Source organism: Achroia grisella, unplaced genomic scaffold, assembly GCF_030625045.1.
Source record: "Achroia grisella isolate CSIRO2021 unplaced genomic scaffold, CSIRO_AGI_Agris_v1 utg1573, whole genome shotgun sequence".
NCBI classification, from domain to species: Eukaryota; Metazoa; Arthropoda; class Insecta; order Lepidoptera; family Pyralidae; genus Achroia; species Achroia grisella.
In genome coordinates this window covers 154,749-226,837 of record NW_026712655.1, presented here as the reverse complement: position 1 = coordinate 226,837, position 72,089 = coordinate 154,749, and the positions used below count along the sequence as shown (strand labels likewise).

At 32.0% G+C, this 72,089-nt stretch overlaps 1 protein-coding gene across 3 annotated transcripts; it reads left to right on the top strand.

Moving 5' to 3' along the window:
• Window positions 1–12,708: 12,708 nt before the first annotated feature.
• Window positions 12,709–52,166, top strand: LOC131841097 (homeobox protein unc-4-like). Of its 3 annotated transcripts, none has more exons than XM_059189339.1 (4): window positions 12,709–13,228; window positions 41,749–41,921; window positions 49,858–49,997; window positions 50,283–52,166. In XM_059189339.1, the coding sequence occupies exons 1-4, from the start codon at window positions 13,015–13,017 to the stop codon at window positions 50,788–50,790; spliced, it is 1,035 nt and encodes a 344-aa protein (XP_059045322.1). In that variant the 5' UTR covers window positions 12,709–13,014; the 3' UTR covers window positions 50,791–52,166. The 3 variants fall into 3 exon arrangements, with proteins under 3 accessions (XP_059045322.1, XP_059045321.1, XP_059045320.1); XM_059189338.1 differs by having other exon boundaries at window positions 50,280–52,166; XM_059189337.1 differs by having other exon boundaries at window positions 50,271–52,166.
• Window positions 52,167–72,089: the final 19,923 nt, after the last annotated feature.

Below are 72,089 nucleotides of genomic sequence, written 5' to 3'. Positions count from 1 at the left end.
ATAATTGAAACATGTGTCACATTGTCGTTCTGACGGGCATTCGTTGTTTATGGGTCTTTTAGAGGTTGGCAAACTTGGTTATCTTTATTTGGCGTAATAAAAGCTGTTAACTCGACACCTGTCATTCATAATTCGGTTATGTTATCATATGTAATAGTTGGATAAAGTTATGAGCAAATAGCACTTCAACGGATAATGCAGAATAAAAGTTTTTCATTTTCAATACAATGAAAAAACGTATATAAAACGGAATAGAAATAATATTTTTATGTAATAACGCAGTTACTGGCAACTTGACCAGTTTTTATTGTTCTTTTACGAGATATATCTATTGTTTGATATCTATCTTCTCGGAGGTCTAGTGTACATCGCTTTCTATCTATAGTCGAGGGTTTGATTCCTCGGACGATACAAATGTTTGTATTCATAAGTATGATTGTTTATATTGCTTTGAGTGTTTCCTATGTATATTTAAAACAAAGTTGTGATCAGTCTCACCTATCTCAACCACCAAGCAGCTTACTTTATAAATGTTTTGGTTGAAGGTTGAAATGATAGTAAAATTGCAGGATAAGAGGCGTGGCCACTTAGTTCCTCGGAAAAGCACCACATTATCCGTATCACAGCTTTCACATTGTAAAGTTCATGTTCCTATATAGGCGATGGTTACCATTTACCATCAGATGGGTTGTTTGCATTTCTAATTTCAAATGTATAAAAAAATATAATAACCATGGCTATAAAATGTGTCTGTAGGTACGTATATTGTAATAATGTCTTTCAATACGTCAGCGATAGGATGTGAGTGGCGGCGGACGCGCCGAGGGTTACGATCAATGGAGCGATGACGATGATGCCCCGATAAAGCTTGATGGATGCCTCGTAAAATTATATTGGGTGATTGCGAGTTCATTTCCTAAATTAAGTTCTGCTTATACGCACAAAGTATATGCAGCGTAACGATCCGCGATATGTTTATTATGTATTCAAGCTTTACTTTATATTATCTAACATATATATTTTATTATGCTTTGGATTTATTGAGATATAAAAGGAAATTCGTATCATATATTACATATTCTATATGAATATTGTTACAGTGAAGTTTTATTAAGTATTTAGAAATATACTTATATCATCTAGATATACCTACAGAGCTATATGTATGTTTATTTATTCTCGGGAACTATGGCTTCTAATTGTTTTTTTTTATGGTATAGCTCATTAACGAAAGGTATATAGGCTAAATAACATCACGCTGCTACCAATAAGAGCGGAGCATCAATGAAAATGTTTCAACGGATAAAATGTAACAGAAACGAAGTTACTCTATCAGCTAGCAATGATAAGTATAATAAAAACCCGTCTTTGCATACGATTATTAAAATAATTCTGACATAATAGATATTTAAAAGATGTGTTCCCAATAGTGAAACTCAAGAATTTATTGGAAATATTTTTAAATATATTTCTGTACTTCAAAGAGGTACTTATTTTGGGAGGCATATTATGTTATTATCAAATCTTACAAAATTTTGAGCAAGCGGATTAACCTTAGCGGGACACTAGTGTACAACTACATGTATGACAAATACACTATAATATGTTTATATTTAAGTATGTCTGTCAGTAACTAGTACCCGCAGTTAACTCTCTACTGTTTTTCTTTACTCTACTCTTTTTCTCTACAATTTTTTTTATTATAAAATTATAGGGATATTTATTTATTATATATTATTAAACGTTCTACTTAAAAAAATGTCTATCTATCATCTATAGTAATAAATAAATCAATGATAAATGTAATCACCGAGTGGTACAGATATCAGTTGGAAAGTCTGAGGGTCGGCCGCTCGGTGCCCGCGCGTCCCAAAAGTGTCGTAACCTTAACTGGCGCATCTGTGATACAGCTTGCAACTAAACTCTGCACCTCAAGGGATAGATTCTAACCAACCAGACTTATTATAAAAAGAAAAAATATACAACTATACAGCTGTACCTATAGAGTACTCTATATCAAACTAAATGCCAGAATTAGAGTAGAAAGAAAAATAGTTTCTGTTTGCCTTTTGTTTTTTTTATAGCATTTAAGAGATTAAATGAAATGAAACGTCTATTTTAGAGAAATGTAGGTTATAAAAGGGTAAGTATAGTTCATGTAGTTGGTTATGGTACATATAGATCCACACATTCCGCCTTATGTGAAGAGAACCAAATTTTATGTTCATGATTATACTGCTGCAAATAGTTACATAATTCTAGATAACATATTACATTCTACAATTTAAAAAAATATTATATATTATAGTTTAGACATTATGTCTCAATATTATTCTTATTTTTATGTCATTATACTAACGTAATCCAATTCTTAACCATTTCACTTACGATGGTTAGTGTTTTTATGTAGGTACCTAATTGGAATGATGAACAAGCTACTACCTAATGGTAAGTGGTGACTGTCGCCTATATACATTAAAAGCATTACGAATATCACATTATCATGTGTCGCCGGTCATATACCACTCATGTCTTCTCATTTTGAATGACTAAGATGTCAACCGAAATGACAACATTTATCATGTGATTTCACTACCATTTCTGATTACTCTATTATATTATTCCCTTTAGTCGAAACACATTTTACTAAAAAGTATTTTTTTAGAACTAGTTACATGAGTCACAAATGTCGGTACCAAATGTTTATAATAATCGAAGACAATTGCTGTTTCTTTATTTTCTGCATACCTAATAAATTTCGTAGTACCTACTTACTCGTTTAGAACCTACATACGTACCAACATAAGCAAAATTACACTCAGCATGTTGGTACACCCATACAAAACTGTAAAAACATTTTCCTACCGCATGCCAGCCACTGAAACATTTCTCCGGGAGTTCGCCCCCACTTCTGCCTCCTAGCCTTGGCAGGGGGAAGCTATTAAGCCAAGCCAAAACTAATTTAAATTAAATCCTAGTGAATTACCCGACGAGGAAATTGTCGAGCGTACCCTCGATGCTCTGAGAGGTGTACTGGTGTGCATAGAACGGTTGGAGCCAGTAATAGTTTTTAATACACTTTATTGTGTGAATTAGTAGACAACTATCTCAAAATATCGTTGGTTAATTTCTGGCCGACATAATAAACAAATTGTGTTTTTAAAATATCCGACTAACTTTCTAGTTAAGACTTTGGTATAAAAAAGAACTATATATATTTTTACTATGGTACTGTATTCTTTTGTCCTACGACAATTTTACCGTATAAAGATATGATATTTCTGTTGCAATCACTTAATAATATATTCTATTTTCACCTACATATAAAATTTTTTAATAAAAAACAATTTATACATGTGGTACATTTTATCATTTTCCAAGTAAAATTTTGTATTAATATTTTTACTGTCCAGTTTAAATACAAAGATACTCCAATAAATACAAATAAAAATTAATACAAATGTAGTCGTTTATTTCATTAATTATTTCCTCTTTTGTCAAGGTAGGTGTGGATCGCCAGTCTTGGTTCTCATCGCAATTACATAAAAAATAAATGAACGTTTAAAAGAGGTTTAAAAAACATGTCGTAAATAAAGTATGTTAAATGTAAGTAAAACTCCAATTGAACGTTTTTTTTTTCAATTGTTTCTTAATTTAGACAGTTTCTTTAAACGCTTTACCGCTGACGTGTACCATCTATATTGCTAGCGGGCGGCGAGGCTCGGCTGCGGGGCGCGTCGTTACATGTACCATTTGAATATTATCTAACTCACCCCTCCCACCCCCGCCTGTCACTCCCACAAGAGTTTAGACACAACTGTGAGGCCTCGCCTTAATTAATGCAAATTTGAGTGCTAACAAGATTATGAATCCAGCCGCTTTTTGAGAGCACACTTAACCGCTGAGTAAAGCTTGATTTACATGGCCTAGTTCTATGTCCATTAGAAGATAATATTATCCTAAATATTATGGGGTGTCTTTTATGGATTACATAATTTATAAAAACCTATAATATCAACATTTACGCTGGAACGTTACCAGGGGAGAATGATAATATAGCATGAAGTTTGGTCAGATAGACTATCTTGGCGAATGGCAATTTACCAGGATGCTTTTCGGTCGCGTGAAGGTCATCCTGACATGGTACATTGCTAGCAATGGAGTTATTAATCTACATTACTACCGGATTGGTACATACATTACTCCCAAAATTATAGGGTACAGAGATATAACATATTATTTCTTCGAAGTAGCACTGCACGTGATGTTTCTCTGACATCATATGATGACGTGTGCTGGTTCTGTTCATGTATATATATGGCAAAGGTTACCACTTACCATCAAGTGAGCCGAAACTTATTCGCCATTGCTATTCCTCACGTATACAGGGTTAAAAAGTTTAGAACATCAAATCAAATCAAGATATCTTTAATCATATAAGTCTACTACACTATGATACAATTATCAGTCAAATCTAAGCTTTCAATCTAAGAGCGAAAAAATATGCGACGCTACAAGATCAATGTTATACACTTCTAAGAAGAGTCTGGCTGTATAATAGGTCCGACTCTTTAGCAACGTACTAAATATGAGGTTAAATAAATTAAAGTTCCACTGTTCAATTTTCAATTTGGAGATTAGATTACATACATTTATTATTACATAATGTTGATTTAATTTTATTTATTGATAGTTTTTGGGTTTTACTCGGTCTAAGTTTGTTTTGATTTTAATTATAATTCATTAATTTAGTTTGGTTAGATTCTAATTGTAATTTAAAATATATGTATAGGGCGATATACCATAAAATGTTAATAAAAGAAAATTGTAATTGGTTTTAATGGAGATAGATATAATTAACAAAGGCACGGACCGCTGTCTGTGGAAATAAATAAAAAAAAAGGAAATAAAAGGAGTCCAATATATGGTATACAGACATTAATAAAATAAATTCTTTAATTTCAACCACCAGTTGAACCACAGAGTACTATCAAGGTAAGAAAGAAACTTATGCTATTATTGTCTGAAATAATCAATAGTAAAATAATTCGCTATTTACTATAATAACACCTACTGTAAACGTCCGTCTTTCTAAGTCCATTAAAAAATAATATTTATGTAATCATTTGATTGCAGAATCGATTTAGTATGAAAGCATGAATAAATAGATCAATCTTTTTTTTCTATTAGTTATTATTTTTCTGTACCAGTTGCAGTAATTTACATAAATAAATAAATAAAATATTGTATAATAAGAAAGAAAGAAAGAAAATTGTTTATTTGGTACACTGAAAATAAGTTTTAAAATTTAATTTACATTTGATTTAATACGTTTGATATTTTTACGAAAATGTGTGTAGTTTTGTCTATGCGTTGTGTGGGTGTAAGCCGAGCCTAACTTTAAGTAGCTATGTTCTTTATAGAGGCAGTACGTTGAATAACTCGCTTGTAATGTATGTAATTTGATGTTGTTAAGCCTTGTTCGTCTGTCTCAAGGGATTCAGCGTTTAAGACGTTATTCTTATTGCTAATGATAATTGTGTAACGCTTTAGGCATACGATTTAATACACGTGTAATGTTTGCAAATGTCTGTATTATTTTCGTATAGCATTATTAACTTTAAATGAAACGTAATTAATGTATTATTTAGAACCACCGCACTTTACCTGAGTTGTTACTTTAATTTATATTTAAGGCATCTCGTCATGTGTTTATAGACTGATTAAAAAGAGTGCGACTGGAGTTATTTAATACTAGCAATGTTAATTACCTGGACAATTCGCACAGCGTCATCTGGTGCCAAGATAAGCAGAGTTAATATTTATAAATATTAGATAAAAGTACTTTAATATTTTGTTTGGAAAACATACATTCAAAATACAGACTGCTACAAATAATCATAAATGCTTACATATTTCATGGAATTGAACCTGCGTCCATCGGAAATAAAGCGGTGTACTAAACCGGTAGACCACTGAAGCCTTTGATTTGCTAGTTGCTCTCAGCTTTATATCAATCCAAATAAATATAGGTATGTATTTTAAAATTAACTGTCTATTTTTTCCTCTTTCTTATTATAGTCACCAAACTATTTCATATCCGGAATGACATAAGGCCAGAAATCTCCAAATAGAATAGACACCTAAGCGAATATGTTTGCCATTCAAACATAAAAAATCTGAGAATCGTACATAGGTTCGATACCATTGGGAAAGAACAAACCTTTAGAGAAGGTGAGAGGATGATGTTAGATAAATAATACACCTTAACTACGGCTGCTAAATAATATAATCGATACTAATATTAGGTTTATTTAAATGCGTAAGTCTAAGATGAATTTAAGACGAAAAGACTAGTAGGAAAACATCCAGAAAAAAATGATTAAACAAACAGTCGCAAGAAAACGTGTCTAGATGAATTTAAGGCAAAAAGACCGTAGGAAACCGGCAAGAAAAAAAATTATTTAGCAACAAAAATCGCTTAACCCTACCCCGTTCCCAGGAAGCTGGGGCGTGACGGGTCACCGTGCCATCAATCATCCCTTACACTTTCTATTTAATTTTAAATCAATTGGTGTCGCGCGTGCCCTTCATCCATCTTGTGTTATCAATATTTATAAAACATTAGCGCTAACGGGTTGGGATTTTTGACGGCAGGAAATGAGAAAGGAGCAACCATGGCGAAGGATTTGTTATTAAAATATGTTAAAAAAATTGAATACAAATACAGGGACCGAGATGAGAAGAAGTAATCATTAAAATCAGTTAAGCTTTACTTCATTACCTATTTATTATCTATAGGCACGTATTTTTAACAAAGATATAGCTAATTAACTAATTATTTAAATTTATTATTAATTATTAGTACTAATATTAACTATAAGAAAACTTTAATACTAACAAAATAGGCAAGAAAACCTGATAATAAATAAATGATATTAATTTCTAACTTAACACAAATATTGTTTTACTTGTGAATATTCGGACGTTCTTTGTATTGTATAAATATTCGTATTCATGAATATGATTCGTAGTTTTTATTGTTCTGGATGTATTCTATGTATATTATTTATGTATTTACAAAAATAATATATTTAAGTATTTGTATCAATTGTTTAATATGCATAACATATATATGTTGAGATGGATGTGTGGTGTGACGAGGATAGACAAGATAAAGAATGAATACATCAGAGGAAGTATGAAAGTGGCACCGATGTCAGAGAAGTTAAAGAGTAATCGTCTATCGTGGTATGGGCATGTAATGCGTAGGAATGAAGATCATATCCTAAGGACGGTGTTACATATGAATGTGGATGGTTATAAGGGTAGAGGAAGACCGAAAAAGAGATGGATGGACTGTGTGAAAGATGATATGGTGAGAAAGGGAGTAAATAACGAGATGACTGCGAACAGAGATGAATGGAAGAGAAAAACATATTACGCCGACCCCAAATAAATGGGATAAGGAAGAAGCAGATGATGTTTAATATGCATAACAAAGACTCTTAGACTGCTTAGCTTGAGACCAGATATCGCTGTCTGAATTGTTCAGAGTTATTATTATTGTTGAATAAATTAACTCTTTTGAATGGGGTCCACATTACTAAAAATCACCAGTATCAAACCTAGTACATCAGAATAACATATAGGCTAGAAATTGCTTGCGGGTGTATCCGGAGCCTATATAGGATATATATACCTACATATTATACTTGTCCAAAAAATTACGGTACCTGTAGGTACCTACTTTATTGTGGTTGTTTATAATAAAAACAAAACAATGTCACGGCGCTGCAGCCTCCGACCTTTGCATCATCAATCACACCTCCCTCACCCCTCCGCCGCATGCACCGCCCCCCTCGCAGGCCCACAGATAGCTTTCACCTCCATTCCTGAACACCATCACACAAGCACTGTTCAATTGTTTATATCTTGTACGAATGATATGTTACCTTAAGTTATTCATTTTAAAGTATTAATTACAAATAAAATATATATACTACCAGTGTGGTTCTCCTAAATAGGTGTAATCAGACGGTTGATGTATTGTCTTTTACCAACGTTATTTGTTTCTCATCTTTCAGATTTTCAGACAGAACGGCTAAGGCAATTTGTCCACTGCTGAGGTAATGGAGTTATTAATTTTATGGTACAATGGGACTGGCATGACCTGTTAGATTGTTTAAGATTCCCTAAATTATAAAAGAAATAAAAGAAAAAAGTCTTACAAATTAATTTTGACTTATCATTGTTGTTTCTATCATCTGAGAGTCCTTCCGAGATATTGATATCATCATCATCATCTGTTTCTTCCATATCTTATTTATTTGGGGTCGGCAAAATATGTTTTTCTCTTCCATTCATCTCTGTTCGCCATCATCTCGTTAGATATTTACTCCCTTTCTTACCATATCATCTTTCACACAGTCCATTCATCTCTTTTTCGGCCTTCATCTGCCTTTATAACTATCCATATTCATGTGTAGATTACCTACACCTACTTTCCTTAAAATATTGTCTTCATTCCTAATCAGAGGTATTGATGTAATAGTAAGTATACAGGTCGACAAAGTATAACATTGTATTACAAGGGATTAGAAGAGACTGAAATCATCATCGTGTAAAAAAACTTAAAATTTAATCTAATCTATAAAACTCACAAATGGCAGGGGCTAAAATTTCGTAATGCCACATTTCAATTACAGTTTTAGAAACACCATTTACCATCAGATGGGCCGTATTGTTGTTTGCCACCATAGTAATATAAAAAAACATCAAATTTTAAATATTTAATATCACGATAATTAACTACCCTTCTGAAATTGTTGTGGCGTAATTTATGAATGATGCCTTAGCAAATAACTTTCTTGAAAACAAAACATTGTTTGTAATACAAAAACAAACTATTGAAACCCCACTCGGGTTCACCATCAATAAAAAGAAGCATCCCATTCTCAATACTTGTAGTCCGTCCCTAATGAGGAATAACGGCACGAGCGTGTGTAGCCAGCCTAATGTGAAATGAAACAGACTTATTGAATATACACATGCTAGAACGAGACAAACGCTGATCTTTAAACTGAATTGGGTAGAAATGTAGTGTTCACCTATAACTGCGTATTCATTGTTTAGTTTGTTTGTTTTCTTTTTATATCTTACTGACTTTCAATGAAAACTGTGAATACCTAATAGAATAATGGAGGGAAGGGCATTGTTAGAAGTGACCCCATTGGTGGCAATGTACCATGTCAGGTTGACCTCCACGCGGTTCTCCCTGGAAACCTTAAACTCGTAGTGAATTTGCCACGGTGGGCTAACTGACCTGACCTCGCGTCCATCCTATCATCCTCTATAGCTGCCCCGCGAGCGTAAACCGTTATAGGAGGCTGTGCACCATACCATTGTCGTCCATAAAAAAATGTAGCGTGATGGATATTGTTAGTAATGTGGGATAATGTTCCCATTGCTAGCAATGTATCATGTTAGATTCCAAGCGATTCCCACTGAAAACTTGACAATCCTGGTAAATATGCCGCGATAGGCTAACTGACCTCACCTCATGCTCATCTTATCATCCCTCATTGTTGTTCCACACCCTTTCGCGTAAACCCTTGGCGTAGACGAAAGCACTACTCCATTACCACCATTTAGGGGGGAAGGGGATTGTTAGTAATGTGGACTCATGACTCAGGTTGACCTCCACGCGGTTCCCCCTGGAAACCATCGTGATAAATTCCTGGTAAATTTGTCACGATGGGTTAACTGACCTGACCTCATCTTATCATCCTCCACTGGTGCCCCGTCAGCGTAAACCGTTAGCGCAGGCGGAGACACCAATCCATTACCATCCTTTAAAGAAATACCACCCATTTAAATAGTAGAATGATATCTTAAATTTAATAGTGATAGACTCGCCTCAATATTCCAGTCAAAATTACCCGATTAGCGAAGTGTAGGTGTGTCAAGTGTAAAGTGTCAAATGGTAAATTTTGACAATTAACAATATTTCTATCTATCTTAGGTACTTAGGATAACATTCGTTATGATATACTTATGCATCTATTATTCTTTTTTATTATAGGTACCTAATAGTTAAGGTAAAAATAGGTATGAGGCACTCTTATTTGTCAGTGACACCTGCAGTGCATTTTGAGCAAAATCCAACCAATAACAAGAATAGTTTTCAATTTATAGGTTAGACATATACACTCTAACACAAAACTCTACATATACATAGAGCAAATGTATCTTTAAAATATTACCAATAATTTTGACTCATCTTGTAACTAATAATAAAAATAAACTCAGAAAATAGATATTAAAACCTACTTATAGGTACTAGTAGTCTATACTTAAAGTTTCTACCAAAGGTACCATCATAGAGCTATAACTTGGCTATTATCATCGGAATTGTATTCTGAAATGTCTCTACACTTTATTTCTACTTTAAGTAGAGATTAATTTGTTTTTTAGTAGTTACCTAATTAATAATGAAAACTTGTTCTTTTAAATTATATACTGTGTCAATATAGCCAGGTAGATAAATAATTATATTTACGTTAGTTAAGTTAGTTGAAGATGATGTGCCACTTACAATATAGCATAACGTCATGTAAAGTAATTGATCAAAATATTAGTTTTAGTAACTTAAACATTTTGTTTATGTTTAAGTTATTTTATTTTGTTTATGTATATTTAACAACTTCGTATTTCAGAATCTACATAAAACTAATATTTTGATCACTTACTTTACATGACGTTATGCGATATTGTAAGTGGCACATCATCTTATGTCATCTTCATGCTTATGTCTTAACCTTATTTAGCATTATATAAAAGCTAGTTAATTCAATGTAGATATAAAAATCTTATCAACAAATCCAATAAAGTTTACCTATATCTACCTTTATGTTGAAATAATAAAGTGAAAAACCTTGTTCGCCTCAAACGAATACTGGAAAACTCTCATTAAGCGTTCTCTAATTAAAAAGTAATTAAATTCGCGAGAGAAAAAGATAGCACGACATTTAACTGATACTAATAAGATCGTCAAACAATTACGAGCGGTTCATCCACAGCCCCAGAGAGAGAGGGTGGAAACAGCGATACTCTTCTCTCGCTCCCCCGTGCACGGCTCTCTATTTAACTTTTAATTTATACTCATTCCTTTATATCTTTTATTGCTTCGCCCATCGCGACTCCTAATGCGCCTGAGGTGCTGCTCACACTAATTAAATTCATGCAACACTAAGCTTTCTGAACACCCCCCTACGAGAGACTCCACCCAGCGGCCCCCTCCACCCGTCGCCGACCAATCAGGACGCCGAGCGGCTTTTTCACAAAGAGGAGGCGGGGAGTAATGTACAGTCAGTACGAGATTTCTGATAGAGCTGTCACGTCGCGTCCGAGAGATCGTTACGCGGTCCTGACACATTTTATTATTATTTATGTCAATTAGGTTATTACTTTTTTGTTTAATGGAATAAGGAATTGCTTGTGAAATTGATTGCCTTTCGGTTGCTTATGATTCATCACTGTCAAAAATATAATATGGAACGTGTTAATTTATATGATTGATAGTTCGTCCGTCATTAGAGTGATTGGACAGATACCGGGCATAATCTAGTTTTACGCAACACACTATTGTTTGGGCCTAATAGAGCCTGCGTCTTCCCTTGTTCTATTTAGACGTTGATTGCCTCGGCCGTGGCTATGACCTGTCAAATTAGATATCTAAGTGCACGGCACGCTAGATGAAAATCAAATTTGTCAGAAGCATTTCCTCTAATTATCTATGTTTGAAGCGAAGCCACTATTACTTTTGTATTATCTAGAAGTTTCTTCATAAATTCAAATTATACGTAACAATAATTTCACTTTAAATTATTTAATTATACTGACATTATCTTTGGGAGAGATAAGTAGCTGTAATTCAGATAGGTATAGGTCTATCAAATACACGTTGACTGAAGATATTTTATAATCTCTGCAATCGATCAAAATATAGCTACAATTTAATATATATCTACCTACTTCCTTAATTAATACCTAATAGCAGGTTATAGAAAATATCCAAAGAGATAGAGATAAATCCGTTTGATGTATTGATATGGTTCCCTAGATAAACCTTAGGAAACTAGTCATATGAAATAAAAGGGACCGAATTAATGAGATACCAATGCCTAAATAGGTAATTCATATAAAGCTATGAGATTGGTAGGTACTCAACGTACAATTTCACGAGAGAAAAATATTTGCGGTTAAGTTTCATAACGTAACTCTACAGTAACTGTAACTCTATATTTCTGTTTGCGGCGACTCGCCATGCGGCTAAAAAAGATTATGACAGGCTCACAGTCTCGTGTAAATGTACGACAGCCGCATAAATCGAATGTACAACCATTTGCCGAACGATAACAAACTTTAATACGAAAACCATGAAGTTTATTTCAACTTACCGACACCCGTCTCCTGCGTTTTCGTTAATTCAATGTATGCTCGTTCTTAATTTATTATCCGATGTTCAATATCGATCTTTATGATTACAGCATAAGGTTTAAAACTGTTTACCGTGCGGGCTCGACGTACGGTCGAGGAATAAATCTATAATATGAAAGAGGCGGGGAATTAATTTGCTCGTAGGTGGGGGTAGGGGGCCCGTCGCCCCGCCCAGCGTCGGGCGCGCCATCTCAGTGCCGGGCCTGGGCCACGCGAGCGCACCAGCGAACCACGGCTCAAACGCGACCACTATCGTAATGTTTGTCAAATAACAGCCGACGGACGGAGTGTCACTAATTACGTACTATTTGCGAAGTGATTTGTGCTTAAAAAAATAACAACTATTGAAGTGACTAAGTAAGGAGAACAAACGATTTGAACGTGATATATAATTAGAGGAAATAAATGAAAATGACAGTTGAGAATGTATCGCGCCGTCGGTGAACGGCGTAGTGTTGTGCGTCGTTGGTAGCCAAGATATCGAGCGGGGGCCGAGGCGGCGGCGTCGGCGGCATGGTGCTGGAGGGCGGGCTGCCGGCGCCGCTGCAGCTGTACGCGGCGGCCGCGGCGCAGCTGGCCCCGCGGCCGGCGTGGCCGCCGTTTCTACCGTTCTTTGGAGTCCCTCCGCCGTTCCTGGCGAGGCCCAGGCTGCCGCACCCGATGCCTGCGAGAGCGCCGCACGGACCTCCTAGCGAAGACTCGAACGAAGACGGCGGCAGCAGTAAAGGTAACTTTTTTTTAAACGAATATTAAGTGATCCTTATAGTAAAGGTAACTTTTAATTAAATTTCTTTAAATGAATAGTAAGTACCTAAGTAATAGGTTCATAACATTAATATGTAGTAAAAACATCCGGATATAAAAGTTTAGAAAGTGAACTTAATCCCTATCGTAGGTATTCAAATAACCTATCTACTTAATATAGGTACCTACCTAAATATAAACTGACCAAAACTGTTATAGATAGAATACCTAATATCTAGGTATTTTAAATTATCTGAGAATTTTCTAATAAATATTTGTACAAGAAAAGAGTACAATACCTAATTAAAAACATATAGGTAGGTGTCTAGATAACAATTTTTTTATTTAATTACGGATTACTAGATACTTAATTTATTATTTACAAATATATTATCCACTCAATTACATGCATAGATAATAACGATCCAAATGAAAAGCTAAATGCGGTAAATAAAGGCCAACAGACAATAATGTATAAATTTGCAAAATTTATTACAGAAACAAATAATGATAACTTATAACGGACTTCTACCATTAAGTAATCTACAAAAATGAATTCATAATTAAGATACCTAGATATTATATACCTATAGTCTAAGTATATAGATCTTCTTAAGTAGAGTAATTAAAGATAGAATAAAGTAACATCCAAATAAAATGCTTAGGTGTAATAAGCACCTGCCATTAATTATACCAAATTATATAAATTCCATCGATTTTTTTGTTTCTGTGTTAGTTTAATAAAAGAAATTGTTTTTAATTACCTATTAATTAAATAAATTCGACCTAAACGAGATTCGATGTGACTTAAACAACGGTAGTGTGGAAGAAATTCTCGCTAAAGTACCTACTTGGTTTTATTTATTTACCTCGTAAGAAATCTAGCTTAAAAAAAATAGACTAGGCTTATCTCTACAAAGTAATTTACTACTTATAATTATTATATTTTTTTTATACCACAACATATACATTCAATACATTATTTATAGTATAAGTATTATATACTATAAATTATATTACATATAATTTATAATAATTATTTTATTAGTTTTTTTTAATTATTATTACAATAAAAAAAAACTTATAAATAAATTATTAATAAGTCTGCTAGATGTCGGATACACTATAATTATACACATATACTAACATTTCTTTAATAATTAAGGGTAATTAATTATACTTGTATATTGATAAATGATAATAATCATTATTATATGTAGTTTCGAAAAATAATTTTATATCCGTCCACAATAGGTATTGATATTCTAATAAAATTATGATTGTAATAATTAGTGCGGAATTTTTTCTATATCTTACAATCTAAAAAAATGATTTTACTAAATCTTACTCAATAGGTGAAACGAGTTCTGATGCTAATTTTATTAAAATGTAAACCATTAAAAAGCCAATCAACCAGCAGATATCAAATCTTACAAGAACACAAAGCATCGTTAAATATTTCTATTCATATGAAAATATCGATAAATCAACGACATGTCACTGTCACAACACTACGGATCGTGTCCTTGAATGTATGATTATGTCATAAACTTTTGTCTTAGTAGGTAATTTTTTTTTAATAATATTTTAACTGGAATGAAAAAGAACCTGCCGGTCCACATTATGGTCTACCGTCAGTCATACTATATGAACAGCACAACGACCTCAAGATTTTACGCGATGCCCATTGTAACTGGCCATTCCCGTCAAACTAAACTTCAATATTACTACATTCGTACTACCTATATAATTTCATGAAATGACAAATGTACTAACGGCTTACGTTATGGAAAATGGCGTCCATTGCTCATACCACCGTACTGGGTTACATGAACAGCATGTTGATTTTATGCAGAACCCATTGTACCTAGCCATTGCAGTCTAATTAAGGTTCCATAGTACATTCGTATCTACTATATAATTTCCTACAGGACTTATCTAAGCGTCAAGCCAAAACACAGTTTTCAAAGCTTCATGGCAGTACCTACCTAGAAACCGATGTAGACTTTATAAAAAGTCGTTTGCATGGATTTGGTTATTGGTTGTTGCTTAGTTTCACCTATTTTAGCCACCAAGCATCTTGCTTTGTTGGAGGGTACGATAAGATAGTTTCGGTTGTCTAGCGGTTTAGCTTTACTTCCGGTAGTCGGGGGTTTGATTCCTCGCACAGTACAAACATTTGTATTTATGAGTATGTTTATTGTACTGGTTTGGATGTATTCTATGTATATTATGTATATATTTGTAAGAAAAAAAAACATATATTTATATCAGTTGTCTAGTACCTATCCATAATACAAGCTCTGTTTAACTTGGGATTAGACGGCACTCTGTAAATTGTCCAGGGATATATATATTATTTAAGGGAGAAAAATTACATCAAATGATAACGTGATGTCCGTATTGTTGTTCTTATGTATAGCCGACGGTTACCACTTACCATACTTATACCTATATATGTCAGACTTATATATATAACAGATATTTATGTCACATAATTATAATTTTAATTATTTAAATCATTAAATACATGTTATTATGTAACGATATGTGTTACATTTGTGAATAAAATAATATGATATGGTAAACCAAATTGTGAGAGCTAATAAAAAATAATCTAATATTGAATGCGTTGGTTACTGTGGTATAATTACAAGTGTCGGCGGTGTCGCTTTTAACAGCTCGTTAACACAACAAACAACTGACACATGTAACCGATAAACTAACGCTGCAAACGCATGTAAACTGAATTTACGACTTACCATAAATACTTATGACTTTGATTATTTATATATCTAATGCAAAAGCGAAGAGGACTGATAAAGTTAATAGCATCGGAAAGTTCCAGCAAATTAATTTCTTAACACTTAGACCAAACATCATAACCTATTGCCGTGTTGCCATTAGCAATATCGCTTTAATAAATTATTCCAAATTCTAACATTATCTACAACTTATTTCTTTTTTAATTCCATTCGATAGGTGTCTATTTTTTTATTATTGCAACACTTAAATCGCTTTTATGCGGAGCGTGACCGCTGTCGTTATTAGTTATGATTAAAAATTTATGACACTCCAATATATAATGCATACAAAACTGTAATCAAGCGTCAAGGCCAATTAATTTTTATATAATGGCAACACTAATCCAATAACAAAACACCTACGTTTAACTCAATAATTCAAGTGTTGATTTGGCGATTGAATTTCTTGGCCTTAGATTTAATAGTTATGTTGATACATTCGCTACGTATTTATATTATTATTAACTATCCACTAGTTGAGCCCGTGACTTCGTACCTGTAGTATTCAGAATAGTAATTTTAGGTTTTTAAATATTTTGTTTATGAAACTATTGGAATAAAATAATTAAAAAGTCAAACCAATGACAATATAGGTTTAGTTTTAATTAGTGAAAATAACACGTATTTTTTAAATTAGCGCTCAATAAACAAACAGACAAATGGACAAAATTTCTTATAATCATTGTTTTGGGTTGTGTTACATCCATAGAGCTCCTCAATAAGGTTTTTTCTCATATATAGGTACATCTTCTAAGTAGGTACTTATAGACTGCGATCAGGTACATTTAGGTACAAATAAATTAAACTGAAATCTTGAAACTTGTAATTTCAAATGAATAGCTTTCCACTAAATGCATTTAAATGTATAGGTATGATGAATTTACATCAAAATATTAATGTTTTAAATAATTGTCTGTCTGTTTGTTCTTTCTCTGAAACGGGTGAAGTGAATCTGACAATTTTGTTAATGTTATAAGGACTGACTTAGTTACTTTTATTATATATATAAAGAAGGCAAATTGCATATGGACGAACTCACGGGTAACATCCAGTTTTATTATAACATAAAATGTATCGGAATTAATCAAGTTCTTTTATAATAACTTGTCTTATTAAGGAAGGTAATTGGAAACCATCGATAGTAGGTAGATATAATTTTATAAGATAAAATTTAATTTCATTACTTATGTTAATAAGTTAACCTGTTTCAATATAAGTATATATATTTAATAAAAAAAAGTTAATATATAATTAACTATACTGGTAATATAGTAGGTGTGTTCTTTCAGATTAAAATTTTAATATGGGTACCTATAGAAATATTTATGACTATACTTCATATAAAAATATAGCAAAACCAAGAATATAATTCAATATTTAAAATAACACTACTGAACACAGCTTGATTTTTGATTTACCCTACTTTTTGATTTCGGATTGCATACCATTAACTCACGAAAGCTTCAAAATTAAAATAATGAATAAATGACACGTTATAAGTAATGAATAATAAAATAAATAACTAGTCAATTTGGTCGTCCGTTACACTTATCCTTAGCAATAACTTATTGGTTTAATAACATTATACCATTATTCCCGAAATATTCTCGGGGACTGGTTTGAATAAATTGTATATTAATAAAAAATAAACGTGAGCCAAGGTGCGAAGAGGCTAACGAGCGTAATCCAAATGTAAGTTATTAGTTGCACGGCGTGGCCGCCTGCTGCGCGCGAGTCGTTCCACTTGTCGATGTCGGTATCCAGATTTTTATCGACTCTTTGTCGGCACTAGCACTGAGGTGTTACCCACGAAATTAGGATGTTAAATGTTTTGTGGATGACGCATGGCCACGCGGCCGACCCGCTTTGTATCTCTGCTTATTGTATGCGTGTATGTTTTTTTTGTACTATAATAGAAATATCAATAGTTTGTCTTTTTGTAAACTCTAGTGAGTTATGATTAGAAAAAAATGTGTGAAATGATTAAGGCCGGTTATGAATTTATAAGCAGTCATTTAAGCTTTTGTTGATACGCGATTTATTGAGTATAACGACACTGGTGGATATCTAACTAGTAATTCGAGTTATAAGAACATTTTTTATTATTTAATACTTCATTTTAATATTTAACTAATACTAAAGTTACATTTTATAATCGATTAAGATTTTTTTTTATTCAAAGAATGATATATTTGAATTCAAATATGATATATTTTTTAATTGATGATAATGGAATTGTGCACACGCCTGCACTGACGGTATACGCTGGCGAGGCACCAGTGGAGGATAATAAGATGAGTATAAGGTTAGGTTAGTTTGCTCATTGTGATTAAATTACTAGAAATTAACCACCACGGTTTCCAGGGGGAACTGCGTGGAGGTCGACATGGTACACTGTTAGCAATGGGGTCACAACCAACAATACTCTTTTTCCCAATTAATGATAATTATGGCGAATTCTGTAGATAGGAATTTATAACGATGGCTACCTAGAGAAACCGCATGAAGGCCGACCTGATTTATACATTGTTTTGTTGGGATATATGAGAACAATAATCCTTGTTAATTTATTTAATTAATTAAATAAATTACAATTATAAGTACGATATAATATTTCGTATAATTGAACTACTACTTATACAAAATTTTTTATTGTATAAACTACTAGATAACAACTGCCAACTGAATAAGTACTTCTTTTTTTAATAAATAATTTATCACACACAATTATGACATTAGTCCTTGTAGTCCTAATGCAATCTATCTAGTAGTATCTAGTAGTACGGTATACAATTTTATTAACATTACTTGTGGAAAGGTAACAAAACATACTTTTGCATTAACATAATAAACGTGAATGTATACAATTAGAGTCGGTAAGACCTTATTTAAAATTTAAATTATTTAAATAAGTAATATCTATATAATCAATTATAAATTAATGTGAATAAACAAATCTAAACGCATGTTCCAACCGCAAACGGCAAATCAATGAGAACTCGTGGGCGAAATGACGTAAAACATCAGTAACTAAAATCCTACTACTATAGGTATTATATGATTATCTGGATGAATGGTTACAGTCACATTGTGGAATCACCATCCAGCAAAGGTATATCAGAAACTTCGAGAAAAGAGCTTATTCCTTCTTAAAAGGCCGGCAACGCACTTGCAATTCCCCTGGTGTTGCGGGCGCTCATGGGCGGCGGTAATCACTTACTTAGGTGAGCCGCAAGCTCGTTTGTCCCATTTTCTATAAAAATACTGTTTATCGTAAATTGTCTAATCAAGAGTTCATTGATTAATTCGTGTGTTTGGATGCACTCGCCGCCGATAGCTGTAATTATTCGTTAACAATGCGAACTCTGAGTTCATTACTGATATTAATTCAACGATCGTGTTCAGTTATGCTAATTGCATTGCTTATTGATACCAGCCCGTATAAAGCGTAGGTATAATACCTATCACGATATGTCGTAGTGGACATCTACGATTGGTGTACAGTATAAATAAGTTAGTAGGTTTAATTAAATAAAAATTACTAAGAAATAAAATGTTTATAAAATCTCTTATTATTTTAGAGCTAAGAACCATATCGATCGTATCAGCTTACAAATAATAAAACCGCATCAAATTCGGTCTAAACAAATATGACCTTATAACCAACACATATAATAGTGCATTTAGCAATAGCATATCAATTCATTATACTTCTTTCTTTATACAATTATAGATACGTATCTCTTTTTTCCATTACCGGACAATGAAATTATAAGACATAGGTATATTTTTTACACACGCAAAAGGTTCCTTAATAACTTTAAAATAAATAAAAAGTATAGCGACTCAGCCTTGACAAATTCAGATTTTTTTAAGGAAATATTATAGAAGGCTGTATAGTCTTGTACCCTTGACTTTTCACTTGTGGATAAAATATAGCTACTACTATTACTTATTCTTAATTCAAGTTAAGTATATATATAGAGCATGTCAAACTATCTCTAACCAGGAATTCAAGTGTCAAGACCTATTTTTCATGTGCAACAAACCGAGACGTCGCTCAGTTCGAAGTGAAATTAGGTGTGGTTTTATAAAAAGAAACTCATGTACCCTGGCCAATAAACAATAGCTTCTATTTTGTCTTCAGTCGAATATCGATCGATAGCAAATCAAATCAATTGGATTCATAACAATTGGTGCGATGAACTGAAATTAGCTTTGGTTGCGAAACGCGGGAATAATTGTCTATGCGCGCCTTTTTAATTGTTTTCTTTTTATTTGGTGCCGTTGTTTTTTTTTAAATACTTTCTAGTCTATGGTTTTAAAAATATAGACAGTTAATAAAATGGCAGCAGTAAATTAAGATGGATTTTGAATATAATAACAATAGCTGTAATAGTATACCTACTACAAGAGTCCAAAACCGTAATAACTAAGTACCTACTTATTAAGAAACAATGTGCAAAGTTGAGCAACTAGGAATAACACATATTTTGAATTTAAAATTTAACATTTTTAAACTGATAACATGTTTACATAAATACTACAGATTAAATACTTACAGAAATAGCAATTTAGTGTCAAAAGAGCTTAAAATCTTCTTTGTTATATCTACATCATTTGCCTAATTAATTAAATAATAATTGATAATAATTAGCATTGCTTATTTATCCTTACAGAGTTCCATCAAATACTTACCTACCTAAATAATAAAATGATAAAACCTAATAGGTACGTAAGTGTAAAATTACCTATAGATAAAAATAATACGTAAACAATTTTTATCCGTTATTCACTAAAATGGCGCTCCAATTCATTTTTTAATGCCGATAACAATACATTTACATTGGTTGCCAATAAAAACGTCAAGATAAAACAAACAGTGTATTACAGAGGGAAACGAACGCCTTGTACAATAACAAAGCTAAATGGGATAATAAACAGAAATCACAACTAGTCAAAAGTACATCAATAAAGGGCTGAGCGCACTGTGCCAGAGGGGAGCTAGGGCAGTAATGGAACAACACATAAATTAGGACACGCGACCCATGCGGCTTAGAAACACAAACTCTTGAATTTTTACACGTTCACTTACAGTTTCATGACTAAATAGTTTGCTCCTGGTGCCGAGGTTAAAGTAAATTGTATTACTGTTCATTTTAATCCGTAATATGTTGCAATAGAAAAAAAATAAGTGTAGAACACTAATGGGAAGAAAGCTCAAAATTAGTCGAATTAAACCCTATACCAAAATGCTCAGCCAGCAGTCAGTACACTGATCTTAATCAGTAGCGACCAGTATTTTACAGTGGGGCATTAGTAAGTTAAGAAATCCTTAATCCTATCTAGAAAACTTGCAGTGGACAAATCAATAAAGTAGTTATATTTTTAGTCTTATAATGTAAGAAACAAATTCTAAATAAAGCAAAGAAACTTGGTCGTGTAGACGTCTATATAAAAGCACTTTGATAAAGTAATAAACTTGCATGTCATAAAACAAACCCTCCGAGTAAAAACTGAAAGGGAGATTGTCAGCGAGCCTTACTTAAACTTGTAAAAAACAACTTCATTACGTGAAACAAGTGACAAAAGCCCAAAATGTTCGTAATAAGGCCTATTAGTCAAGTCGTCGGGCAGTCGCAAGGTGTGCAAAATGTAACCGAGCCGGGTGGGAGCTAATTTCAAGGATCATTTCCTCACACACCCTGTTTTTGGGGAGTGACGATGCCGCGCTCAAAAATAAAACCAAAGATACCACGATTTCGAACCTCCACAACAGCTGTATAGGGAATAATATAATCACAATGGTAACCCTGTTTTTGTTAAAAGTTTTTACCTTCCTATTATTGGGTATAACGATGTTTATCTTAATGTCTATATCGTTATTATACAAAACTTAATTTGATTAATAAATGAAGACCTACAATATTATTAATTCATGGATTAGTGAACAGAGCACAATTACTTTTAATGGGTATTTTTCATTAACAGATAACTACAGAATTATTTTTCATTATATTTCTATTTTTGTGTATTATTAGGTATGTATAACTACATACATATAAAAAAAATTAACTGGTCGCTGTATGTAGGTATATCTCCTTATATGAAAGATATATGAGAAAAATATTTATTACTGGGCCCCAGATGGTTACTCAACTAAAAATCATCCACGACTTTGTTCTATACTATAATGATGACATATTTTTAAAATAGTTGTTCTAAATTACTATTCTATACAACAGTAGAGAAAGAATGAGTGATCGTTTACTCTGCAGAACTACATAAGATCTTTGTCATACAACGCGTCTACTCGTTACGACTACGGTAAACTTTGATTAGCTACTCAAAAAAAATACTGCAGTCTCACATCTCACGGCGCACGCGCGTCTGTGCGCATGTCTAATCGCTAGTCGCGTGCCCTAAAACACGCATTTGTCAAATTCGTTTCACTTTTTTAATGTTTGCTTTGTCATAGTAGGTGTACCGTTTTGGTCCTGTCACCCCTTTCCAGCGATTGGCCACGGGAGGCGGGTGCGATTTCGCGCCAATATGTCTCATAGTTTAGCGGTTTATTGGCTAGACGCAACTATCGAATTGGCCCCGTGGGCAACGGTGTATGTCTTCAGATTTTACGTGAAATCTCGTTGTGTTATTCTGATAGCGTTATAATAGTGAATCTATAAAATAAATTGAATACAACATAGACATCAGTAGTATATTTCTACATATAGGTATACATTTCCTTAACTTTACCATCATACTTATTTCATCATTTTACTTCTTCGTTTATTACAGTTTATCTGAATAAAATTAAAAATATAATGATTCAATTATATACTGTAAAATATTTTTATAATATATTATGAACAACATTTTCTAAAAAAGTTATCCAAAGATGTACCTAAGCTGTGGTAGTTATAAAATAAATTATTTAGTAAAAATACATTAATTTAATACCTATATTATTCTCATGAAATACATCTATATCCTCTTTGATTCTTTGTTAAAATGTTATTTAACTAAAGTAAAAAATAGCTCCCTACTTAATTCAAAAAGTAAGATCACATTTTTTTTAATTATTTAAAATATTATATATTTTATTGAATACAAACTGTATATTATTTTAATAAGTAGGCACGTAAATTGTAGAAGCATACATAATATAGCCATATAAATCAAAGTTATAATAATCTATTGTTTCTGCGTATTGTGACGAATTGATTTAACCTCTATAAATAAATTAGACCACTTTTTGCGTGGGATTGATCTAAAAAATGACACCCACGTTTTTTATCTTAAAAAAAGTTCAAACAAATTAGTTTACGCCTGTTTACGATATGAATATATTAGCGAATATTCTAATTGCTTTTTTTGCTCTTCTCATTTCTTTGGGTGGATGTTAGGGTGTTTGATACAGTTCCATTTTTTATACTCATATTATTTTCTACACGTATTTAGTGATGCACATTATATTCTTGGCAAAAGTGTAATAATAATGTCTAAATGTAACTTCAAAAATCTATCGAATCCTGCTACAAAATTGAAAATAGGTCAAGATTATGTTGTTTTCTAATTAATTTAATATACAAATAAGTACCTATTATTTTCCAATTACCTAATATATTAAAAATAAAAGTATATGATATACGACTTTAATTTTCTATTATGATTTGATGATAAATAAATATTTTACGATATTTTCTCACGATCACTTCATAATATTATCGTACGACTCATAAAGCAAATGACAATCCCAACCAGATAACATTTAGTGTCGGAAGTAATAGGATTTACTATAACACTGGATAATCCTATAGAATCCATGGCATAACATATTGCTAATCCTGAGAACGGGGGTCTGAGAGGCCCGCACCATAACTAACCCTATTAAAAAGTGGCTGCAACCCTCAACCCTCCGTGTATTAATGTAGCATAAAATTAACCGGCGTGTCACGCTTGACGCTCGCAATGTTTTAAGTACGACGTTTTTGGGGTCAGAAGGTCCGTTACGATGTTTGTTGTTTTAATTCGGGATGCACTTGAAAGTGGATTTAGACTACAATAACAATGACTAGAATAGAAGTACAGCTTTTTGGATGAATACATAAATTATGAATATACCTTTACTCGTAAACGGGTGCTACATGGACTGGAGGACTGGTCTGCTATCATAAGTATGACTGATTTATTTTGTTATACATATAACTACATATTTATTTACTTACGAAAATTTGCTTTTGGACAGTATGTATTCATATAGTACCTTAAAAATGTAATGCTGAAGAATATTTATTTAAAAGAGCAACACACAATCTTCTTGTGACGAGACTGTGTTATGAGTGAGTGGTAGAATTAAATGAGTTAGTGGTAGAAAGAATTAAAACGTTGCAAATTCACATAGAATACAAATTGATGGTTTCAGCATGGAAGTCGACCAGATTCTGTATACTGCCAATAAATAATACGGCCACCCATCTCTACTGCTATTATTCTTCTGAATAATAAACTACTGTTAGTTTGGTCCATATACAGAGATATCCTGAATCCATAGACTTTCTACAAAGTCTTTTTATAATTAGCATCTAAAACTATAACAGAATAAAGAGTTGATACTGAGATATATTAACTTATTGACTTTGTACAAAATAATTAGTGACCAAATGGATTTAGTGTTTATAATTCTTAGAACAGATAATCTAAGTACTTATATTATTAATGACTTTACTTCGGAGGTTATCAAATAATTATATATATTAGTAATCTAGGCTACAAATATCTTATATGAGACATTAATACTAATATTATAAATACAAATTAATATTTGTCTGTCTGATTACCTTTTCATGACAAAACTGAATTTCTATTGAATGAAATTTTCAAGACTGAAGCTGAAATGGACATAATGAATTTTTTTTTGGAAGTAGAGTCAATATTAAAATTAATAATGAAAATATTAAAATGTTAGAGCACTAAAAAAATTACAAAGTTACAAGAGCGACGTACATAAAAATGTACAAAAGATTCATTCTTTGACGTAAAGATAAAACTATATTTCGATGTAGAGATTAAAAGAAGCCGAAATTCATTACACATATGTACCAGAAGTAAACTTTAAAAATTCGTCTACGTGGGTACTGGGGTATATATATACATACATCGACTAGTATAGACTATTTCAGACGCCAAGCAGTTAGCTCATACAGTTGTTCAGCTGTAGGGTCAGATTAAGCAGTAATTTTACAAGAAAAGAGTCATGATATCTTAGTCCTCTGGTATGATAACGCATGAATGGTATCACAGATTTCAAATTATATCTTGAAGTTCTTAGTGCGGTTCATGTATATAGGTGACGGATACTACTTACGTTCAGAAGGGTCGTCAGCTTGCTTGCCATACAAATTATAAAAAAATAACTATTTTTATTATAAAAAAAAAGACTAAGTCGCAGGTACCTGCTAGTTTTACATTCTATACACATTTTCATAAGTTTTACTTAAATAATTATTACATACATTAACTGGTGTGTTCAGAAGAAAACCAATATCATATCAGAGCATATCACAAACTTAGTACAATGCTGGAACAATTCAAAAATTATAAACTTTGGAATATCCACTCTAATCCAATAAATTTAAAGTCTAATTTCTATTAATATTTTTTTGTCTTCGTATAGCTTTGTACTAGGTGGGCGATATGATGTTTGGAAAGTAACAAGGGCAGTGGTGATAAATTGATAATAAGTGTAATAAATCTCATTTGGTACGTGTTCTGACATGAGATAATGAGGTCCTTGTGTTTACCGACTAGCTGATATACTTGGCTTTAAACGATGTATGTATATCGATACTTAATGATATCCGACTTTTTATCATTTCTATCATATATATTATATTATAATAAACTTGACAAAAAAAAAAGAAATTCAGTTAAGTTTCTTGTCAATTCTTCACAATATTTTATTATTTTTATATTATATTTTTTTAATAATATACAGTCTACATCGATCCCTAATAAGGCACCTATATCTATATAAGTGAAAGAATTTTTAAAGGAGATAGTATTTAAAAAATTTTGAGACAAAACAATTTTTTAACAAAAATTCCTCTTGGTTATTTTGGCCACTTCGCTGTTCTTTCGAACAAATTAGTGGCACCTATATAAATTAATTTAAGATTATCGAGACACAATTTGTCAATTTGACAATGAAATAAATTTTACTTTTTAATAGAACCATTCCAAAATTTAAAAAAATATATACTATCCCGAGTATTCAAGTTTGTTCACTATGCAGAAGATAATACAGACTATGTTAAATAAATGTATAGTTAAATGTGTTTATCATGGGGAGTAAACCACATTCTAGTATGCACTGATTTATTGGTCACAAGGGGCTACTTCAGCATTGTTTTATAATAAGGGGCGCAATAGATTAGATACTTCACATGTCTCAGAAGTTTTAGACTAACATTTGTGTTCATTATGTATACAAGTAGTAAAACACTATTAAATTACATAGACGATTATTCATAAAAGCAGTCTACAATAAAGCTAAAAAAAGTTTGATAAAATGATTACAAAAGTACTAGTTGTATTAGTCACAAAAATACTTCAACTAGTGATTTACCTTAATTTTGTGAATACTAACAAAAAATGTTGTTAGTACCTTATTGAAAAGATATTTATGCAATAATCTAATAGTTATCAGTTAAAAGTTTAATAGGTATACCTATATACTACATATGAGTAGCGGCATGGAAACAGTCCCTTTGCTCTCCATATTACATAAATAAAAAAAAATGTCAGTTTTTCAGGATGATTATTCACTCTTTTTTTATTTATTTTTCATTTTTTCCACTGTTATTCACTTCTATTTGTAGGTATTATATAATATAAGAAGTTGTCTAATGTGATGAAGAAGAGTGATGCACAATATTATCATTGTTAGTTGCCACAGATTATTAAATAACGACCAGCAGCACAAGAACAGAGAATCGCAACAGTGAGTTATTGGCCCCCGGGGAGGACGAGATAATGCGCAGTATGGCACTGTATCGGTAGGAGAAATGTAGTGCTGTACTTAAGTATTACATACATGTTTAAAGCTGTTTCGATAGTATTTTTACATTATATGTTAATATCCAAACATCTCAGCTATATGAATTATGTTGCAACAAAGTTTTATAGGATTGTACACCCAAACCTTACACTATTGTTGGCTGCAAATCACATGAAAATTCGGAAGGTATTTTTTTTATAAACAGGCTCTAAAGACGTGAAGGACTTTGTTGTTTTGTATTATAGTATCGAAGACGGCTTAATATAGCAGCAGAATGTATATTAATTTTATTCAGTTTCTTAGATTATCTTTGCACTTTCAAAGGTCGGCTGCTAGAGAATGCTGACAGCATTTAGCCAGTCTACTGTCTAAAATTTCAATAAAGTTTAAAGAATACATTTATGAATTTTAATTGGGATCTCAACCTATAATAAATGTGTTGTGATCGTTAATAGAAGTTAGACACTTAGATACTTCTCTTATATGGAGAGACTTATACTCAATGTTTTTTTTAATCCACGATTCGATGTTAATTGATTATTATGTTATGGCAATTTAAAAAGATAAATATTTTTTTTTAATTTAAATCACTATCTGTGGTCAAACGTTATCATTTAATTCTAAGATTTCCCTTCCGTCTCTACTGACTTTTCATTAGTGGTTACATATTTTTATTATTCTATCTTATATTATAATATCTCAAGATTGAATCTTACGTACACTAGTAATTTATTACATTTTATCATTAAGAAACAATACTATTCATTCAGTTCTTTTTAAACGATATGTATCAGCGGAAGTTTCTTGAACTCAAATAGTATCACACTTATCGAATTTATCGATAATCGATTTCACAGTAATAATTCACATCACTAGTGACACAATGTAGTCGGATGATATGAATCCACTTGAGAGTAATCCCCTAATAATTATTGCTGCAGTATTACACTGTTGGTCTCTATGTGTTATGTATACACATTATGATATGTTTGTTCATGTGGATTAAGATTAAGATGTTAATTTGATTAATGTTCTACATATAACTAATTAATAAACAGATATACCTATGATTCTAATTATGCTTGTGGGAACTGGTCTGTTCGGATTAGATCCACTGATTATACTATTTACTTTTGACAAAATTGCTATACCTTATGCTGGCGGTCTTCTATTCTCCCTAATTAAATTTAAAAATGAATCTGTATTAAACATGTACAAGATCATTTGAAAAGAATGTGATCTGAGGTTCTTGTCACTTCTTCTCATCTCGAAATCATTACGGTAGATTTGACATATCATCTTGTGGGAACTGGTCTGTTCGGTTAAGATATTCCATTCCTCGCCTTTAAAAAATATTCAGTACTGAACAGGTGCTTAAACTAATATTTTAAAGAAATAGTGTTCATTGAATATCATTCTAATCAATCTATATTATGAAGAGAAAGATATAGATTTTTTTTTAATATTTAACCTTTATACCAAATAAATCTGTGGAAAGTTACATTACTAGAGTGCGTTGCGTGTAGCATGAACGCTACAGTTACTGTAATTTCTATTAACAAAAATTAGAGTAACTGTAGCGTTCGTAAAATTACATCAATAAAATAGACGCCTTATTAAAAAAAATCATTTGGCATTCTCATACAGTAAAAGTATGAAATAAACAACAAACCAGTGTTGACACCAGTAAGCAAATAATCACTACGTTATAGTGGATAATTAACAGAGAAATTTACACCATCAATTTACCTAATAAATGGTGTATACCGATTAAGTAGTTTAGACGAGCAAAGCGGCTTCTCTGTGTCCTTGAAAATGTCGGTACTGGATTCCGTTCCCTACCGCACATATAGTGGTGGTCTTCTCACAGATGACAGCTGCCTCCTGCCTCGCCCTCATCAAAGTGACGGGACGAAACTAATCCTAATGTACCATGAAAATTATTCATTAACATAACATTCATTAGTTATATTCTGAAGCTAAATTGAAATCAATATTCACTTATAGATAGTAGATAAATACGTATGTTTTATCATAATATAAAATTATAAAAACATTTAATATTATAATAAACAGCTTGTTTGCTAATCGATTATATAAAAATAAGTTTATCACCTTCCTTCATATAACTCTATGTTCATAACTGGAAAAAATCTTGAGGTTGTATTTAAGAAATTGTTTATAGCGATAAGTCCACATTTTTCTTTTATTTTCTTACACAAGTCTTGCTAATTGTATTTTTTTTCTCTGTACACAATAAACTGTCATAATTATTATTTATTTGGTTATATACTACAGTTATTATCATTAAATTTGGCATACGTACCATCTTGGTTGAAGAAGGACGGATATATTTTTTTATTACACACGATAATATTCCATGGTCACTATTATTATTGTATGTACGTAGATCGTTATTGTTGGGGTGTTGAGTAAAATTGAATGTCAAACATCAATCAATGAATGAACAAGTTAATTTGGTAGTTACAGGTTCTTGCTCAAAATACAGACAATCATTCATTTATCATAAATAATAGCTCTCGAAATCCTTATTTGGTGAAATGGAAATAGTCGAACAAGAATATTAAATTTTATAGCATTTATCATTAAGTATTAAGATTTTATTTTATGATGCTTGAACATAAAGAGGTCATCATAAAACAAAGGTTAACGTCATTTTTGTATTCGAATAATGATGTAAATACCTTATACAATTTTATTGTAGACTTTGTACAAAATGATACTTCTCTGTACTGTTTGTCTTCCTAATTATCGACTGTTAGACTGTCTCACTCGCCGTTCATAGCTTAATACCCGTATGACGCCAGCAGTGTGCGCTAGAGATGACATAATGCTTTCTTCTCTTTTCCACATATACTATACTCTATTTTACCTATTCCTGGTGCCCAGCAGCTTGTTTCATAAGCTGCGTTTTGGTGTTAAGGGTGAGATATGGCAGTAACATTACAGTATTCAGTGGAATAACATGTTTGTCTTTAGGCAATGGTAATACATGAGTGACATCACATCGTTAATTATTTCATTTTATGTTACTATTTTCCATCAGGAAGGTCAATAAATTTAGGAAATTACTATGGGACAATTACAAAATAATTATTTTTGTGTTGAAATCTTGATGTAAATAAATATATTGAAATACATTCGTAGTTTTAATAAAAAATAACGTATCGATTGACGCATCATTAAAATTACAACTTCATCGCGGTATGCCAAAACGGCGTGTTCCGTCCAAGGGCAAAATAATTAATAATGTTTTCGTAATATATTAAATTTTTATTACGCCTTATTTTTTCGGTATAATACATCGATTAAGGATACCTGTGTAAATGTGTAGTGCGAACAATTTATCACGTCCCCATCTCGAGCGGTGGCCGGCGGCGGCGGGCGGGCGCCCGGGCGCGGCCGGTGCGGTGTTCTCAACGATTCACAGTCACAAATAATAATATAAAAATAGGCTGGTTAGTCAATTTGTTTACCCAAACTAGTGTCTTAAATATTGTAGAGCCTTACTAACTGTATGTATATGACAATTATTATTTATTAAACTATGATTTATTTATTAAGGTAAGCAAATGAGGTCGAATCGAAATATAATAATAATATCGCAGGACAACTGATACAACGCCATCTAGTTTCAAGCTAAGCAGAGCATGTATTATGAGTGATATGTGAGAAACATATTTTTTTGCAAATACATACCTACATTACATAGAAGACACCCAGACCGATACAAACAATGATACTCATCAATACAAATGTTGTACTGTTCGACGAATTAAACCCTCGAACATCGGAAGTAAGACGGTGTGCTAGCTCCGCTAGACCACCGAGACTGTCGAATATTAATATATTCAGAACTAACACTGAAAGGGTAATAATGTGATAACGTGTGTGTGAATAAATGGAATCTAAAATCGATGATGACTATTAGGAAACGTCCATGTATCGCCATCAAACGGGCGATATTCTTGTTTCTGTATCTACATAGTTAATAGAGATATTAAACAAATAATAAAAAAGAATATCTATCTACCTAATAAATCTAAATACATTAAGAAGTATTTACAAGTTAGAATTGAGTTATTTACTATTATGTTAAATAGAAACCCCTTTTAGACTCCTTTATAGAGAGATAAAGGTCAGTGTGTTTGATGTGAGTACGGTAACTACATTCCAGACTATTTTACCCTTTATAAACCGGTTTACAACTTTGTGGAGAACACGTTCACATTATTTTAAATGAGCACAAAACGTTACAATTTACAATTAGTTAACTTTTCGATTTCCAACTTTATTTATTTATATATTTATTAGCATACAAAACAGATTATCATCAACAGAATTTGTTTAGAAGCGTGTAATTGGTACGAAACTGGATTGTAATCCAACATTATGTATGCCTAAAAACTAAATTATATAGATGCATACATTATACGCTAGATAAGGGTAGATAATAAAAATACAATAACTAGGAAGTAATATATTAGAACTACCTAATATTATTAATAATTTTGGTGACAGAAATGTATAGTAATATTTTTTTTAAATCTAAACTTTTCCATTTACCTATAGGTATACCTGTCCTATACCTACAACCTCTAGTTGGTCATTTCAGGTATTTCAAATAGATATGGAATATCTAATACTTCTTTAATGGGCAACCGATATAATGATGATCAAGTCCGATCATTTAGGGTATAGTCAGAAAGTTAGCAGGAATTAACTACGGTGATTTTCAGAAATGACTTCGTAAATATTTACCTGAAGGTATTGGTGTCAATTATGCTACTTATTTTCATTAGTAATGCTTCTTCGTCAATCCTCTTTCCCAGCATTTTGTACATTTCTTATGCTACGTAAAAAAATTGTGTCTCAATTGAAGAACAACACATAGTGGTCACTATATGATAATTTTAAATCTTGTGAGACTCGAAAGGATGGGAGAGGGGGTTCGACAAAAATCACGACATGTCACAAGGGGGTGTAGTGAAGACCTTCACATTTCTAGAATAAAATTAGATTATACTTTATACCTTTACTTTACTTTACTTTAAAAATTAGAGAGATTATTCCTAAACCTCACTAGATACGTATCACCAAATGGGAAGAGAGGTTAAAATATGCTAAAAAAATTACATGATTAATAGACGGCCCCATATGTATTATCTTTGTTTTCTTCAAGAAATATTATTTACATTATCATAACTATACATAAACATTTATTATTTATATATTACATAGATTTGCGTGTTTAATTAACACTTCGTATATAATTACTAATTTAATTACTTTGTTAATTAATTGCGTCAACATTACAGAATCTAAATACATAGGATAACAAGATTAATTTCGTCATTAGTGATAGAATGAAGCCAATCGCCTGAAGCTGTATTGCGTGTACACGCAAGTCACGATTTGGCAAACGAGTGCAGTGGTAGGATTTTTACCATATGGATATATTTTCACAACTACCCTGCGTATAAATTTTTGTATCTAATTTAGATTCTGCAGCACCTAATTGGCTTTCACTTAATGTATATTCTTGATTATTTACTAGATAACATTTTAGTAAACAATAAAATATTTAAAGACTTGTTAGCTGCAGCAGTACATACAGCATTTGAATTTTAATAATCTTTATTAAAATTCAAATGCTTTTTTCTTTCGAGTTTCGAGTTTTAGTAAAAAAAAATATTGTTGAAAAATCAAATCAAGTAATTATAACAGGCTGAGTCTTCAGGTAAACTATGCAGTTAACCCCTGAATAAGCAAGGACAGCTCATATTCATTGAAAATGATATTCTTCAAGCGAGAAGAGACCGAGAGAGGAAAAAAAGTAAGTTTCCAGATACCTATTTCCGGATTTTATTTTTATATCTGGCAATTTTTAGCACCGCCTTCAAAACGTCAGTCACGATAATTAAAAAAAAGAGATTTATTTCTGTCTATATGGGTGTAGAATAAAATTCTTTATGCACTTAAAAATGACCATATTTATATAGCAATTATAGCACCACGTCAGTTAAATCAACGTTTAAAAATAATTTTATTATTATTAAATTAATCACAGACAGCCAGTTTGTGGCACTAATAAAAAAAACAAATAAGTGTTCACATTCAAGGCTGTACCATCGACTTAAATGTTAATTAAAATCCATAATTAATGCAACTGGTCTTACACTCGTGCAGAAAATAAGGTTTTTGCAGTCATATTATGAACTAACATGGAACAAAAAGCCTATAAAAGTGTTTCAAATGCGAATTCCTTGAAAAACTTCATGTTATTATACGTTAATATGGTCTAATGCAGCGAAATGATATGTATATTGCTAATAATTTAAGAATACCCTCTAATGATAGCAATTACTGTGGTAGGTAGTAATTACGGGGAACCTGGTGAGCTGGTCAGCTAAGCAGCCTCAATTAACTCAGAAAACTGTATTATAGGTACTTGTATTTGTTCTCAGATGTAGTGTAATATATGAGGGTACGCTAGTACCCCTGGAAAAGTTGACGTTCAAGGATATACAAGAAGTATATATATATTCTTGATATTATAATCTAACAACAGTTTTAAGCTTCCTTTATATTATTTACTAGCTTTGTTCGTCCTCATGATACAATCTGTGTTCACACCAAATAGTCGTTAAAAGATAACAAATATACGGATATATATATTTACTATTTTTATATCTTCAATTTTTATTTCTGTTCGTCCTCATGATACAATCTGTGTTCACACCAAATAGTCTCAGTCACGATAATTAAAAAAAAGAGATTTATTTCTGTCTATATGGGTGTAGAATAAATTTCTTTATGCACTTAAAAATGGCCATATTTATATAGCAATTATAGCACCACGTCAGTTAAATCAACGTTTAAAAATAAATTTATTATTATTAAATTAATCACAGACAGCCAGTTTGTGGCACTAATAACAAAAACAAATAAGTGTTCACATTCAAGGCCGTGCCATCGAAATGATAAAAACAAATATATGAGGGTACGCTAGTATCCCTGGAAAAGTTGACGTTCAAGGATATACAAGAAGTATATATATATTCTTGATATTATAATCTAACAACAGTTTTAAGCTTCCTTTATATTATTTACTAGCTTTGTTCGTCCTCATGATACAATCTGTGTTCACACCAAATAGTCGTTAAAAGATAACAAATATACGGATAAACAGATATACATTCGCATTTATTTATTTTTTTGTACATAATCAATCCCTGCACTAAGGTTAAGGCTTGTTTCGCAGAAATCTGAAATATTTAAGTAAGAAACTTTAACTTAATTTTAATATAGAGTATAAGTATGTATTATGTTTATATTTTAATCATAGATATTATCGTAAACGTAGTAAATCCCTAAAACATATTCTCCTGTAGGTATGTTGAAACAAAACCATAAAAATATTCAATTAGTACGGTTGACCCGACATAATGTGCGCTTCGCAGAACTGCTCGCCTCGAAAATTCATAATGAAGCCATTTTTCGTTCAATGTCTTCATCGAACAACACAGGACCGCACTTGGATGCTTTTATAATAAATAACACTTTAAAATTAACCGATAATTCATTAATCAAACCGAATAGGTACAATAAGGATTTTAAAAATGAATTGAACTGGCAAAGACCCATTAACGTACAACTATAGGCACCGACACAAATTCAATAAGTTAATTTATTTGATGATTAACCCAGCTTATGATCTGTTTCACAGAAGAAGACAGCTCATAATAACTAATGTATTATTTTTTGCAACCGACGAGATTATTGATTACTCATAACAGGGCGTAAGTTTTCAGAACTCATATTCATATTTATGGTTTTGGTAATGATATATTTAATTCCAGGTTATCAAACTAATTTGTCTTTAAGATACATATTCTGCTTTCTTACAGTTTTAATGCGACAAACAAGAATGTAGTGGGAGAAAGATTATAAGCTAGGTACTTTTTGTTGAGATCATCGGCAATATGATGGCAGATAACACTATGGTATTGTGCAATACCTATTAAAATTATAGTATTATGTCTAATAATTATATCTTCACAAAGGTTACTGTTATGATCCTAATAGAAAAGTGAATAGTGATAGCAGAGTTTGGAACAGACCTTCATGCCTAAAACAAGTCTACTTGTACTCTAAACTCTTCTTGTTTTTACAAATAAACATAATTTTCATTAAATTAATATAGTTTAAATTCGCTATTCTATTATGTATAGAACATATAACTTACCACTTCACTATGTTGATTTATTACAACAACTGCACACTAGTAAAACCTATTAGATATTTTTTACAAATAGTAATCATTATTCAAACAATTTATAATGATTGTATAATATCCATTTATTGTTAAACAGTAACTTAAATGACAGATGACTACTGCATTTTCTGCATTCTGTAACACAGAGAGCGATTAACAACTATACAATTTGGAGCACCTTTTACAAATAAAACATTTGAATCCGTGCCCTGTGAGCATGCTTGTCCACACTGCCAGGTACGTATTTTGGTTTAAATTATAACTTTATTATTGCCGGTGATTTCGGAAATTAATTTCCCGGGATCGTTGGTAAATTATAGGCGGCGGCCGGTACGGGATGCCTCGCCATGTCGCGACAACCGCGAGTGTCTCACTATTTGAGAGGCCAACTTTCAAGTGTAACTCTTATTCTTTTTTAATAAGGTGTAATAAAAGCATTTTTGTTGTTGGTACAATAACAACTCACTTATTATGCTTAATTAATTACGTATATTTCGAACGATCTTTAAAATTTGAGAAAGAATATAGTAGCTAAATCAGTACAATCTTATCTTGTAATGTTTTCTATTGTTATTAAAAGTATAGTGCAGACTTTTAATAATTATATAATAAATATTAATTGGGATTTGTGGTGGAGAAATATATTTATTAATATTTAGCAAAAAACAGTCTTATAATAAATAGAAATCTAGTGGTTGTGAAAGTATCGACAGCTCATAGATAGAGTCGATACGATGTATTGTAATATCAACATATTAATAGCTAGTAGAAATGTCTAAAAATATGAATTAAACTTAACCGATTTAAAGTGGTTTCGATAACTTATATGAATCTTATGTGAGTTTCATATACCGATTTAATAACAACAATATCTTATGTCCGAAAATTTAAATTACTTTTCAACTATTAATATTTAAGGCAGTAAGTTATTTTCATATTATTATTAATATTAATCTAGTGGGCTGTTTGTATTTGTATCTATTGTACAATGGAACGATTTTACAATTGACAACCGGACATGTTAACAATGACGTTATTAATGTTATATATCATAAACAGATCATTAGTTTATTATAATTCATTAGAATATTCGTCTTGTGGTCTTTTCTTTTTATGTCGCCACTATGGTGTATCCATTACACTTTCAAGAGCTTTCTACAGGTTCAAATTTATCTCGTTAAATTAATACAGTGTTTCCTACTGTATAATTTACAAGCTAACCTCTATATTTGCATAATGGTGGCGCAATATGCAACCACCAATCTGTTCCCAATTAACCAATTATCGACACCGTACCGATCGCGCGACTTTCACATAAAAGTTTGCCCTCTACGCCTATTTTAATCGATTCCAAAAATCGATATCGACACCAACATCGAGATATAGTGTGAACATCGTATGCATGCATGGAAATTATCGGGCTGGGTATATGCATCGATAGTTGATTGCGGCTGTATTCTTGTACTTACAACGGTACGTTATATTCGAAATTTAACCAATTTTACACCCGAGTCCGCCCCACGATTGCCGAATTCTTATTGATTCTTGGAATAATGGAATTATAAACGAATACGGTGTTTTGATTGCTCATAATTTCATTACAACGAGCAACCAGAAAGCACTTATTATTATGTGTCATTTATTAACAATAAAGTTACGTACGTTAATAATTATAAGGTTGTTTGTATATACTATGGTTTTGAAAAACACAACTATAAAAATGGCTCACTACAACTTCCTCTAAGATTACAGTGGTGAATTTCTTTGATGCAAAATAAAATAATTTATATAAACAAATAAAATTAAAGAGTTCGTTATCGATAATAATGTTTTTATAGAAAAACTTAAAATTCATAGCGCTGACAATATTCTCTGATTGCATTAAGAATGAGTGCGTAGCGGTTTCTATGTTGATTATGGCATGCCTCTTACTTGTTATTGTGTAATAATATAATTATCTATAAAAAAACATCTATTCAAAAGAGCAACACACAAGTTTCTTGCTCATTCTTCTTGTTATGAATTTGCGTTCCGAATAAGTGGTAGAATCAAAAATATATTACTGACTATTCAAAAATGCTTCTACTGAGTTTATTTGAATAAAGATTATTTCTATTTTAAAATGCTCATAAAAATACTGCTAATTATTATTCTGTTTAAGAAAAATCTCTTACACATCTAACTTCGATTTGGTACGCACCACCAACTTTCTACCAAAACAATAATACAAAAGTAATAAATAAATACAACCAATTCTGATGTTAATAAAATTGCAATCTGACAACGCTAATAAAGATAGTATCTGTACGAAATATAAGCTATAAATTATCTATAATTCGCAAGGAAGTCCACCGCCCGCCGCTGTATCGATCCCACTTACCTCCTCTATAATAGAAATATAAAAGGCATCGTAAATAGAAACGCTTTTATTGAATAGAACCATTTAATTCTAGCTGGCGACGACGTTGTCGGGGAATTGTCTATGAATATAATAAAAATAATATCATGTCTGCTTTAGCTAGTGGGGAAGTTGTTCTATGGTTTGCCGATAACGAAAATGTATCTAATTAATCTTAGTCACGTATAATTATTTCAATATAAGACGTTTTTCATTCTATTTTAATTTATTTAAAATAATTTATTAATATGACGTAGGTAATAAATATAATAAATAATAGATACCTAATGAAACTTACCCAGTTTGCAGATTTTTGTTAGAAAATTCTCCCAACTTTGGTCAAAACTGACTTTATTACATAGGTACTATAAGATAAAGTCGCTGTCGCTGTCTGTCCGTCCCTATGTATGCTTAAATCTTTAAAACTACGCGACGGATTGTAAAGCGGTTTTTTTTAAATAGATAGAGTGATTCTAAAGACAAGTTTATATATATGTTACATGTACACCCGTGTGAAGGGGGGTAGATTAGCTAGTAATTTATTAATTATACAATATTTACTTGCATATTTAATTAGTACGTATTAAGTTTTCATTATATTGATTTCGTCATACTTTTAATTCAGACTCACAGTCTAGTGCCGTCTACGTAGATCAATAAAATCGTATTAAATCAAATCAAATCAAAAATGAATTCATGAATATACGACATTTTAGCCTCTTATGAAAATAAATTATTTTTTTGTTTCTCTAACGTGCAGTTCATATATACATTCAATTGAGAAGAACTGGCCTCAAGTGAATTGTTCTATAATTGAAAAATTTTAATATCTGAACATTTTTCTTGTTAGTATCACAGATAAAATAATTGATAGTATGAATTAAAAAGTACTTTTTAGTTCTGCTATGTTTTTACTGTTTAAACAGAATTGACTTCTACAGTATTATATACTAGAAAATATTACTCTGCAGTGTTCATTTTATTTGATATTTACACTATCTTTATATAACGCCATATTTTACCTACTTGTTATTATTCATTAATGACTTACATTCGTTTATTTTTAAACAGCCCCAGTGATTTCAGCTATCACTTAACATAAAATGACGAATGTTTATTATTAAATGATACTAAACGATAAGTTGCAATAATATTTGAACTGTAGCAAAAGCAATAAAACTATAAGTAAACGTAACTAGTCAAATGAAATTGATAACCTATGCGACTTATTTTGCATAAATTAGTTGTGTTAAATATATTTAAATTGCAAAATAAATGCTGTCATGCTCTATAATTAAAACATTACATGATTATGTATTTATGTACGATGATAACTACAGAACTATTAAGCAAAATGCTATCTGATGGACACTTATCCGGTGTACACAATTATATAGGCTGTATGTTTACAAAGATTTAATTACTAGCTGCGCCCGTAACTTTGTACCCGTATAATATTTTTCTTTATAAATCGATTGGAATAAAATAAACATTATATTTTAGGTGAACCTTACCAAAATATATTAGTGAAAACTGCATCAAAATCGGTTAAGAAGTTTCTGAGATAAGCGCGAACAAACGCAAAGAAAGATAGAGAAGATTCTAACAATTTTTGTTTTAGGTTATATTATGATAAAGTTCCCTAACATAAGTAGATTGATATTGGAATTAATGCCGGAGAAACTGATTTTTATGATAAGTGCATACAAAGCGTTTTAAGGATATTTGATAAGTTGTATTCTTTATCAAATTTTAAGTTAATTTTAAATAACTTAAATTTCTGTAATATATATAGGTACATATATATCTATGTATCTATGTCTCTGTACTTCCCTTGGTGACGACATAATCAGAGAATGACTTAACCGATTTCGTCATCTTTTTTTATTGCTTTCTAATACTCCGTAAAAGGAACGAAATTAAGAAAATAGAGCAAATAATTAAAAACTTATTAATATTAAAAAAATATTATTCGCACGTTTAACAGTGGCGCATTCAGTAAGACAGGATAATCTCTGTCGGATCAATTAGTTAAGCATAATTATGAAAATCTTATTAAAATTGCTAAACAAGCTCTAACCGAAAGTTTGAATGTACCATCAAAATAACTACTAAACGAGAGATCATATACTCCTTGATAAATACTTTCATCACGAGAACACGAGATCAGGAAAATTATAAGCTGTACGAATTTATTAGCCGCGTTATACAACCCTCAAATAGATACTTAGTAAAACCTCCCCCCCACCCCTCACCCCCCGACGACATTAAAACATTGAGGAGACTAAATTAAAGCGCGCCAAAACTGTTGTCTGCGGGCCCAAGGCGGTCGTTTGTTTTAATACAATAACCGTATTCATCTCTTTCACTCTCCTCATTAGATGAGTATTGTTATCTCTTTCACACTCACTCAATTTGGCATTTCCCCTTAAGGCGACAGTGTAACGTTCTGACCACAGAACGTAAAGTCTAGTCCAGTCTCCAGTAGTCATTAGTCTTTCATTTTGGAATATCAGAAAAATGGCAAATTGAAATCGAAATATTAATTTAAACTAAATATTTTATATTTATCAATTATGTAATTGGTCCTTTTCTTATGTTTACAATTATTTTAATTACTAAATAGTCTCAACTAGGTACGTATATACTTATCATATGTTTAATATATTTAATTTTAAATAATAAGCATCATTTAAGCAGGTCACGTATACTTTTTTTATCTATAGACTGATATGGTACTAAAGAAATGCCTATATATTTTTCTAATGTTACAGAAGTACACTGCACCGATATACTTTGTTGTCATATTAATTTAAACCCGCTTTTACCAAATTATAACACTGCCGGAATAATGACATGTTCAACGTACAACAGAAGCGCGCTCCTCTTAATCACTTCTAATTTATTTAGCCCCTCCGAGGCCAAAACGAGTAATTTATCGCCGTCCCACTCCAACCCTAAACTCGGCGGTATCCAGCCGTCCCGTTCTCCCGGGACCATTTTTAATTAAAATCACCGGGAGAAAATTAGAAATTATATTCTATTTTCAAAAACTTGTTCTGACGCTTTGTCGGAGATTATCTCTTTTTTATGAGCCCCCGGTCGCGGGTTTGTTTTAACGGCCGAGGAATTGTCTAAATTGACTTCGCCGACGCTGCCGCTGTCTTTTACGGTTATGTCTTATTCATTTCAATCCTGCGGTTCTGTGATTGGAAAATGTTTCAGTTGTTACTATTTAATTTGGAGTCCGCCATATTTTGCATACTGGTGCGGTTGCACTCGATAGCTATGATGAAATGAAATTAATTTCTACAGTAGAACTTTTATGTTTATCAAGTCAAATACTCTATGCTAATTTTATAAACTAGCTGACCCGCCTAACTTCGTCTGTGACATACAAGAGAGAGGAAACTCACAAAAGGAGTAAGGAGGAATAAACTTCCCCATTTTTGGCACATTTTTCATTAATACTCCGCTACTATTCATCGCAGTATGATGTAATATAGCTTATAACCTTCCTTCTTATCTATCTTATATACTTAGGTAGGTACTATCTGAAACTAAAAGAAATTAGTTGATAAAAAATTCTCTAAACTAGTTTTAAAATGTTTTTTTTTTAATTTTAGTTTTATGACAAAGCAGCTAATCCACGTGTTATACATGATGACAATTGCTATACTATACGTATTCTGTCTTTAGTTTTTTTGTTTTCTTTTTTTTATTATTGTCTATCTTCTTTTTTGTTTTTTATATAAGTTCCAGGTACTATTATATTATATTATTATATTATTATGATATTTTCACACAACATTTTTTATTAAATTACAGAATACAAAATGATATTAAGCAACTAACCCTAACAAAAATACTCTAGGGACTATACTATATTAACTACAGGGCACTGTATTTTACCCAAAATAATTGAATCCTAACTCGCCAACAGGTGGTGTTGGCGACGACGATGGTGACAGCGGCAAACGGCGACGGTCACGGACCAACTTCAACTCCTGGCAGCTGGAGGAACTGGAGCGGGCGTTCCTCGCTTCGCATTACCCCGACGTGTTCATGAGAGAAGCTCTCGCTATGAGGCTGGACCTCAAAGAGAGTAGAGTTGCCGTGAGTATACTTATTTATTTTGAAAAGAAGAGTAACTAATTATTTGTTCTCGAAGTTTCTTTTTAATTATCTGGAATGTCCCAAGGTAAACAAAACTTGTGTTATGGGTATTAGATAACTGATATAAATACTTAGATATTTTTTTGTGAATAATACATTTTTTTTTGAAAACACCAAGACCGGTACAAACTATCATACTCATGAATACAAATGTTTGTACCTTGCGAGGAATAGAACCTTTTAGAAAGTCATTTGTCATTGAACCTTATTCATCTAAATAATAAAAAAATAAAAGTTTATTACTCTACCTTTTTAAGTTACTTTCTATATCCCACGATATCATTTCGGAAATAACCTATATATTAATCTAGAATATGATCTATTTGTCTACAAAATGATTTTCCAAATGATAATCAAACATCATTGCTTAATTAGTAAACTTTCGCGTTAGCGCTTTAGTAAAATATGAAGAAAATGTTTTAATAATTATTTCGATGATAATATATTGCTGCTGTATTAAACTTTTCCTCATATTATAACCTTCTACCAGAACTTCAAACAGGAAACATGTGTCAAATATATAAACGAAATTATAGGTGTATTCTCTACGGCTGTTAAATGAAACGTAGAGTCCTTTGTGAAGCGCGCATGTGTCGGTTATTAAATATATTTAGCATGTGACTAAAGGGCCTGAAGCGAAAGGTTTCACGCCTAACGTCTTAATTTCCTTTGTGTAATTTAGTTGTTTATGGTACAGAGCTGTAATAAATCAGACTACTTGAGAATGAAACATTTTCTTATCTATGGTTTAATAACAGTTTGAAGCAGTATTTTTTTATGTAATTATTTAACTATACAATCCAACAAAATTCAAAATCATTTGTTCGTTACATACATACATACATTACATTACATAATATAAAATAAAGTCGCTGTCGCTGTCTGTCCATCCCTATGTATGCTTAAATCTTTGAAACTACACAACGGATTTTGGTTTTTTTTAATAGATAGAGTGATTCCAGAGGAAGGCTTATATTATACATATCTATATATGACAGACAGATACAAATTTTTCTATTTGATTTGATATCCTTAAAATTATTTTTTAATTATTCTATATTAAAAAGAATATAATTTATAAAATTAATAGTAGGTACATTATACCTAAGTAGTTAGGTAGATATAAATTACATACATGTAGAAATACCTATACATCAGCATCCCTGTTTGTCCTTGTCGCATTTCAAGACTCACTAAGAGCTCAGAACCGTACACGTATAAAAAGTCGAAGGTTTCTGTTCAATATAAATGAGGGACGATTTCCCCTTATTTCCCCGGACCTCCCGGGGCTAAGCGGCCATTGGGGACCGCGGCCGCTGGCCACAAGTTTTTATATAAGGTTTAGAAATAGAAATAATGCCCGGCCTACGATAATATCTGTATGCAGATTTCCGAATACTACCGACCCAAGGCGAGTTGATATGATAAGTAGGTATATATACCTATGTCAGTAGTTCTACCTGTAGTCATATTAATTTAGGCGAGACAATTATTATAAATGAAAGTTTGTATGTTTAGATATTAATCTATTAACACGTAAACTTAAGTTGGGCGGATTCGAATTAAAATTATTAGATAAGTATGTAGATAGAAAATAAATAAAATAAACTCCTAGATTAAAAATAAAAAATATATAGATTTATATAGGTACAAATTCATTTAAATAATTTTGATACTTTTAAATCATAAAATCAATATACGTACTTCTATAAAATATTAAATCTCTTCATAATTATAGGTCTCATAAACAATAATTGTCTACGTAAACGGTTTCGGCATGTTCCTTTTTAACCTTTTATAAAATCAGGATTAATAATAATATTTATACCTCTGTATCTATTACCAGAGCGTTTTTCAATTGAATAGAAATATAATGGTCGGAGATAGAAGGACCTTATAAGTAATTTCATTTATATAATCAGTACTAACGTAGATCGTATCCTGCGTTTATCGCGTACGATCTCGTTCCAAGAGACAGACTATCCCGTACCACTCCTAATAGTTGGTATAAATCAAAAGATTGCAATCTTGGCGGCACCCCTGGGATGCGAGCGAGACGGCACGATTGAATAGCATAGATTTAAATGGGCGGGTCAGATAAGGATGGCTGCAGATGCCGCCGCTCCGACCTCAGCACGCCGCGGCTCGCAGGGACGTCACAATTCGATTACAGCTCAATAAAGTTAAAGTGACTTGTTTGCGTCTGTAAAGTGGATTTTTTCCTGCTCTTTGATTTCTCTATTTTCGTTCGCTTCTGTGTTCAATCTTCGTAAAACGCAGTAGAGCAATATTGACATTCATTTTCTTTTATAAATTTTATATTGCGTATTACTACAAAATCATTTTATAATATAACGACGTATGATGATAGACAGATATAATATAACTTGTCACTTATTTAAGCTAAATATTTGTTACCACAGATAAATCTGAATTGATAAATAACCATACATCCTTATTAACTATTCAATAAAAACTTTACGAGCATTTTAAAAGAACGTGATACTCAACTTATATTACACAGCCGTTTCACAGAAGCCGTTAAAAGCCCATTCTTTACCGAAAGTGGCGTATTCTAATCTAATTTCATCCTTGCCTGAGGTGAAACTTGCGAAAAAGGCTCACTCGCTCCACAGTAAGCGCGGAAGTATCGACTTCATTTTAAAATTCATAGCATAAAATTTACATTTATATGCCAATTTCATTCCCTAACAGGGCGTCGGCGGTCTGACGTACACATCAGTATTCTGAACACAACCGGCGCTGGCTGGATACACCCCCGAAAAAAGTAAAAGAAAAAAAAATAGAAAATCGCCTTACATTCTTTGCTCGGTTGGGAAAGGAAAAAGAATGGCGGGAGGTTTAAATATGGAACACTAAATGGAACGCTTAGGCGACAAAATGCGGATAGAATATAAAATTTAAGGACGGAAACATCCCTATCACTCTCATGCATATCCCCACTTGTTGTCTCGCTTTGCGCGGCGCTATCAAACATGAGCCGAGTTTACCGCCCTAGGCTTAGCGGTAAAAGATAGACATGAAGCCGTTCATAGGGTTGTTCCCGAGGCGGCGAATTATCGCGCATGAATAATTTTCTAGCTTTCAAACAAGACAAGCGGTATATTAAAGTGATTTAATGTAATTATTCGCCTTAATGAGGTACAGTATTTCAGGACAGTGACAAACGCATGATTAAGTTAGGTGTATTTTAATAATTACTTTGTAATCTGTGTGTATATGTTATTGAAACGTTTGAATGAAAAATTGTATTTCGATAGCGTTATGCTTTAAAATTATCTTAAGACCCATACATAGATATAAGCTGTTAACCACAACTGAATCTATTTTTTTAAGATAATATACTATATGTCTATGAAATACATTCAGACGTTTAACAGTGTAAAAATTACAAACAGCCACGAACTTTATCATTTATAACATTAGTATGGCTATCCTGAAAATGGAAAGTTAAAAAATAAGATTCCAAAGAAGATAAGATACTATTATATATTCCCAACCTTATTTCATAAGTAATTAAAACCATATATTAATGATTACAAACTTGTCAGCCCTATCAAAATATGCTGACTTGTAGGTAGTTCCGAAGATACAGGATTCTGCGGAATTTATATCCGTCTCTATCATGCACTTTGATATCAATTTATACAAACAGAAACAAAAAGGACAAAACATCATTGCAACTTCAATTAATTCATTAATATACGTTTCAACGTGCGAATATAAGTGCTGTAGTGTACCTACCCATAGGTAATAAAAACTGACGTAGATGTTGTAAGAACTAAAAAATCCTTATTCTCACCTATTTCAGAGTAGAGATTTGTAAACTGTGTTTCGATTGTAAGGTGAGATTAGGTTAGTAAATTTATATGAATATACACACATGTATTCATGTATACATATCACCAAGTAGGACGAAATTACACTGTATTTTATAGTAATTCATATTTAATTTTTTCGATTAATTATGTGTAAAAATATTTTAGAGATAACCGTAATACTTAAAAATAACTGCTCGAATAAAAAACCGTAGTAGCGTCCAAAAATCGTTTTTCCTATCAAAAACAGTCGCTATACAGTTATTATAGACAAATGTAATGATTACACTTACTAGGAAAGAATATATTACTTGATTAGAAAAGAGTTCTTAATTCAAATATTGGTAAATACCACATATTTTATTTAGGACGTGTACCTACATATGTATTCACTTTTTTGATACTAAAAACTTTAAATATTTAATTAATTATTATTAATTTAGTGTAAACTAAAATAATACTTACCTACATTTAAATATAGCACAGAGTTTTTAATTATAATTGTCTTAATAAGTTTTTATTTATTAAGACAATTATAACAGCTTTATATCTGGCATAACTTAAAATACATATATATAGATAAAACATAACACTCCCGTAAAAGAATGGACGAAAGAGAACTCTCAAAAATCGTTTTTCCCGCCACAAATACAGTCCGTAAACAGAAGTCAATGTATCCGTACATCACATCGAGGGGGACTCGTCTTATTTACACGGGCTCCTGCTTAAGTTAGGGGAAAGGCGCCAATTGTGGACACAATACGATTTCCACAAATGTGTTCCGTATGAATTTCGTTACGTGTAAGTTAAGTAGGCAATTCGCTGGGGAGCGAACTTATTTGTCGTTTTTTCCTATGTTTGTATTGTGGCGTGTGATTATCAGGTAGATGAGTGCTCGTTTCTTGTGATTTCGCTACGTAATCTTGGATTTTGTGAACGTAGATTGTAATATAATTTTTAATAGTATATATTTATCTAATATGGTGATATACGTAATAGTAGAGTATGTAAGCAATGTAAGTACTTAGAAACAGATAATCATTTATAAGTAGGTATATATGGTATAAACATAAATGGATATATTATTGAGATATGGGCGATCTATTATTGATGAATATAGGTGTATATATATAGGTAACCAAGTACGCGAGGTAGGTTTACAGAGATAGACTTTGCAGAAAGTCGTCAACATCCAGCCAGTGTTTGAAATTGAAGACTATGTGTCATGAGTATACCCAGCAAAAAAAAATTACATCAATATCACTGCAAATATGAAAAAACCTTCACATAACATACAACAAATATATACAAAACAAAAACATGAAATAAATTTGAGAATATATTCTTAGAAGCCGGTTAAAATTAGAATCATATCACCCATACCCAATTCAAATGCCTATATATGTATAAGTATTCAAATATATACATCTCTTCGTGCTATTCCCATATCTAAACATTCCTGCTTACGGAAAAAGCAAATAAACACATCAATGCTCCCACAGGAGTCAGTATTAATGATACCCCTCCAGAAGGTAGGGGAGGGGGTGGTGTTCCCGTGTCTGGGGAGGCGGGGGCGATATACGTGCCTCATTAAGAGAGGGAACAACCCACCGATGGCCATTACCAGCGCGGTCGTTTCGATTCTATTCCGTAATCAATGTATTTCGATTAGTGCCAAGAAAGGTGGGGGTTAATTAAAACGTTGCTTTATGTGGGGCCATCTACTCTAGTTCGTTTCAGTTTGGTTGAACCTAGATATCTATAGCATGCAATGTCTATGACTCTACTATTAATATGTAGTTACTTTTTGTGGATGATTATGGAACAGTGCTCCCGTTTTCGCTAGTGGTATAGCCGGCCGGATACCGGTAAATGATGAGATGAATATGATGTCAGCTCAAGGTCTAAATACCGAACTTACAATTAATCACTCAATATCTCACTTAAGATATGGATATGGATCAGAAATCCATATCCTAGTAGCCAAAATTTCGGGGATATATTAAAAAAACTCCTAAACCTCGTCACTGGCGAATGTATTTCTTTAAAATCAAATGAGATTTGTAATTTAGCTTATTATTCTTTATTTAAATTATATATATCCAAGAAACATACATAAAATATAATAAACCTTTTTTACTTAAACTTATTTTTGTAAAACTGTTTGTTTGTTATATAGACATACGTAGTAATCAGTATAAACCATCTGAATGAGATAATTAGCGGGATAGATGCGAGTAGTAGTTATGTATGCATAGGAGCCATAATTATTAATAATGTGTGGTGCCAAATTGAAAAAAAATAAATGGAAACATTAAGCGAGTGGCGACTAACGTTTAATTTTTGCACCGGATCAGCCGTAAGTATTAATTTACGGACGATAAATAAGGGGATCGTGATAATTGTCCGACATTACAATTGATGCGGCCCGGACGTAATTATATTGGCCGGACTCGGCGCAGAAGGCGTTAACTTTAATTTTATTAAATTAATCCAAATTAATCCGAGAGTTAAATACGTCTTTTGCCATAAAACGCAATGGCCCAGTCGTAAAACAGACCCGCACATGTGATCCTACCTTTATTTTCTAAACAATATATTTTTGTCTCTGTCACTTTGAAGACATATAAAGGAGAAAGTAAATATTCGTTATAAAAAAAATTATTTGTGCTGTAGAAGATTCAAAGGGATATTTTTTATAGTTGAACATTTGTGCAACCGTCGCGAACTAGCGCAATAATTGCTGACCCTTGTAATTATGGTTTTATTGATCAGTAATTAAAAAATGATGACTTTAGTTTCATATACAACCTTTCTATCTTTTTTCTCATATTTATAGCTTACTAACAATTACACAGAAAAATACAATCTCGAAAATTACTTCTAAAACTGTCTATAAACAATAAATCGTTATATTTTTGATGGACCAACCAGTAGGATACTGAGAGTATCTATACTATATATTGTAACATATTAAATAAACGATTTTTTTACCATGATAGTATGTAAAACATCATATCATTTATATAATGTCTACAATTGTAAATAAACGTGATAAAATTTTAAATTGAAAATTATATATGACACAAAATTACATTAAAAACTAAAAACCTTATTTTCAAAATTCATTTATATGTCTATTTCAATTCATATTAAAAGAGAATTTATACTTTGCATATGTAAGTAGTGTACATTTTAAATAATCTTTTTTTCTTACGGTCCAATTCAGTCTATTGATTCAATTGAGAAGAACAGGCGTGAAACTGATAAAAATGTCAGTAATCAAATTTGTTAACATTCTTTACTTACTCAGGTGTCTATGTAAAATAACTTATTACGTAGTTAAAATAGACGTTACTAAATACCAGTCCGCTTCATGTTAGTTATTCATGAATATAATTATTTAAATACCTCCCTAGATGAATTATTATGCTAGTATTTCGTATCGGCAATATATGAAGCAATATGCAAACGATATGCCTAAACAGAATACAGTATCCGAGTGTTGGCGCGACGAATGCACTCGCACGGCCGCATCGCATTTGCATGAAGAAATGTGCATTGAAATTTAACGTCTCAATTCATGCCCGGCCCGTGACCACTTTACATGGCTTTGTGCAGGACTGCGAGATGCATCGCCATAGTATTTTATCGATGAATATAATCATATGTTTAATCACTTACATGGTTAACTCATTTTCAGAGAATACCGTCGCGAGTTCGATATTATTATGTAGATGCTATGACAAATAACGTGATAGCCCCTGATCGAAAGTGATTTGTAAACTTCTTGGACTTACTGAAAAATATTTGGTTTTAAAAAAAATAAATTACCAGAAATGTATATTGAAACCCAAAAAAGAAATTTGGGTTTCAATTTATATTTCTGGATTACCGATAATAAACGAAATGAATCGAAGCTCTTGCCCTCTAATACGTACAATGTGGATTGACAAGTGCAACCAAATTGACAAGGTAAACCTTGTCGCTCGCTTGTCAACGTTTTTTTCTAATGAGTCTTTTTTTTTTTACACCAGGTATGGTTTCAAAACCGACGGGCGAAATGGCGTAAAAAGGAGCACACGAAGAAAGGTCCAGGGCGACCTGCTCACAACGCGCACCCTCAGTCTTGCTCCGGAGAACCCATCCCACCACACGAGCTGCGAGCTCGCGAGAGGTGAGATACTTACAAAGCAAACCTGTAGGGAACCTCATACTGTTTTGTAATGAAATTTCTTTAAAATTGTAAAAAAAAATTAAATCTGAATAACCATTATTGATTAACTCATTAAGTTTTCGGTATAGGAGTAAGCAACAAAACAAATATTAAGTCATTATAATTAAAGAATCTGTATCGCTAGTTAGGATTTGTATTAGTATTAGAATATTCGTAAAACTGTTGATTGTTATAGGTTCTATACTAATTAGGCCCTACTGATTTTATCAACAGGGCGAGAAGAAGAAAGAAGCTGGCAAAAGCGTTAGATCGTCAGGCAAGAAAACTTCGAGCTAAGGGCATCACAGTCGATCTTGAAGCTCTAAAGGCCGAATATTTGGCTCAGCATAGAAACAGCGGGCTTTATTCTGACTCTGATGGAGAAATAGAAGGAGAAGAATGCATGATCGATGTGGTAGGAGGCGATTCTTGTCACGACTCGGGGCCAGAAGACTTTTCTCTATCAGGAAGATTGCGGGCGCCGTCGGGAGCAGATGGCATCAATAATTCTGATAGTTCAACTTCAGATGCCCATTCAGGAAGGAATTTTAGCCCAATTCCCGATCCTCAATCTTCTTTCTTCAAGCAGTTTACTAACGCTGGTGGAAATTTTGAGAAATTCGACTTCGACCCAAGCAGAGCCGTCTCTTTAGATCTCAGCGGTGGTGGTACTGCCACCGAACAGGACTTATCCAAAAACGGGGGAACAAGAAAACATAATCCGTTCAGTATAGAATCTTTATTAAACACGTGAAAGTGACTATTTAAACAAACATTTGAATAATGAGGCTCTCGAGACACAATTGACTTTACAGTGACTCGAAATGAAAGCATTTTGTGGAATGTTCCTTTGCTTTAATGTTTAACGAATCGTTAATTATCATTAGTTTTAATCAGCTTCAGTAATAAAGACTTGATAGTACCAGTTAACATATCCAGTGTGAATATTAGCAGTAGGAAGTTTGTATTATATAGAAGGTAGTGTAAATAGTCTTTAGGTACCTTATTTATTTTCCTCTATAACGTTAATATATTATATTTCTTTATACAAAACATTGGGGCAATAATATATAACGTAATTGTTGATCGTAAGGTATATTATTTTATTTGCAAGTTTTATATTTTATTGTTGATTTGTAACTATCCAAATGGTATGTATTATCAAAAATAAGTGAGCATATAGGTATGATACTGTACAAATTATTAATTATATACGTATTTATTTAGACTGTTGGTGATGTTTGATATGTTAATAGTGAGGTAAAAATCATTTAATGTCAGGCATTTTCATGGTGGGTTGATATTACACAATTTATTCGCTATTAATAATACTGTTGTAGATGTTACATCAGATGAATACATGTTGTGTTCTTTTATCAATATTAACATATAAATACTGGGATAAATAATAATACACCTGCTCGCTTTACTGCTATATTTGCCATGTACAATCAGTCTGTCCTTTATCTACCCGTCAACTATATCTATATTTATAAATACACTACATCTCTACATTATATATACAATGTATGTATTTACGACGAAATGTATATATCTATGTATTTGTATCACTTATCTAGTACCCATAACAAGCTTTAGCTAGCTTAACTTGAGTCTAGATGGCGCTGTGTGAATTGTCCTTAGATTATTGTTATTGTCTTATTCACTGAAATTAGGACACTACACGTTCCCAGTTGCCACTAAAACTAGACATTGGGTCATTCCGTTATTTAGGTGTGTTTAAAACGGTAATAACAATTAACTCAAGTGCACTACAGAGTAAATTTTAATGCTCTAACATGGCGGTACACCAAATCCCAGAGTCCCAACTCTAATTTACAATGCAATCGCTATATAATTAAATAAGAGACACTGGAAGTGATGCCCTTGTCCACTGTTGTATGATAAACTAAAGGATTTGCATCAAATTTCGTTTAATTACAAAGATGATGTTTTTTATTTTAAATTAATACATCTAGTGGTCGCCCAATAGTCAAAACTCGACCATAATTTATTTAAATAACTAGCTACTCGCCCCGGCTTCGCACGGATATACATGTATTATATATATAAAACTCCCTCTTGAATCACTCTATTTTAAAAAAATCGCTTCAAAATCCATTGCGTAATTTTGAAAGATTTAATCATATATAGAGACGGACAGACAACAGACGACCGTGACTTTGTTTTATACTATGTAATGATATCAATCTATTCTCCATTCGCCAAATGCGTGTGTGTATGTTAAATACATGACAGTCTGTGTAATGTTTTGGTATTGATTTAATGATTGATAACCATTTCAATTATATAGAAGTATATATATATATATATATATGTGTGACGGCCGCACCGCTTTACATTATGATGGTCGCAGAATCGATATCCCGCACGCTATAAATACTTGTATTCACGGGTAGGACTGTTTGTATCGGTTTAGATGTTTTCTATATATATATTAAGTATATATTTACAAAAAAATATATATAAGTATTTATATCAGTTGTCTAGTCAGTTTATATAAGGTTGTGACTGAACATTGTGTAACTTGTCCTGTGATTAAAAAGAAAACATCATCTGTTATTATTGTAATAAAAAATATATCTGTCCTCATATTACAGTCTATCTACCATTTAGAGCCATTAAGATCTGTCCAGCCGTTTAGTCGCGTGAATACTACAAGCAGACAGACAGACACACTTTTGCATTTATAATGTGAATATGGATCCTTGTTTACATTATAAATCATGTATTTATATCTAGTGGCGTGTAATTATTGTAATTATACCTAATTAATTTTATTTATCTCTTATTTATATAGGCGTGATGATTAAATTCAACTTCTATTTCATCTTCACTGATATTATAGATGTTTGAAAGTGTGTCTGTACGATCGTTTATATGTTGTACATTATTAAGCAAAGTAATTAATTTGACTAACTTGGGGTGTGGTGGCTGACATAGTTAATTTATGTCCTAGCTAAACGATATATACATAGATATATCATTTGGCCATCATATTAGGATATGTCCTGATCTTGCAATTGCAATGGTCACAGATAAAAACTTGTAGTTATTTAAATATTATGTGAAGATATGTTAAATTTAATATGCATACATTTTGTCGTGTAAGTATGTATATTTGTTTCCAATACTTCAGGGCCAATGCTTACACTCTGCTCTTAAGTTTCTGCTTGTAGATACTAAATAATTGATACAAATACTAAAATATATTTTGTTAGAAATAAATACATAATATAACAAAGAGCCAGGCTAATAAAACAATCATGCGAGGAATCTAACCCGCAATTATCAGATGCAAGGCGTTCTGCTAAACCGGTAGACTGTAGAACGAAATATTCAAACAAAACTCACTTAAATAACCTATACCGTAACATATCAAGAGTCCATTGTTTATTAAATATGAGCGCATAAATGTAATTATTGTTATTGGAAAAAGTAATACAATCTCGGATCGTAAAATAACAACAATAATTAATGAATATTATGATATGGGACGACCGATAGTCGCGCCAATTAACTGCCAGTATGGACTACTCGGTTTATTGTTATTATTAGTTATACGTACCACGCTTAACCATTAAGCGTGTATCTATATACATATTTGTATACATATACACATATATACATATAGTTTTGTTTTGAGGCTTGATAATGGAATGGTGCACCCGCCTGCGCTAATGGTTTACGCTGGCGGGGCACCAGTGAAGGATGATATGATGAGCATGACGTCAGGTCGGTTAGCCCATCGTGACAGATTAATCAGGAATTTATCACGATGGTTTCCAGGGGGAACCGCGTGGAGGTCAACCTGACATGGTACATAGCTAGCAATGGGGTCAAAAGTCCTCATTACTAACAATCCCCTTCCCCCATATATACATATATATTACATCATTATTTATTCTTTTGCACACAAAAATAGCGCACTTAATGCACATTTGCATTCTCTACCAGTCAAACGTCGCATTGATCAGAGATAATAAAGCGGTAAAATTTAATAATTAATATAAAAGAAATGAATACAGAAACATAATATATAGGTACTTATATGTAGGTCAGGGGAGTCAAAACAATATAATTTCGTTAAATATAATAAAATTTACAACTTAGAACTCACTTAAGAAACCGTTCGCGTCTTACTTGCTCTAGCTTTCAAGCAATGAATTCCTCACTTCACTCTTATATCTATAGCGGTGGTCAGGTGGTATCACCTCTTGTGTCTTCGTTTAATGTTCTTCTTCTTTAAACCTAAGTACACTAAAGTGCTAAAAAACGCATACAACTACATTCCCCATCACCCCCCTACAAATCTTTAAAAAATTTGTTCACCTGAAATTTCCCGCCATCGCTACAAAATGCGTCCAAATTGTGTGAATTACACCCAATATTCCAAGTTTGATCTGATCACTGCGCCCAAATAGAGTAGGAAAACAAGATTTTATTTTTTCAAGCTACTTGAAGATCGCTTGGATATTTTTAAAATAATTCACTAAAATTCCAAATTCTTTCATTACCTATATGACAGAGAGAGATCTACCTACGTGACAGAGTAACCAATTCAATAGTATATAATTACTTAAGAATGGCTATAAATTATAATGTTTTTTTGACCAACTGTACGAACGTTGTCTCGCCTGAAAAATTTCAAAGGAACTTAATTATTGCTAGTTCCGAGTACAGTTATAGTCAGGAAAACATAAATTGTATTTATCAATTATATTTTATAACACTTGTAGGTACAAATTATATAAATATTTAAATTACCTGAATTTATACTAATAAATATCCTATTTATACTGACCACGTAGGTAATCAGTCAGTAAATTATATAACTAATAGAGGTTTACTATGCGTTTGTGTCTTTATTCGTGGGGAATTCCTTATTTATTTAACGAATATAAACTATATATTATTTATTTATTAGGTTAATAACTATGTATTATTTATGTATAATATACTACTACTATATATCTACTACCTGTGACCAAAAACGAATATCTTAAGAAAAACTAACTTTCTTTAGAAGTGTACTACAATTGAAGTCAATATAGAGATGTTGATTGAATAAAATATTGAAATTGTTGATTTCAAAATTAATTATTAATAGATATTAAAATACACCACAACTAAGTATATAATATAGATTGACTGATTTTAAAATGAAATTATTAAATTGTGTAATATCAAACTATAACAGATGAAGACAAGAGAATTGTGTCCATACTGCTTTATTGTTAGTCAATTTGCTTTCATTAATACGATACTATAAATCTTATTTATTTATAAACGTAGTTCAAACTATTTTGTTAAATTTATATATAGATACTTCCCAATAAATTACATTATTTTGTAACTGGCAAAATTATTATAAGTTATTATATATTATCTCTAACAAGTGTTAATAATATTATTTATACTGATTTTACAGTAATGCAATCAATCTTGTACGAACATTTTTTATTGAAAGTCTGTTTGTAAAACTGTGTACATTTTTGTAGATGAATTAATTTTTAGGTACAAAATAATTAAGTTAATTTATGAATGGGGGTGATAAATGGATATTTGTAAATTTATTATCACAATGTGTAAGCTGTATAAAGGTATGTTATGTGAGTAATTTATTGAATCAGAATATAACACAATTAAACACATATAAATACAAGTTCTTTATTTACCTTGATGAGACCCTGTACATTAACATATACAACTAGAATATTCCCGCAATTTCATATGCCTCTTTCAATGATGCTCCACTACTATTGGTCGTAACATGATGTTATGTAACCTATAACCATCCTAGATCAATGGGCTATGAAACACCTAATATTAAAGCATCCAACCAAACTAGAACACCCTTTAGCTTATAAACCTAATATTAGTAAAGATAACGCAAGCAATTCTATATTTATGAAATTTAAGCCTGCCACTAAATTATTTTGAACTTACTAAGTACTTTTAATCTCACAAAGATTAATATTCATAGTAAACCTTCTGTAAAAAAAAATACAGTAACACGTCTATTAAAATACACATAAAAAATACAAAATATTTTCTGTAAAAAATATTTTCAATAAGAATTATTCAATGTAGTAGGAGATAATGAGACAACTGAGTCTAATTTAAAGTCCTAAAAGTTTTATTTTAATTCAAATCTGGCAGATATATAATCTATATATTTCTGACATACGGAGAGTATAAATGAACCCCATTAATTTTATCAACACGTAATTTCTAAAGCTGGATGTTTGTTACGTTTTACTGCATAAACTGAAAGTATTTAAATTGAAAATTATAAGCAGATAATCCATAACATAGAATTAGTTATTCCTAAACCACAAATACAGCGATGCTAGATACAACTAAAATGAATTACAATTAAACAATATTAATATTTACCGTATTATAAACTGGCCATTTAAAACATGTAAAATCATTTATAAATACACTAAAATTATTCGGCAATGTTTCGCCGGCAGAGAGTAACAAATTGCGGCTTTGATATCCGATATCCGTATAATGATGGTGTTCGGACACGGATATCCGATATGCGTGACATACAGAATTATTTTACAAAACAACATGAAACTATACGCTTCGAAATCTTGCATTTAAAATTGCAAGTACAATGCGTTTTCAGTTCTTTTAGACGTTAAAAAGAGTGACCGAAGTTTTCATTTCTTTGTTTTTTTACTGAGGCAAACCTTGTACAAAGTTTTCTGCTTGGGTAATTTTGGCTCAACCACAGATAACATAATATTACATAGCTCAACTATTTCAGCCGCCTTGCTTTGTAAGATGTGTTACAGTTAGAGAGTGAGATAATACAGAGTACAGAGGTATAACTGGCTGTCAATTTGTTTGTCATTAAAATTATACATAAATATTTAATTAAAATTATAAACAAGCTGACGGCCCATCTGATGTAAAGTGGTAAGGTCCTAATCATCATCTACACGTAGAAAGAAAATATAGAATAAACTCACGTGCTCACAATACATCCCCATGGTGACATGTGTTGTCATTCCTGTGCACTAAGACAGGTTTGCTCACCGTTTAAACCCGAACTCAGCTTGCAAAGCAAGCGTCTTTTAGTCAGAAATATGAGACTGCCCGGCGCCTCTTATCACTGCAATATAAGAGTACCAATTGTTTCCATAATTAAAATAAAATATACAATTGCGTGTAAAGATAATCCAACTTAGGAAATACCATGAAATGGAATAAGATCATAACGAGTAAACTAATCAGCATATTTCATCGCGGCCTATGGGCAATTGCCATTTTGAGTGATCAATAAATGGAGAGTAGCGTACACCGCAACGAATCTGTAATAGCTAGCTGCCGTCTAACTTCACTTTATAGTACCACTTTATTTCTATTTAAACTATACTACTGTTTTACTTAATATTCGTGACGGAATATCGTAGTTTTAATATTAGCGTTGTGTATTTAAATATTAATGTCTGTTCATCGCTGGACTCTACGTTCCATAATGCAAAAGACCCACAATCAGAGTTAAAGTAATTCTAATGTAACAAAGAAATTGCTAATGTCCCCCAAGAATAGATTTTCCTATACATATACTCGTATCTTCCATATACAGACAGCGATAAATTATATTTTAATACAAACATAAAGGGAAAAAAATTGTTTGTTGTTTTAAAAACACCCTATTTTCAAACTATTTATTTATATTCTCTTTATTGCACCATATTATAAAAATGGAAGTTACCAGAGTAATAGAATTTAATAGGTGGTCTTATCTCTTACGCAATATCTTCCGGATAACCTTTGCGTAGAGAAGAAAAGACAAAAGATAGTAGGTGGCGTATTTATAAACTTTTAAACGATTACATTTTTTATCAAATTTATAAATCAAGACAGCATGTGATTATAATAAAATACTTCTAAAACCGAAATCAAAAATACATACCTATATCATACAATTCAAAAGAAACATTGTTGTGCAGGTTTGTCTTTTTCTTCTTACTTTTTATTTAAGTAGGATAACATTATGAATAAAGTTGTTGTTATCCAGATCTCATAGTTTCAATATACAACAAACATAACAATAGTAATAATGAAATTAGTACATTACAACTTTCACAGATCCATTCGTTTCATGTGAGCCGTGAGAGGCGGCCATTCTAACCGTCACGTCGTTAGCGGATTCTGTGATTATATCCCATTTGCATGATATACATATTTACACTGAAATCTGTTATTATTTAATTGTATCTATTTAGTAAAATCATCGTGTAGAACTTAGGTTAGATTTTTAATCTAAAGGAAAATTTTATGAATAGTTATTATTTACTTGCTATAAAATTATTCGTGTTAGTAATATAAATAATGTTATGAGTAACTTAGCATGAGAATTTCATTAGATACGTAATTCAGTTGTAATCAATTCGCATTTTGAAATCGTATAAATACTGTGTAGGTATCTACATTTGTATCAGTCAAATGATTCTTTGTTCAATTTTTCTTAATTCATTTTGTGGTGTTATAGAAATTTAGGTTACATACTGGAAATTAATGTTGTAATTGTAGAAATAACGTAATAATAATAATAAAATAAGAAAGAATCAAATAAAATAATTACCTATACTATGTAATATTATGCTATACTATCCTATACCATAGTTGCTATACCAATACCGTTCCTATACCAATGTTATATTAGCCTATACCATCAATATAGTTATATGAATATAAAAATATATCAGTATTTTCCACACTACTGATTATATTCAAAATGAAATATTAAATACTAGTTTAAGTAAATTTTTTAAGTTTCTGGAAGTCTTCAAATATGTTTATCTATTTAATTAGAAAAAAAATCACAATGTATTATAGAATATAGTCACGGTCTGTAACCTTTAAGAATATGGTGAAAAATAATAAAAAAATATATCTGTATCCAAAATGAACAATCCATCTACCTAACAAGAGTGAAATAAATAAAAAACAATAAATCTTATCTATGGCTAGATAATTACGGGGCAGGCTTACTTGTAGCAATTTGCATTCATTGTTAGCTACCAAATAAGTAAGTTTGAAGGTACAATTAAATTGTTAATACCCATATACGTAGTCAAAAATCATATAGCGTAAAATAAATACAAATCACCAGACTTCTGATTTGTAAATAACGTATACTAAACCATAGAGGTGATATGCAAACGTGTTATGCTTTGAAGAATAACACAGGAAAATGTAATTGTAATAATTAATTGTAATTTATCATAACACATAAAGACTTGACGTAATTGCGATTTGAATCATTATTAGTAACCGAATGCCGCGAACTCATTTTATATTCTTTTATGAATAAAATCTTTGAAATAATGTAAAAGTCTTTCGCCGAATAAAAAAAAGTACTTACGTACAAAAAAAACAATCGAATCGGCGTTTTGTAAATATGTATTTATTTCTTATTCGACATTTTATCTGGCATAGTACCTTACGATATAAATATTAGGTAAACTGTACAATATAAAAATCTTATATTTTGAAAATAGAATTGTGGAATGAACTAGCTGTCAAGGTTTTCTCGCGAGACTACTGCATGAGGTTTTTCTAGAAGGGTATATTAAGGTTCTTAAGGGTCGGCAATGCGGACGTTACACCATTGGTATTTCAGACGCTCATAAGCTACGGTAATCGCTGGCCATCAGGTAGGCTGTATGATTAAATAATTACACCAATAATATATTACATTTGTAATAAACAGATATCATGTCAAAACTAAAGGAATGCACGACTTACAAACTAATTATAGTCTATGTAAATTAAATATATACATTTTCAAATGATTCAATTCGATATCGACCAACATTTCATTTAGTCGGTTTATCGTCCAGCATAAATCTTTACGAAGTAGGGTGGACTTTTTAAAATTCGTAACGAATTAAGCTTTTTGTTTTAAGTGTTATGAATTAAATATGAATGGATATTTTGTAATTATCATAATGGAGGGAATGCGTTCGGTTACATGAATGTTTGATGATCAATAGGTACTTTTATTAAGTCGTTAAGTTTGAATATTACAAAGAATCATTTGCGTTTAATTATTTTGATTTCTTTTCGAATATGCCCTGACGTATTTACGATTCTTGTCTATATCTATATATCTATATTTTTTTATTATAGAGGGTGCGCGTATTTGCCGGTTCTTTTTATATATTATACATTATTATGTATTGAAATCAAAGACTGTTTGTCTGTTGACATATATGAATATATTTCAATTGTTTTATTATGTTTTTTAAATAGTTTTATACAAAAAATATTTTAAACAGAGAGTTTTGAGCTATTGTCATAGATATATTGTGCTCGCCCTTTTGGAAATTTCGCTACCTAGACGGTAGCGAAATTTCAAAAAGGGACTAGAATTGAAGGATATTTTTAGGAGCGATGATTTTTATCTCCTCAGGATAAAGTGTATACTTTCCAGAGGAAATATTTAGTTCATTCATGAGTGGGCTATAACCACCGTATAGCAATTTTATATTTCTTTCCGAATATTTATAACATATTTACGAAATTTGTTTATCTATTTGTATATTAATTACCTATAGAATTTTATTTTTATAGTTATAGTAAGAAGTGATTAATATTAAGTATAGATTTTTTATAATAATTTAAAACTTAACTTTAATTATTAATATTAATATTAGCTTTAATACTACGTATTAATTTTCTTTTCTAAAGACTTAATATTTTTAAAACATAAAATATGACGACAATCTGCTGTAAAGCCCTAAAATTGTAGGTAGACTACTCAAAATTACTTCATTATGAACACACCAAGAAACTTTACTGTTGTCAGGTTTTTAACTAAACAACAATTTTTGAGTTCCACAGTCCGGTTCGAAGTCCAAATGACGCTAATGATCGGGCGGCCACAGTGATACAAATCTCACCAACACGCGTTCCTAACGTAACCACTTAATTATTAGGCGACACCTTACGCCAGACAGGGTTGCTACTGCAGTGCAGTGGAATTAAATATAATTTTAAATAAAACAATCTGACTTCAATAATTACAAAAGTACCTACAGTATTTTTGTATGAATTATGACGAGACATCAGCCTGCGCTAATGTTACATAAAAGATAGATAACATTTTTATTTACGATAAAGGCGCACACACACATACAACTCACAGTAATATTAACATTACATTAATCAGTTAACAAAATACAATACAGATATACAGATAAAATACAATACAGGTACAAAAATAACAAATAAAAAATAAAAAAAACGGTGTGAGTAACGTAATGGTGTAGGTACCAGCGCTGACGGGACACTAGTTTTAATTTTTTTTAATGGAATGGTGCATTCGCCCGCGCTGACAGAATACGCAAAGTGAGCACCAGTGGATGCTAATAAAATGAGTATGAGGTCAGGACTGTTAGCCCACCGTGGGAAATTCACCAGAATGGTTTCCAGGGGGAACCACGTGGAGGTCAATCTGACAAGATATATCGCTAGTAATGAGGTTAATAATCCACATTACTAACCAGACCCTTCCTCGGATGAGCATGAAGTCAAAACAGTTAGTCCATGGTCAATAAATTTCGATTAGATACAAGTAGGTACTTATAATATAATATACCCATACTATAATTTTTAAGTAAAAAAGATCAAAAAATTTGATAATTTTTTAAAAACATAGTTACAGAAATATAGGTAGATACTTTACCAATAACAGATTTGCATTGTCTATAGTTGATATACTAATGACTATATTTCTATAGTTTTCTTATAAATTTAGTATAAAAATGTTAGGCAATTTTTATTTTGTAAATTATCTGATATTTCTCTTTGTAATTTATCTCTGATTTTCAGGTAAACCAATTAAACTATCACTCACCAAAATCAGTGACAATATTGGAGTATTTGCGATGGGATATAACTTTGAGAAAAAAGCTCTGATTTCGGTACACATGAAGCTATCTTGGAAACGATACAGGATATTCCTGACCACCAGTCTCAAACTATTGTGTTATAGCTACCATTACATAGATATTTTGTTTTGTAAATACGAGTATATACAATACTAACAACAACTACTACAATTAAATGTAAATGTTGGCACCGTTTGAAAAATCGACGACCATTGGATGTTAGGCCGTTTCAGTGCCTGTTTAGGCAGTTTACGGGACTGAAGGTCCATGCGTTTGCGGAAAGTAAGCATAATAAATGTAATATATGTAAAATAATAGGCGTTGTACAACCCTAAAGTTTCTTAGTGTATGCTAACCATGCTACTTTTTATTATATCAATTTGTGTCCATTGAAGACGCCGTTTTTGGGTTAATTCCTTTATAATTGCGGGATCGGCCGTTCCTACTCCCACCACCATGTGATCTAGCCCTTATCTGATTTGGACAGTGTAAGCACGGCATGGGCATTAGGGGGGAAAGTTATATTTTAACGTCGCTTTATAATTAATGACACAATAACATAATTTTTACTACTATAATTTTGTTAAAAGATTTGGTTGAGTTACTATGGACAGATATGACTTTTTACTGCTACATATAATGTGTATTGTTTATTTATATGTTTCACAATCACTGAATAGAATTAGACTGTGTATCTAGAGCCAACAATGTATTGTCGATAAATAAAAAAAAATGTCCTCGTTCTGTCACCCTCTGGCAAGAATGTGTGACCTGTAAGTAAGATTATCTCATTAATATTATAAATGTGAAAGTTTTTGAGTATGGATGGATGTTTGTTACGCTTTCACGCAAAAACTACTGAACGGATTTTGATGAACTTTACAGTAATATAATAGCTTATTCATCAGAATAACATATAGGCTATAAATATCACGCGGGTCACAGCTAGTAATATATAAAATGAAGTGTGTAGTCCGAGTTTTCCATTATTACAATTTTGTTTAGAGGATTATAGTGCCATTGCTATCAATGTATCATGTCAAATTCATCTCCATGCGGTGCCGCCAGGAACCATCCTGGTTAATTCCTGGCAATTCGCTACGATGGGCTGACTGACCTTGTAATTGTTTGGCTGAAAGGAAATTTCCAGGGCCGTAAAATATTTATTAAAAACAAAAAATGGGCTGACTGACCTCACTTCATTCTCATCCTATCATTCTCAGTCTCGTGATATTTTAATGAAATCCTTTGCTAATGAATGCTCGAGGTATAGTAGCAATAGCTTAGCATCTTTAGAACAATTGTGATATCAATTGTATATAGGAATTTAGGTAATTTATTATTAACTAGGGTAGCTTGTTAATTATAAATTAACTCCCGGCTGACGGCGGCGTACGTATAATACATGTACGTATATTACACATACAAACCTTCCTATTGAATTACTCTATCTATTCCTAAAAACATTCAGTACCACATATCCCACTGTTTTAGGTTGACTGGAAGAGATCTCTTCTAGGGAAGGGTACCTTTGTTCACATTGTCTCAAAATTATAATGTCCTTGTATTATCTGTGCAATAAAGAATATATAATAAAAACTTAATTAAAATCCGTTGCGTAATTTAAAATATCTAAGCGAACAGACAACGGAAGCCACTTCATTTTATACTGTGTAAAGAAGATCACCCTAAACTGACTAAAGTTATTTGTTTTACTAAATTTCTATAGGTACGTTAGTCACGTGACATTTTTTTATGGTAAGAAATAGAAAATATGAACAATAATGGCTCGTTATGAACCAAGCAGCGATTGTAGACGGCGATAATGAATTTCAGTAGGCACACTAATTATTTCAAACCATTTCCACGTATAATGAGCACTGCGGTTATAAAGATAAACTGAAATACTATTATTTACAGGCAATTGCGAAAGAAAATAAGGTAACTTGGAATGTAAAGCCTTATTTCTTGAAGTTAAGGGACTTTTTCATTATCTATTTCGTTATTTCATTATATATTCTCTATTTCGTCTATTCTCTTTTTCATTATCTATTCTCTATTTCGTCTTAGGTACCACAGGTAGACTGAAAATCTAATCTCTGTCGGATACCTCAGTCTTACCTATTTCAGCCGCCAAGGAGCTTGTTTTGTAAATTGTGTTTCGGTTGAAGAGTACCGATTAGACAGTGAAACAACACCATATAGGGCATGACATCTTAGCGCGGGGGAAGGGGATTATTAGTAATGTGGAATAATGACCCTATTGCTAGCAATGTAACCAGTCAGGTTGACCTCCACGCGATTCCCCCTGAAAACCATAGTAATATACTCTCTATTTGTCAAGATGGGCTAACTGATCTGATGTACTGCTTACTTTATCATCCTCCACTGGTGCCCCACCAGCATAAACCGTTAGTGAAGATGGATGCAACATTCCATTATCATCCATAATAAAATAATCTTAGTGCTCTCTCGTATTGTTGTTCATAAACATATGTATCTATATAGACGACAGTTACCGCTTACCATCAGGTGGGTGCTCAGCTTTTTTGTCAGTCCAACAACATAAAAAAACATGCTAAAAGTGAGTGCCCAAAAGACAAATTATTAAAAAAGTCTGTTTTATAATTGGCCTTAGAAGGAATATAGGAATTTCGAATTGCAGACATTGTAACCTAAACCTCATTTAAGTAGTAACCATCATCTATAAACATGTCTAAGACCTGCTATAAATACATACCTATATATATATACTGGTAAAATTCACATATTTCTTCCATATCTGTAGCACGGTAATTGATCAGGTACTCTAATTACTATCAAAAGTTACTATAAAAGGCTGACTTTCAGTTTTGTTAATTTTTTAGACAACTTCAATGGTGATGTTTGTCCTATCTGATGGTAAATGATCACTGTCGAATATATAAGGCTTATACTGACATTTTCTATATTATGAGGAGTGCATACATATAGTACTCATAATAAAGAACATTTATTATATACTAGCTATGCTCGCGGTTTCAGTCGCATGAAATTAATACCCTGTGTTATTCTTATGTATAAACTATATTACTGTAAAGTTTCTTCATAATCCGTTCAGTAGTTTTTTCGATATTTGTTTCGATGTTTTCTTACAGAGTAACAAACATCCATCTATACTCACAAACTTTCGTGTTTATAATATTAATAATAATATAATTTATGTAAAAAAAATGCTTAAAAATATCATTCAAATATGACAATGAAATTGTAAGGCCTAATTTTTTCTGCATTTCTGTAATCAATAACCATAATTTCGAATTTTAAACAAATCACACCTTAATTAGATTTTATTCTAAATATGTATAGTGTGGTAGCCATATTAGGTACCGGGGTTACTACGGCTGGTGTCGGCACAATGAAGTGATTACGTCACCCCGCCGAACAATTTTCACTCGCCATAAAAAACGATTTCATGTTAATGGAAATTATGTTAAGCGTAATGAAATTACACCCAAATCGCTGACGATTAGTCGGCTTATTTATATGACGGCGTAATGGAGCATTCTGAAGTGGATAGTTTTATATTTTACTAGTAGATATAGTTGTGACATATTCTGCTTCTTATTACATAAATATATATACAATACAATATAATTCCTACATAAATATAGCATATGTATTTTTATGATGCAATCTATCTTAATGCACAAATTTATTAATATCTGTTCAACCCATTAATCTTCACAAACAGATAGACATATAGTCAAACAGACACGCTTTAGTATTTATAATATTAGTTTCTATGTATTTTTTTAGAAAAAGATAAGCCTACTTTAATAAAACAACTTGTCTGTAATGTTTTATCTTGGAACCTGTTGTTCTTCATTTATGTACCTTGAATGATATAATGACTGACAATCCTCCTGGTGGTAAAACATTGAGATCACTTCATCATATTACGACTCTAGTGTTTAAAACCTCTTTTGTATATAAATATATTAAAAACATTATAGAAACAAATGAAATATATTCTTATATATCAGCAGTGGCTCAAAAGACCACTAATTGTATGTATTTGGTACTAATTTAACACTAATTGTAGGTTCTTTTTATTATATTTTACATTATAATGTATTAAAATCAAAGACTGTTGTCTGTTAACATATATGAATATATTTCAATTGTTTTTATAATGTTTTTAAAATATTTATACTCAAAAGAGGTTTTAAATATCTAGTGCCCCTCAAGTCTGGCCATTCCGGTAGCCTATGATGTTGAAATTTTACTGCGGTATTTCATCCTCAGAGAAGGATCCTATTTAAGTACCCATTATTATAATTAAAAGTTCGATTATCACAGACATTATTTTATTTTCAAAGAAATAGAGATCATACTCGTGAGAAAGCAGGTCGGGTCAAGTTGTTTTTTTAATATACATTTATCTCTAATATTTTTTTACAACAACAATAAGTATGTAAAAACAAATAAGTATTTTTAGTATATTATTTCTATAATTAACTTGGTAACTATATCTATATATGTATCATATAACATAACCTTAGGCAAAAAAGACAATCAGTTAACTAACATTATCTAAGAAAAAAACAAATTGCTTTATTAACATTGAAAAAATAAAAGGATCCTAACACAATTATTAGATTGTTTGAAACAATTTCAGCTCGGCAGTCTGTATCCAAATAATTGTATCTAACGACTGTCCGCTATATAATCAAAAGCATATCAGTCGAAATCAATTTTTCATCGTTGAGGTCGATTTAAAAATTATCATACAAACTGGAGTTGGGCCGTCCAGTTTATAAGGACACCCCATATTGCTTAATATTCCGTGTTTAATGGCCGTTTTTGTTTATAATTGGGAGGCGAGGTGTATCAAGGTGTGTTGGACGGGAGGTAATTACTTAACAAGTATGCGGCGCTATACGGGGACCAATAAAATTGATTTAGATACACAGAGAGCAATCTATGTAATCACTGTGCACACCTACGCTATAGCCGTGATGGTTAAGCGCGAGTTTCGTTTGATACTTGTTTTAGGGTACCGAAGCAAAAATTTGAAATGGAAACCTTACGGAGTGTTTGACGTGTATCTACAACGCTGTATTTAAAACTGGATGATAGTGAAATGGTGCTCCGCCTCGTTAACTGTTTACGCTGGCGAGGCACCAGTGGGGGATGATAAGATGAACATGAGATCAGGTCAGTTGGCCCATCGTGACAAATTCACCAGGAATTTATCACGGTGGTTTCCAGAGGAACCATGATATCAAACATGATAAGGTACTTTGCTAGCAATGGGGTCATCAGTCCACATGACTGTTAATCCCTTTTTAGTTAATCCTTTCCCCCCAAAACTTTGTATTAACAATTTCAAATATTTTTAATTTGCAAAGTGTTAAACACAATCTTATTTAAAAAAAAAACAATTTAAAAAATATTTTCTTTCAAAGAGTGACAGTGACTAAGGTTCGAAATTTAAAACTACATAATACAGGTGTATTTAGTTGGCGGTTATTCCTAGGAATAAAACATTTTTGTTACAATATCTGTTGTGGTAGCATCTTTTAATGATACAAAAATTCGCGCATAGTGGTTGTTAAGTGAGTATGAAAGATTTTTCAACGCGATTTGGGTGCCCTGTGCCCATTGCCCACTGATTGGGTGATGTGAGCGCGGCCTGCGCTCGCGTGCTGGCGCGGGCGTGCAGAGTTCGCGCGCCAATTTGCACGTCGCACTCGCCGCTCGCACAATTTGCTTGTCAAGCGGCCCGCTGCAATTACTATTAAGACGTACAGCCCTAACGTGCCGACCGACGCCATTAGAAATTAATTTACATTCATAGCGAGGTATCCACGCTCAAAACCATACGTGATAACACGCAACCACAAAAACGAGATTACAAACCAATTTACAGAGTCAACATTCGAACTCCGACTACGTGACGGCACAGGAGAGTGGATGCGAACGATTTGCCCACCATCACATTCAATCACCTCCATCTAACGACCGGCCGCAAAAAACTTACGACAGACGCGCTCAGGAAGTCGGACAACAATAAAAAAACAAATAAGTAACTCGAACAAATTAAGTTATAACCTAAAACACGTATGAAGCCATCATCCCAATGGTGTAATCATATTAACGACTACAAAAGGAGCGGCAAAAAACACAAAAATTAGAGGATCGGGAAATGTGGGCCAAACAAAAACGTAACGTATCGCCTAATTATAGCTGTTGCTCGAAAAAACAATTTTATGTTCAGAGGATCGACGCACACGGGTCGATTCCATGTAGAGACATCCACGAACAACCCTTGGTCATGTACTGTGTGTATCCTGCAGGAGTTACACGTGGATTAAATGAAGTAAATGCGCAGACTCAATGCAGAACCAGGTAAGTTTTACTAATAGGACAAAGTATCTTCAAACTTGTTGTCTATGTACTTGGGCTATAAACGAATATCCATGTTTAAATTATCAAACATTGAAAAAAATTGAGGATAATCAAAGATGAAACACCTATGTATTATTGTGTTCATACATTCGGTACGTACAATAAAATTCAAATACTAAAATAATTATAAATGATATTTTAATGTAAATTACATAAAAATTATATATGTCCTTGTAATTCGCATAATAATAAACGTCAAATTACAACTAAAGATATCTTAAATCATATATGTATTTAACCAACAATATTCAGGTTTTTATGCATAACTAATTAGTGAAAGGAATTCATAAATTTCTTATTTCTTATTTTTATAAATTATATATAAATCACACCGTGTCTATCGACGCTCGGAGCGAATCCTTTATTTCGACGTGTAGGTTTAATAATATTTTTATTTTGTTTCTGCCACGATTATTATTTATGAATTATTATTATTTGAGAATTTATTATTAGCTCGGAGAGCAAGCTCGGCTTTTCAATTTGCCACAAGGTGCGGACCCTCGCAGGTAAATCTTTTGCCTTTTTTCTTAATACCTTTTTGACATTTGTTTTCTTGTGCGTTGCTAATTAAATTTCTGTTCTCAGAGCCGATTAATTGATTTCGGGTATATTTTAATCTCGCATTTAATTATGTCTGCAGTCAGATGTTAGCCGATGTTATTCGCTTGTATTTTACTAAATTAGGGATCAACCAAATTCTGTGCCTACTTTTTCAATACTGTATTTTGTATTAAATAATCTTGGATTCGACTTCTTGACATCTATAAACAGATATGATATCACGAATGTCGTGGGAATATTGACAGCTTTTTAGTGGATGATTATAGAATAGTGAATCATCGAAAAGATAACCCATTTAAAAGGGTTTACTAACGTATTATTTGAAATTATCCGAAATCTATTTGTTGCGAACTGTTTTATATACCTTACCTTTCTTATTGCGAACTGTTTTATATACAATATTTCTGACTTTACCGGTGACTTTTTTTTGCTCTCATCGCATTACATACTCGTCTTCGATCTCCTTCCTTCACTGTTCGAATGTTAAACAAGTTGGGTCTTTAATAAAAGTATATTCTAAATAAGACGAATTCATACTGGTAGTTACTGTGAATATTTCGCCGAAATATTCCATTATCTCTTACTTACTGCAATCGATTGAAACTGTATCGATACCGAGCGATATCGATATCAAATCCGGCTTATAACAATGAACCACCTCGGCGGGTTGAAATACATTAACCTTACTACCCTTTAGCGTTAATAATAACGAAGCTTATCATTTAATAAGAGTGGAGGCCTACCGCGACCGTTCGACGGACGGCTACGCCAACTTCACTGTACATATTTAATTTGATAGCCGCTACAGGCGAGGTGTGCATTTGAGATATTGGCTATTGATACAACATACATTGTTATATTGCTTGTTGTAAATTACGCGAGTTTATTGAGAGGATAAATATCCCCTGAGCGGCAACACTAACAGAATGATTTATGATAAATAGTACACATTGATGTCGATTATTTTATTATCAATCTAGTCGAGTCTAGCTTTTTTATTGGCAATGGCAAGCACACTGAGCACCTGATGGTAAGTGGTAACTGTCGCCTATAAATATCGGCCTACGCGTTTTCCTGTGTTGCTTGTAATCGTGCCACTCCAGAGGAATAAAATAACCTGTCTTAATCTGTATTTTCACTGCTTTATATCACCGTTCAAGCGAAACACATCTCACAAAGGTATCTCTATTATTATGCTATAGTTATATCTATATCTGTAGTTAGAACATATTTTAAAATAAATGTACCTAATATAAAAATAGGAAACAGTAAAGAGGGAAGGTAACTTACCTCTTAGATAGGCTAATAAATAACATGTGTTTGAGAGTGTCAGGCCGTTACAACACTTCTTGTTTAGTTATATGAATCAAATTATATTTTTTTAGGGTATATAGTTAAAATCATTTCCTCCCGTGCTAGTTAAGTAACTGTGTTACAGCAGGGTAAGAATCTCCAATATTAGACATTAAAAAGGTACTAAGTAGGTATATAGTTCTCTTATTAATAGTTCTAATAAATCATGATTTTATAGGCTTCTACTGAAGGCTACGATTTACTAATCGCATATTTTATTTCAAGCATGCATAGATTAGATGTAAAAATACATACCTAAATAGAATTCTGCTAATATGTCACTTATTCTATTTTTATAAAGTACAAAGAGGTTTGCGTGGGCACTGCTGTCTCACCTATTTCTGTTGTGAAGTAGCTTTGTATGCAGTGTTTTATTTTAAACTATGAGATATGTCAGTGAAATTACAAGGTACGGAGGCATGACATCTTATTTATTTATTTATATACTCTTTATTGCATCAGATAAATTACATAAATTAAAATTTACAGAGTTATAGGGTACAAAAGGCAGCCTTATCGCTTATGCAATCTCTTCCAGACAACCTTTGATTAGAGGAGAAAATACAAAAGGTGTGGCGCTAGATTAAAAAAAACATAATTAATAATGACAATAACAAACAATCTTAGTCTACAGGTATGGCCCGACGAGACCTTACTACGGTTAACACTGATTAAAAATGGTAACCGTAGTCTGGTCTCCTCAATAGAAAACAAGCTGAGTATCCTGATACAGGCAGTTTGTATTCCATTTCAGTCCGATAAAAAATACTTGTTAATTAGGTTTTACAATTGACAGTATGACAACGATATTTACCATGTTTAAAGTAATAAGAAAAATAAAATATATAAAAGAAAAAAAAATTGCACACAATATTTTTCACATAATGAAATTATATATTTTTTTACAATTTGACTCATGACGCGGTGCTATTTATAGCACTAGGGATGTGACATTCTGTTAAAAAAATAGATTTTTATTAGTTAGCATAATACGTAATCTGATAAAATAATTATTAGACTCCTTGGCCTGTTGTTCCTCTTGTATTTTTAGACCGTCACCCCATTTTATAGTGTTTTATTTACGCCACTTTAAAAGTTTTAATGAAAAATCGCCTGTGATATAAAATTCGTTGTTTGGAGCGTGAAAATTAATCAATGAAATCGATTTATCACATCACTAGTAGACATAACCGCTATGCGCTAGTTACAGGGATGGCAACAGTTTTTTTCGAACTACTCTTATGCTGTGGCCGCAGTTGGCTTTCACAGCTTCACCAGACGATAGGAGGCGAGTGCAGATGGCACTCCAAACCCGCGGAAGGACTTATGGAGCGGCTAAAGGCCAAATACCGCCTGACAGATGCGACTCTAGTCTGAGGGCACCGCTTGGAGTTCTAACCTCAGCTCAGGCTGTCTCTGCTCGATCCCCGTTTGAATTTGCCGGGGGATCGATCGGTGGTGATAGCAATCATATGAATTCTTGTACAAGTTTGTACAGGATTTTTATGTACGGAAATCGGTCAACAGACTATGATATACCAGAATAAAGCCAAATAGCGCTATATATGAGACTTTATTATATTTCTTGTTTTTTCGTACGGGGCTAAATGTTTTAAGGTTGGCAACCCTGGCGGGTAGTGTGAGCGTGCGCGCGCGCAGTATCGGCGCGCGGCGATCTTCGCACGGCTTTACGCCCCGCCATTTATTTCGCGCCCTTGTTGCACCGCGCCGCGCTATCACGTCC

Coding starts and splice junctions, on each gene's coding strand:
- LOC131841097 (XM_059189337.1), top strand. CDS start 13,015: ATGGTGCTGGAGGGCGGGCTGCCGGCGCCGCTGCAGCTGTACGCGGCG. Junction 13,229..41,748: donor AGACGGCGGCAGCAGTAAAG/GTAACTTTTTTT, acceptor ACTCGCCAACAG/GTGGTGTTGGCGACGACGAT. Junction 49,998..50,270: donor GAGCTGCGAGCTCGCGAGAG/GTGAGATACTTA, acceptor TTTTATCAACAG/GGCGAGAAGAAGAAAGAAGC.